This window comes from Camellia sinensis, chromosome 3 (genome assembly GCF_055761805.1).
Source record: "Camellia sinensis isolate YWXY chromosome 3, ASM5576180v1, whole genome shotgun sequence".
In the NCBI taxonomy this organism is placed as follows: Eukaryota; Viridiplantae; Streptophyta; class Magnoliopsida; order Ericales; family Theaceae; genus Camellia; species Camellia sinensis.
This window is the reverse complement of record NC_138963.1, coordinates 1,424,881-1,493,256: the sequence shown is the minus strand read 5'-3', so window position 1 is coordinate 1,493,256 and position 68,376 is coordinate 1,424,881. Positions and strand designations below refer to the sequence as shown.

Here is a 68,376-nt window from a genome sequence, read left to right as displayed (position 1 = left end):
CCTCTCGTACCCAAGTTCCCGAGCCGAGGCAACTTTGGTGATGACGAATACGTGATCTTAGGCACGAATCAAGGTTTCCTAAATTTCCTAAAACAAAAACATTTAGGTGGCAACTTTGTATCTGACAAAGCAGTCCATGTTTAGCATTTCTTTATAAAAATCAGTTTTTCAAAATGATTTGCCGGATTTGGACTCTTTGGTGATTTATCGGTCTCACATTGCACTTTGTGAGATTAGATTCAGAACCGCGACATTTGAGTCCGAACTATAGTAGCTAATGAACAAAACAGATTTCACGCCATTCGCCGCGCGGAGCTGGGACGTTCGGGCACGTCTACAATGCCATACAATATGTGATTAATGCATTGATTAAATATGTATCACTTTTTATATCTTGTACTAATATTTTGATGATATATCAAATGATATTTAAATTTAATTACTATAGTATATTTATTGAGAGCTTCTTAAAACACTTATCAAATATTTCTTTACACATTTTTTTCTAAGGTATGGGGGCTTTTTTGTAAGGTACAAAAGATTTATAATGCATGTAATATGTGTAAAAAGAAATTGGATAGTTATAATTTTTTTATAAAAGTTTTAACCTTATACAAAATAAACTCTGAATTTAAAATTTTATCAATTTAAACTATCATATTTTGATTTGTTTTCAATCCAAATCATTAGCCTATTTTTATTAAATAAAACTGATGAAAAATGAGTATTTTAGTCATTAAATTCAGTGTAAATACACATAAAATATTTAAAATATCATTTTTATTGAGTTTAATAACTAAAATATATATTTTTTCATCGATTTTATTTCACAAAAATATACAATTAGTTTAATTCAAAAATAAATCAAAAGTTTAGTACTTAAATTAACAAAATTAAAAATTTATTTTGTTACAAACTTAAAATCTGATTTTTTGTTTTTTGTTTTTTTGTTTATTATTGTGCGAAAGAAATTTAATGAAGATATTTACAGACTTTTTCATTATTATTTTGATGGGATTGGAGGGAAATGACAATTCTACCCATGTTATATTTCAAATGTGAAAAGAATCTTCATCGCATCAATCATATGATAAGGACTAGTGGAAATTGGAATTAAGGGGGTTAGAAAGATGTGTGGGATCATTATTTTCCAAGAAAATGATGGCTTTCCAAAATAGTCCTAATAATCCATACCCATAGTTTACCTTATCCACTAAAGAGGTTGTTTGAACTGTGAGGTAAAGTGATTATACAAAGAATTGACTAGTTGGTTTAAGAGATAGGCTATATTCTTCTAATTGAGGCTTTTAATTTCATCTCAATAACGTGATTAAGACTCATGTGAAATAGTTTTATATTCCTTTTTTTTTTCTCTCTCTCTCCCTCTCTCTTATTCAATTTAGTCTCTCTAATTTCACATCATTATGATGGAATTGGGAGGAGCAAAATTAGGGAAATAAATCATTTTTTTCTGATTTAAATGTTAATGTTTTTGTACGAAATATTTTAGAGAAAAAAAATCTCAAAAAAATTTAATAGAACAAGGATTACTAGCAAGTAAAAAGATTTAAATTTTGGGAGAGTTAAAAATATAACTAAAAGTTTAATTAATCTTATGGAGATGCTCTTGCTATAGTAAACGAGAAATTATTTAGTATTCTGAAAACACAACGTGATTACATGTCACTCAATAACACAGTGTGATTCAAAATTTATGTGATTCAAAATTTCTTTTTGTTTCAACTTCAATAAACATTTTTGTATAGGACATCTATACATGTCTATGAATTCAAAAATGATCATATGAACAAAGCAATCCAACCTCAAAAAGAATGAAAAAAAAAAAGAGTAATGACAACAAAGAATTAAGACAAGAAGTATAGTTATTTTTATGTTTTCAATTCATATACAACTGTAAAATGAGAAAAGTTCTAGAACTATTTTGTATGTCTTAAAAACAACACAAATTGCCTAAATTTGATCTGGTCTTCAACGTTTCTTCTGTACTTTGGTAGTTGGTACAAGGTTCAAGCACTTAGACAACAATTTGCATGAGTTTATTTTTTAACAAAAGAAATATTTTGTTGTCTCATAGACTGACTTAATCATATACAAAAGTTACCATATTATAAATTTAATAAGGGCTTTTTAAAATTAAATTAATGGTAGTGCTTGGATGGCTCCACTCATTTGATGCATTTTATGCATTTTAAAAAATTTATATTATTATAAGGATGCTTAATCCAATGGGGAAGGCTATTACCCATCAAATTGACTATCTTATTGAAGATAATTGATGATTATTCCCAAGTTTCCATGTGAAGAGAAAAAGACTATCTAGATGAGTAGTCTTAAATGAAAGAAACTTTCCAAAAGGTATTTTTTGAGTGAAGTATTTTTACCAAAAGAAATGAAACTAGGTTTTCAAACTGTAACAGTGCATTTAGAGGGTGGCGATGGGTTGTGGGGCAAGGGGGAGGGGAGGATGATTGTAGAGGTAGCGTGGGTTTTGATGGCATTAGGCTGTAGCAGGAAACAGGTACGTTTCAACGACAAAAGAGATAGGGAAGGAGAGAGAGTTTATCCACTGTGTCAGGTGCATGGTAATATTTAAATGGATGGTTAGGATAGTTTGTGATCTAGTATGGTCAAGTTTAAAAGTGGTTTTACAAGAAGTTAAAAGAGTAAATAATATATTGCCACATGTATTTAAAAAAAAAAAAATTGTTAAACAAAGTAACTGAGATTGACATGAGTGTAGGTTGTGACACATAATGAAGTTAAAAAATATGTAAAACTCTAGAGTTTTTTTTTTTGTAATTTGTCCAATATTTTAAACATGTTTATGTTCTTTTGTTGGCAAAAATGAAAATAAAAATATATTTAGTATACACTGTAATGTAAAAATTTCATGCCACTAATAAATGTATTTTTAAGAACCAAATAATTTCATGCTAAATGGTATACCCTTTTTAAAATAAAATTTTGGTCTTGACAGGATAGTAATTCACTACCAAATGTCTAATTTCATTTTTAAATAGTAGAGACAATTGGTGAAAAGTTTATTTCAAAGAGGTATAAAGTATTAGATCCAAGGTAAAATCTTGTTTGGTAATAAGGACAAGGTGAAAATTGTTGACGATGTTGAAAAAGTTGCCGGAAAAAATTATGTTTGTTTTTATCACACACTATAGATTCGTCATTGTATTTGTATCATAGAGTAGCATAATACACTTTTAATAATTCTAATTTTTTATCTCTTGTAAAATTTATCCAAAATTAATAAAAGATCTTCAGAACAAAAACTTAGCTGAATTATGACATAATGTGATTAGTTATAACATATTGTGAGGTCAATTATGACATTATTTTGATTATGATGTAAGAGTTGTTTAGTTATTAAGTGTGTGAAAATATAATTTCCCCGTCCCCACCCTATTTTCTCATTAAAGTGATATTGGGGAAAATTACCATCTCTATTCAAAACTTAATTTAGTTATTATATTTGAATAGTGTGGTGTGTTCCTATGGGTTTGATTGAGATTTTTCTTTTATGTGGACATATAATGAGCTCTTACCATAAAAGTTCTTGAAGTGGACAAAAAGAGAGTTTTTTTTTGGGGGGGGGGTAGTATACCAGTTTTGTAACAAATGTAAAATATACCTAATTCATGTAACTCAGAAATAGGTGCAAATGTTATGAATTTATAATTTCATATTTAAATTTGTAGATAGTTTCTGATGAATCCCTAAGCAAATATTAAATGTGATAGTGATTGTATGCAGGGAGCGTTCTTTTTTTTCTTTTTTTGCTTTTATTTTGAAATGTGACATCCTTCATTTATATAATACAATACATTGCATGTCTATTTGTGTCAAAATGACAATATGAAATTTAAATTTTAGTACAAGTCTTAATTGTTTATTTTTATATTTATTTTTTTATGACAAAACACAAGATTTAATATATTATACATCTAACAATAACTCATGTAATAAAATAAATCTGAGTACAAAATATAGAATAAATCCTAAATGGAGAAAAAGAATCTTCACACAGAAAAGATACGAGTCTCCACATAGGGAGTAAAAAAAACTCTACGTTTAGTTCCTAAATGAAACCTCAGCCGTTGTTTTATATGAATAAAAATAAGTGAACAAAAATGAAAAAATAAACAATAATAAACAAATAGAGAGAAGAAAAAAAATGGGGGAAAATATAAATTGAAGTAATGTTTAGTTGTGTTGAAGTAATGTTTCACCTCTACAGTTCCTTCTTCCCTGGAAAATATAAATTGACAAAAATGAGAGGGCTGATTTTTATAGGAAAATGTCACTTATGATATAAATGTCACTTATAAGAAAATATAAATTGTCTTCTGACTCCCACAACTTCCTTTCACCAACCGTCCGCCTAAACAAATTCAAATAACCAACACAAAAATAAAAATAGGTTAATTTAATAAAATCGAATCAACACTTAAATATTACCAAAACAAAGAAGAAGAAACATGGGGAAAAAAATTTACATTTACCGTGCACAAGTGCATGATGTTAATCATAATAAATAATGAAAAAAACAGAACACAGGAGTTCCATAGATAGTTATGTGAAAACAAACCAACATTCTTTATGTGTTGTAAGCTTTTTAGTTAAAAAGCTAAAAAACCCAAAACATAATAATTATTTTAACTCATATTTTAATTAAAAAATCAATAATGATAAGTAATTGTAATTGAATGAGTTAAAATTCATGTAATTCTTTTAGAAGTAAAATCCAATATAAGTATATTGTTGATATTTTAATGTTTTTGTTTCATTGAAACAAGTATATGGAGACTGTTCCAATTATCTTCTACTGGGGGGAAAACATAATTCGGGATCCCGATAAAGGTGTGTCATATGATGCTGAGCCGAAAGGGATATATGGGGTGCAACTTGGCACCACGCTTAGCAATTTAGAGGAGATTTTCATGTCCAAGGTGGCAAGTTATGGGGAAAGTGTTCGATTGAACTTCAAATGTAGATATCCTTATCGCCAGTGGCAAGCAATCAGCAAATACAAGATATTACCGTTCAATGACGATGAGACGTTGAACACCGTATTAAGTATCGGTGCAAGTTTCCAACCACCAAATTGTTTGGAAGTGTACATTGATAAAGAGGTTGTACACAATGTCCCAACTATGACACAGATGGATTCTCGTCCGTTCACTACATTTCTGACACATGGGATTGACACGACAGCATTTTGGTCTCCTATGTATGAATCAGATCAATGTTATGCAGTGGGCTACACACAACAAACATTTGAGGGCCATGGTGTGGAATCAAGTTCACGTGGTAGATATGATTATAAATTTCACAATAACACGGAAGATGTGCCCACCTGCAGCCATCATACCACTCCAGTTGAAGTTGCTGGTAATATGGTTGAAACAGTGAACTATGTACAGTTTGTTGACAATGACATGTACGGTCCTAATATTGCCCTAGACAATGATGAGAATGAAATGTGTGATGAAGAAAATTTATTGGGTGGATCAAATGATGATGATGAAGAAGATGATGTCGATGCTCCCGTTGACCTTGAAAATGCCTCCATTCCACCTAGACCTGAAATCCTTTTCTATGAGAACATTCACATGGGTGGTGATTTTGACATGAGTAGCCGTGATGTCGTTCCCCGTAACCGGATCTGGAACACTGAAAATCCAGAGTTGGACAAAGGGATGGTTTTTGTTGATAAGAAGTAACTTGTACATGTTGTGAAATTGTACCAAGCAGCAAATAATCAAGAGTATAAGGTCGTAATCTCCAAACGAGACCTTTGGGTGTTTGCTTGCAAACACAATTGCAGATGGTGGTTGCGTGCATCTCTTAGTAGGAAACATGGTTTTTTTGAAATAAAGCAGTACAGGGGTCCTCACCATTGTTTATACCCACGAATGAACAGGGACCACACTAATATTAGCTCCAGTTACATTGTTTCTCATCTTTTGGGACAAGTTGCGGTGAGTATAAAAAATAAATGTTTACATATATATACATATTTGTTTGTTTATAGTGTCCACACCTAAATAATCCAACTCATATTTGATTGTCGTATGCAGAATGAACCTGATATGCCAATTAAGAATATCATCGAAGATATCAAAAAGACCATGAACTACAGTATATCATACAAGAAAGCATGGCATGCAAGGACAAAGGCAATTAAAATGGTATTCGGGGATTGGGATGAATCATATAGGCAGTTGCCTAAATTCATGCATGCATTACAGACATCTAATCCTGGCGCCATTGTTCAATGGAAGCATAGATATACCGGAGGTACAACCATTATACTAGTCTTCCACTTTGTTTTCTGGTCTTTCAAACTCGTCATCGATGGATTCAACTATTGTAGGCCTATTATTACCATAGATGGTACATTCTTATACGGCAAATACACTGGTGTGTTACTTGTAGCAACCATCGTCACTGCCAATGGCAAAGTATTACCGCTTGCATTTGCTGTCGTCGACAAGGAGAGTTTAGAGTCTTGGTCGTTCTTCATTTCAAATATCAAGGAACCTATTGTCATGGATCGACAGGAAGTGACTTTGATATCTGATCGAGCTGAGAGTATTTTAGCTGCTGTGAAGCAGCATTGGCTGAATCCGTCGCTCCAATTTGTTGGATATCATCGGCACAGCCTTCGACATGTTTGTAGTAACTTTAATACAAAAGTTTAAAAATAAGGACCTAAAACAACTTCTATGGAAAGCAGGGAGTGCTCATCAACGACGAAAGTGTAATGCTTACTTAGAACAAATACAGGCTATTGACCAAGATGTCATCGATTGGGTCCGCAAGATGAATCCTGTGGAGTGGGCCCTTGCGTATAATAGTGGATATCGGTGGGGGGTATTGACCAGCAATGGCGCAGAGTGCTTCAACAGTGTCTTGAAAGGTGCAAGGAACTTACCTATCGCAGCTATGGTTGAGTTTATATTTCGACGGCTGGTAAAATATTTCGACGAGATGGGAGCCCAAGCAGAAATAGATGTACGAAATGAGTTCCAATACCCTAGGGAGATGCAAAAAATTATCGAGGAGGGCATCGCAAGGGGAATACTTTCCAGTTAATATCGTACAACAGGTTAGTTTGTAATGTAAACTAAATTGGTATTATTATGTTGTGAAGCTAATTACACCTAAAAACATGAACTTGATTAGTTTGTATCAATATTGTCTGATAGGCCCCGCGTGTATTTGAGGTGCGAACATCTTTTCGCTATGGACGAGGTCATAATACACAGATTGTGCGCATGAATCAACCCATGTGCAGTTGTGGCAAATATGAGATAAGACACTAGCCATGTTCTTATATGCTCACTGTTACGTCTGAATGCGGTGACAATCCATTCGAGTACGTTGATCCAGTATATAGGTTTCCTATATACATGAGGGTTTGGGAAACTAAATTCAATCCAATACCGCAGAAGATTATTGGGATGATCCGCAGTGGACCTTAACGCCTAATGTACTTCGTCTACGAGAAGTAAAACGGGGTCATAAATCTATGTCACGTATTCCGAATGAGATGGATATACTAGATAGGCGTTTGACCGCTCGTTGCAGTGAGTGCCAGCAGACAGGTCATGATAAGTGAACATGTCCGGCACGGCTTAGTCGATGAAGACTATGTAATGCTTACATGAGTTTCGTGAATTGTGAAATTGTAAAATGGTTGCGATTTTTAATTTTAAGATTGTAATTGGACAACCTATGTGAATTTTGAGCTTGTAATGCAAATGACCCCATGTTAAACTATATTATAATTGTTAATTCTTTAAATAGATCATTTTTTATTTGAAATAGATCATTTTTTATTTTTAATTCTTTATATATTGTAATTGAATTGTTTTATATTACAAAAAAATTTACAACTAACATACTAAGCAAATAAATTAAACTAAAAATGTATGCAAAAACATTTAATTGTAGCAAATAGTCGTAAGTTTTTTATTGTGTACTTGATTGAAAATGTGTATTACAAAATTATATACTTAATCAAATAGTTCTTCTACCATTTAAAAATTTAATATTTATGAATAAATTTAATATTTTTGAATGCCGCAACCATTGTTCACATTTACAAATTATGAATAAATTTATATAATTTAAAAATTTGATAATTTATTCAAACTTTTAGCATTAAAAAATCAATAATTAAGTTTTGTCAAATATGTCATAAATGTAATCATCAACCTATTATTGGAAAAAAAAATTCCCATTCAGTTTTTTGGCAAATATTTATGTAGGAAAACTATCCACATGTTACTGCACTATGTTCATGGTCATTATTAAGCTTATGTAACTGAGGCCCTAAAATTATTTTGGAAAAGATTTCTATAATAGTTATAGCATACATAACGGTAGGTTCTATTGAATTTTTATCATATTTAATAACACATAATTTTAAATCTTAAAATACAAATATATATATACACATATATATTTAAAAATCATAAATTATGGAATAATTAGAGCTTTTTTTTTATGATTACAATTAGATTTTAGTGAATTGCTTCCATGTTAGTGGCACACAAATTTATAATTTTAAAATAACCGAGCACATTTTTTTTTCAAGTCATCATGTATGGAATTAATTAGAGTTTAATTGTTATAGTTAAATTACAGTTAACCAATGGAGGTTTTTGAAATAAAAATTAATTACATTTTACTGAATTGCTTCCATATATAGTATCACAAAAATTTAAATTTTGAAATAGCTAAGCATACTTTTCTTTTACAAATCGTAATTTATGGAATAATTATAGTTTTTTTGTTATGGTTAAATGAGATTTTTATTGTTATGATCTAGTATTTCACTTGTATAGGCTTCAAGGCACATCTACCTGATGAGGTCCCACTTTTCAGTCATGCACATCGGGCTGATAGTATATGGGAGCATCCGGTATGCAATAATGTTTGTTGGACTTTATGCTTACAATTAAAATACCCTGGATTTTGTTTTATATTACGTGATAATGCTATTATTTAAACTAGTCATTCTGTTATGCAGGACGAGGCACGCACCGTATTGACATGCCGTCGGGCAAATTCTGGCTTGTGGGACCATCCGTTGGACCATAGAGTCTTACTGTATATACTACGTGCGGGATTCTATGGTGTCTACCGTATCGAGCATATTAGACTCGACCACCCACTCATCACTACTCTGGTCGAGAGGTGGCGCACAGAGACTCATACATTCCATTTCCTGATCGAGGAGGCCACCGTCACATTACAAGACGTATCTATCCTATATGGTCTACGGATTGATGGGCGAGCAGTTACTAGAGTTGACCCATCATTGACGAGGGAGCAGTGGATAGCCCTATGTGTTGAGCTATTGAGAGTAGCACCTACACCTGCAGACTTACAGGCAGGTAGACTGAGGGTCAGGTGGCTGGCCGAGCAGTTTGGTTCTCTTCCAGATCAGGCTCCAGATGAGTTGGTACAGCAGCATGCCCGAGCATATATTTTGTGGCTTATTGAGGAGGTACTTCTCCCTGATAAGTCACAGAACCTACTCAAGCTAATGTACTTGTCATTGTTGAGAGACATTGATGAGATCGGCCAGTACAGTTGGGGTTGCGCGGCTTTGGCATGCTTGTATAGGATGCTATGTCGAGCAGCTCAGATGGGGACGAAGGAGATTGAAGAACTACTTGTCTTGTTACAGGTTAGTAAGAATTTTATTACAAGTCAATTCATATTGTATGACATATATCAGTATTGTAATTGCATTCAAACTATTGCAAATTTGGGCGTGGGAGAGATTGATTCGCATTGCCCCGTCTAGGTGGCAAGTGGTTGCTCCTGGTGAGCTTCCCATGGGCCAAGGAGACATGCAATTGCCACCCGGACCTCAAGGTAGCCGGTGGAGGGGTGACTTTGGCCACGAGGTCGTATCGACCCACGTTGTCATCGTTTATAGAGACCAGCTCGACCGGATGACCGAGGGTGAGGTATGAAATTTTGCTCTCAATTTTGTTGTCTTGTCAATTGTATATGTTTTGAGTTCACGAGCGAATTTTAATATACTTGTCGTTATTGTAGTTTATCTGGCAGCCTTATGCTAGGGTCTTCAGTACGCTCCCCGACTACTGTCAACTAGGTCAAGAGATATGGATGGCGAGAGTGCCACTTATTTGTTTTGACATGGCTGAGTGGCATCTCCCCCATTGTGTCCTCCGACAGTTTGGTCGGGTCCAGTCCGTGCCGGATCGGTTCGACACCGAGTGGCGGTTGCATGTGAATAATAGGCATGGCCGATCTGGCACTAACTGGAGTCTGTTTTATATGCGATATATAAAGTTGTGGGATGCCTTTCGGGACAATATTGTACAAGCTGACTAGAGCAATGAGGTGCTCCCCTCTTCCAACCCTTACATGTTATGGTATCGACGACATACACGCCTACTAGTCGGTAATCTGAGCCACCTGTCTGAGTCCAGATATCAGGGAGTTGGGCCTTATCTTGAGGCATTGGTGAGTATCATAGTATGTGTCAGATAATTATTAAGATCATAATTGATTTACTTTCAGTCAATTGTAGCCTAATACATCTGTATTTTTGTTCAGGTGGTTGGAGCTGGGAGGTCATATCACTTGGCTGAGGACGCCCTTTTCAGACGTGATGGACAGCATGCCTTGCAGGCCGTGGCAGAGATCTGAGACTTATTGTACGCGGCGATCCAGCATGCCCATTGGGGAGATTGTCTATATTTTGGCCACTACGGTGTACACAGTGCAGCAACTGCTCTAGACACATCAGTGCCTTCCACTTCAGTGTCGGCTACATCAGGTCCTTGGACATCATTCACCCCACCACATGCTACCCTATACATATCTCCAGATTCCATCCACGTCATCCTACCCAGCATACTGGCATACCTTATGTAGTTGACCCTGATTGGACACCTCCCTGATACATGCATGACATTGTTGCCCTACCCACCCAGTTGCCACCACCAGACATTTCAGGTGTTTGTAGTGTTGGGGTTGATACATGTACATCACATAGTCCCACACTAGATACACCTACTTTTGTGGGGACTAGTTCGACTGCGACCATGAGTACACATGATGCAGTTCTCACTGACATCTCCCACGTTGAGGATGGGGCCCATATTGACCCCCCCAAAGCCCGAGGGAGAGGCCGAGGTTATGGTCGTGGCGGACGTCGCGGCCGAGGTCGGGGTGCGGGCAGAGGCAGAGGTCGAGGTCCAGCTGCAGATCATGATACAGTTGCACCAAATGAGGGAGTTTCACAACTCACAGCAGTATCCGATCTTCGGCCAGAGACAGGATCAGGGGCAGCACAGGCAGAAAAGGGAGGGTCACACTCACAGGCTCCACTGGCAGTCAGTGGAGGGCCATATACAAGGGAGGGAGTGCCACAGGATACGCATTTATGATTGGGGGAGCCACATATTCAAAGAGTCTACGGCAGGAGACCGAAGAAAGAGGTCCACGGTCGGGGTTATGGGATTAGGGGTAGGTTAGGGCATTAGCGGGTGTGATATGGACTGTATAGTTTTTTTTATTTATAATTTTTGTTATAGTTTTAGTAAATCAAATTTGTATAGAGGATGTAAATGTGCCATATTTATATATTCGAAAATAGAATTTTACAATTTTTTTTTCTTACTTATTTTGATGATTTCCTAAATACTTCAAATAGTCAAATCATGATGTCACAATGGGTTTAAACAGGGTGATTATACACATAAGAGATTGAAGTTGTGCTGCATTTGGTACCATGTGGATTTTCATTTTACAAAAATAAACTATACACTTTTTTTTTGAAACACACACACACACAAATTTCAGATTACATAAGACTACCCAAAAAAAAAGGTACACAACCTGATAATATAAAAAAAATTTAAGAACATTGGTTTTTTTAAACAACGTGTGCACACATAATTACAACATGCGTACAAAACCTGTAAGTTATTTACTGAGTTGGTAATTTATGATTTTACCCATAATTATAATTTCATATAAGTTTTAAAATAATAGATTATTTAACAAGTTATGGTTATTTTAGGAAAAATAGAAAAAAATTTGTAAGCTGGGCTTCAGATTCATGACACCAAAATTGGTGTTACCCTTTAATAATAGAATAGATTAACCCTCCAATTGGATCCAAATTCTGTAATAATAAATAGTTCCTCCAGCCCCCAAATTCTTTAATTTGCCAACTCCACATTCCTTCATTCCTATCATCACTGTGGCCCTCTTCACTCAAAGAACCCCAACTCCCTCTACTGGATCCTCAACCATTTGCCTTTGACGTTGTGTCGTTCCCCAAAATCTGATTTTTTTCAACAGCCGACTTGTTGCCACCATTAGACTGGCTATTTTTATTATAACTCCAGATATTAGTGGGTGACTCATTCTCATGCCTGGTTTGAGATTGTATTTCAACTTTACTCCTCTCAGTATTCGAAAAACCCCAAGCAGCAAAAGTTTTTGACTGAGGTACATGCTCAACATCTTCTTACTTGACTGTGGGTGACTCATTCTCATGCCCGATTTGAGATTATATTTCAACTTTACTCCCCTCAGTATTCGAGAAACCCCAAGCAACATAAGTTTTTGACTGAGGTACATGTTCTACATGTACGAACTTCATTGTGGGTGTGTTTCACAGTGCTGTCTGCGACTGAGAAAATAATTTCATAATTAATCATTCAATATCATCATTATATTCCACATCAATAATGCATGAAATCATGAAAGCCTAGTTCAATTAGCGTTCTTCAAAATAACAATAACGGAGAGAAAGCAAAGGTATTTGTTATTTGTAGAATTACAAGAACTATTCAAAAACTATTGAAATTTCTCCCTTCATTGATAAGTCGTGGATAAGCATTACAAATCTATTACAACATAAATGGTTTGGTCATTCATCCAAACAATCTCATTCATTATCATCATCATCTGACATCTCAATATCAGATTCATACATAACATCCATGCTCCAGGCGAAGTACCAGTGTGCATCATCCATTAACCCATCTTCGACACGCTCATTTGCGGTCTTCATTAGTTCGGACCTTTGCAAACGTTGGGTCATGCGATTAACTTCGTCACGGATACGATGCAATGCCCTTTGCAACAACTGTGGAGTGTCAGTTGGCATACGCATGGCTAACCAGTGAGGAAATTTAATATTAATTTCATGGCATAGCTCAACAAGAATGTTTGCTCGAGTTATGCGAAATTCCCACTCAGCTCTCATGGTATTGACGGCGGCATGTGAGTAACGCAAATTTGGATTTAATGGGTATTGAAATTCATCTCCATCTGCAACCCAATAGCGACCCATTACTGAATATAGATCAACCACCGTATATCTCATGATGATATCGCTCGAAATAGCTATAAAACTTTTGTTATGGTATGATGCGATATTTATACCACATATACACATGGTAGTTGTATGTTTGAAATTATTGTAAACAACTATACATCAGAGTTGTCACGTCAACTTTTATGACTGTCACGACCCAAACCCGCCCCTGTAGGTCTAGCATCGTAACCGGCCAGTAATCCGTGGATTACCAAAGGCCTCTGAACAGATAAGCATATAATAAGGGACTGCGGAAGTAAATATATAAAATAGACAAGGTCCAATGAGCTGTGGTAACGTACATGAGACAGTAGATTTCAAAACTTATATATATATATATACATGAGCATGCCAGTCAAAGGACACCAATATTTACAAGGTATTTACAGAAGTGTACATCTCAAGACTTGACTTTACAAATAGTCACAGAGACTAGCGTGAATACAAAAACAGCCATGGCATTAGACTTCGATCGGAACCTCCTCGGAAGGCGCAACAGTTGGCTGACAAAAACATAACAGAAGGCCGTTAACTCTAGCCTTGGTCACACGCCAGCTCGCCTACATACATAATATAAACAGTGAGCGAAAGCCCAGTGAATAATAACAGAGTAAAGGGGTTTTCAATGAATGAGTCCGTACAGATTCAGAAATCATAATTCAGTTTCGTATCAAATCCATAATTTGTCCAGACCATATACAGAAATAATAAGTCATGCTTGAGTTTACATGATACATCCATTAGCAATAACAAAGCAGATACAGAACAGAGGCAGACACGTGAGGGTTACAAATAACCAATTCCTTAAAGAAACCTCCGGATTCGAGTAACAGAACAGAAGCTGAGCCCCCATGACGGGGCCCCTAGTACGGGTAATAGAGTGCAGACGGATATAAGTTCCATAAAGGAACCTCCGATACCGGGTAACAGCCAATAGATATCACATAATGCTAAGGATGTCACAAATACATATCAGAAATTGAACAATCATTCATTGTACAGAACATATCATTTCGGAAAACAGATCTTATTTTATCACACAGAAAATAGATACAGTTGAACATAACTTTACTAAGTTATTACTCACAGTTGGCCTTAAGACAAACAGACAGAGTAGATTAGTCAAACAGAACGCGGCACGTGACCTACATAACACAAAACAGATACACACTTGAAACACACGTTCTAAATGTACAAAACTTACGTCGTTGGCTCTTAGTATGTTTCTAACCTTTAATCCTCATTAAAGGGCCTTAAACATGGCCTAGGAATGCCTAGGATGGAATAAGGATGCAAAAATGCCTTGAAAACCATTTCGTAAATTTTGCTGAAGATAAGGTCCACGATCGAGCGTGGATTACCCCGCTCGAGCGGACATGTAGATATGAAGCTCCGCTCGAGCGTGAAATTCCTCGCTCGAGCGAACTGTAAAATCGACAAAAGTACTAGATGCATGATTTTCACGCTCGACGGGCGCTCGACCCCCGCTCGAGCGTGAGACTCAGAGTCTCGCTCGAGCGTGGTTTCCCACGCTCGAGCGGACTGCAAAACACACAAACTTCTGGGTATATGCATTTCACGCTCGAGCGTAACTATCGACGCTCGAGCGGAAGTGCATGTACTCAGGATTCACGCTCGAGCGCGAAAGTACCCGCTCGAGCGTGGGTCAAATTTCTGAAAAATCCAGATTGACCTCCAAGCATGAAACTCAACCTTTAAGCCTTCAAAACTCATTTTTCTGGGCCAAGATTTGAGGAAACATATAATAACTCATAAAACAACATGTATTAAAAATCATTTCAAGAAATCATGGCTCAAGAGCAACCCAATTTGTGCAAAATCAACATGAACTCTATGAACATGCCATTAATACAATATGCAAGAACCTCATTGAATCCAAACCCTCCAAAACATGATCAAACTTGATAATTTGATGGACAACAAGATGAATGACCATAATGTGAGAGAAATTAACACATGCTTGGAAGAAATCTTAGAATTCAAACTCAAAGCATGGAAATTTATGCATGCATGCATGGATGGACTCTCAGAACCACACTGTGAGCTAAATCTTGACTTAAAATATCAATTTCACCATGAACCTAGCAAGAACAACTCACATTCATAATTAAAATGATGAATTCTCTACCTTTAGGTCTTCAATTCTAAGTGTGGAAGCTTAAACATGCAATCCTCCTTCAAATTCTCTAACTCTTCAAGCTAATCTCTAGATGAATTCAATGTTGCTCTCCTACTCTCTCTCTCTCCTACAGTTTTGGTCAAGAAAATGGCTGAGGAGATATGCTTCTAAGTGTAGTAAGATGTAATAAGGTTGGTCTCAAATCGAGCCACTAAGTGGCATTGGTGTAATTAGGCAATCTAATGTAATTCAACATTATTTAATTTAATTTACACGTTCCAAATCGAATTTTAATTAAGCCTACCATAAAATCACATAAAATCTAACTAGTATAACACACTACTCAATTTCTAAATCAGTCACCGATAAGGCTTTCAATTCGCAGTTCAAAGTCAACACATAAACAGATCACTTTATAGCAAACAGATAGAAACACAGAATTAATGCAATACATATGCAAATTAATCCCAGATTCCTTCTAAATTACTGTTAGGCATAATTAAGTGCGAATTAACATAATCAGAGGTAGGGGTTATTACAATGACCTGAACAACTATACATCAACTTTATAGAAGTTGTCACTTCGACTTTTATTTACTACTCAATGCATATCTGAAGGTTTTAAGCAAAGTTCAAATCTGCTTAGAAATTTAATTTCATTTTTCCGCTTACAAATATAATTCAATTTATTTTGCCTTGACAATATATTTAATTTCACTTTTCACCTTACATATTTCATTTAATTTAATTGGAGAAATTTGACCAATTTAATTTCAAGTTAACTATGTGTTAATTTCAAGTTCTATATATCGATAAACCCATTCATTCTAACTCTACTACAAATTAATCTTCAACACATTCTAACTCTATAATATTTTATCTTCAAGGTATATGAATCTATTTGGAGTTGCGTAGGGTGGCTTTTTAAACACAAAGGGTCTAATTGTTTTGTTATTTTGTTCTGACACCCCCTCATCCCATTATGAATTACAAAAAATTCACATAGGCACAGTAGCTATGGTACGATAATAAATTGTAGCTCGACGCAGTGATATGTCCAACAATTCTCAGTGATGCAGTGACTTTTACTGTAAGAACCCGACCCTCGCGCATGATTTCTGATATATTCTCAGTCCTTGATTGGTACTTTTAAATGCTTACTGTAAACTTCCATGAAAAATTACGGTTAAGTAAGTGAAATCCATGTTTATGAATGCCTATCTGTTGCATAAGAAAACTATCTGTTACCATTAACACGTTTGAATTAGAAATTGGAAGCCTTAACGGCTGAATTATCTGAAATTGATTATATATCTGTGATTAGCATAATTTTTACGTAATATTAAGCATGTTTACAAAATTTCAATTTCGGAATGATTAAACGATGGAATTTTGTCTTATATACCTTTATATATATATATATATCAAAGTCCAAGTTCTCTTAAGCTTGATCAAAAACAATTTGACATATCTCCTGGAGAGGAAAAAAAAATGAAAAAATAGGGAAAAAAGGGGAACAAGGGCAAGGTTCAACAAGGAAGGGAATTGAGATTAAATTAGGAGATCCTTGCCATTTTTAAAGCTCAAGGTATGTTAAATTTAGTGTATATGGGAATTCTCCTTTTAATTGTGAAGAAGGATTTGTTTATGATTTATGTTTGATGATTTAGGGTTGTAATGGAGAATTGTTCATAATTTATGTTTGATTGAAGAGGATACTCATCAATTGGTTGCTTTGACATGAAATTTATACCTCAATCTTTGTTTCTCATGATAAACCCATGAAACTATATTTAAGTAATGTATGATGTTTTGATGAACATGAGGAACTTGAATTAAAGATAGAATTTGGAAGGTTTGTAACTTGAATAAGCTTCTATTCATGTGTATTTTATGATGCTCAAGTTCTAGTACATGCTATGGTGAAATTTATACGTCAATCCTTGGTTTTTATGCCATATTATAATGTGTTATGTTTTATGAACAAAAGGAAGTTAACTTAAAGGATGAGATTTGGAAGAATAGTGACTTGATCAAGCTTTTAATCATGTTACCTTGTGATATTTCAATGATAAATTATGTTATAGTGAAGTTAGGTTCAAGTATTGCCTTAATTTCATCTTGGGTTGCATGAGAAATGAAGCGATGATGCTTAAAATTGAGTTGAAACCGAGCTGCCCTAAAACAGGGCCATGGCCGCTCGAGCGGAGGCCTTGGGCGCTCGAGCGGAGAAAGAAGAAAAACCTGGAAATGCCTACTGTCTACAGCCGCTCGAGCGGAGAGGGATGACCGCATGTGCGGTGCTTGGCCGCCGGGCTGAAAAAGTGGTTCGCTTAGTTTTGCATGCTTGACTCACTGGTATTTTTAGAATATTTTCTGATGATTTTAAGAGGGTTGTAAATTCATGCAAAGTGTAATGATTCAGGAAATGATTTAAGAAAGAAAAGAGAACTAATGTGCAAGTTTTGCGTGTGTGCAGGACATACTCCGAGAGGAAGTAACACGTCATCTCACCACTGTGAGCAGTAGTACGCTTTACTACAGATAATGATTGCCCTTAGCATTTTGTTGATGATAATTATGCACCTGTACTTAATGTAAATGTATGATGATAAGAAGGTGAACATTTTGCCTACTCTCATGATTCCAAGGGCTGTAATGCCAACATGTTTCAAGGGCCTCGTGCCATAAGTTTCAAGTATGTTTCAAGGGCCTCGTGCCATATGTTCCAAGGGCCTTGTGCCATATGTTTCAAGGGCCTCGTGCCATAAGTTTCAAGTATGTTTCAAAGGCCTCGTGCCACATGTTTCAAGGGCCTCGTGCCACATGTTTCAAGGGCCTCGTGCCATCACGTTTCAAGGGCTTATAGCCATATGTTTATGTTGCAGGATTGGGCCTAAGGCCGTTATGTACTTAGCACAGAATCAGACTAACCATGTGAACTCTGCATCTTTATATGTATTGACGTGTTTTATGTTTCAAGTTAAATATCGTTTATTATGTATTACTATTCACTGAGCCCGGCTTACTCTCTATTATGTCTGTTTCTGTAGGTCATCAATCAGGAGGTCAGTCATAGCCTTGACGCCACTTTCTTTGTCAACCTTTACATGTCCAGGCACTATACAAGGCCATCCATTTTGTGAAGTGGTTAAGATGTTGGCTTGCTATTTAAGTGTCCATCTAAGGTTGATGTACATAACTTTTATGTTTTTTGTATACGCCCTATCATGGGGCTAGGACTGTAAGGGTAGGTGTACGTAACCGTTATCCAGGGGTATAGTTTTAAACTTTATCTGACTTTGATGATGTATGTGATGTTGAGATCCTGGCATATTAGAAATAGCTCAATGGAGTATGCTTGTATCTACGTTATGTTAGTATTTTAAGCTTCCGATAAGGCCCCGTAGATTATGTATACCAAGTTACATGTCCGTTTCTGGATAGGTTATGCCCAAACTTTTAGGGGCAGGTTTGGGGCGTGACATTTACAGACGTAATAAATTGTATGCTTTGTTTTTTCCCCAGATGCTATGTGACTTTGTGCAGTAACGCAGTGATGCATGTGACTTTGTGCAGTGATGCAGTGATCCATGTGACTTTCTAACTTTGTAAATTATATACTTTGTGAATAATTCAGGCCCAGCGAATGCGGAGCCCTGTAGCCGACAACACGGCACCAAATGCGGAAGAGAGCACCAATCGGGGAACGACACGTGGCACGGGGGGAGCGTCCCAGTAATATTATAGGGACACTCCTGGGAACATCTATAAGTCACTCACTTACTCTCTTATACCAGTAAAGTTTTTAGAGAGTGACTTGCGTCACCAGAGAGAGTAAGTGATGTCATTGCGAGTGACTTATGACCTCCATGCAACGTCGTTTTAAATTAATTATTCTCCTAACTCTATCAACTAGGATATATAAGAGTATGCATTAGACATTCATAACCCATAAGAGAATTGTGTATCTGACAATTCTAACAGACCGCTGCGCTATCATAATGGCAGAAGAAATACAACAAGCCGATATTACAGATAACCTTCACGAGAATGAGGCCGGCGAATTGGAAATCGAAATCATGAACGCGACGTCAAACTTACCGATATCCAATATATCAATAACAAATCCAAAGATAGGCGATGCAATGTGGCAGAAGATCACATTCAAGTCAATGATAATTGACAAATGCAAGCTAAGCTACAAGCCATAGTGTCCATTTAATTCTAATGGTCACGTCGAAGTCGAAGTCAAAATACGGGACACACAGTTACGAGCAGATGATCAATTACAAGCTTGTTTTACTTTTCCAGTTACATGCCTAGTAGACATCACATATTTTGAAAACGCATATGCTGCCAAAGATAAGAAAGGATGCCCATGGACAGCGTCGTACAAATTGCTACAAACAAACATCAACGACGGTGTGAAATATTGCAAAATGAAAGCCACATTGGCTTTCCAAACATCATCTTTCCCATATGAAATTGCTTATCGGCCGCCGTTAATAACTGTTTTGTCCAAAGTATTCAACAATAACCACGTGGATATTTGGCACGTGGAGCGCAAAGTGGCAAAGGCAAGACTAACACGCTGTAATTCTGAATCACGTTTTCGATCCACAATGACATTGTCAACACCAATGGGCCAATACGGTTCTTCAGCCCAAAGGATAATAGCGGCACGATTGTCAACAAGTTCAATTCGGGATGGGCTTGAATTATTCAGTTGGCGCGACATGATTATGCCGACCCGCGGCCCATCAATAATCAACACTAGGCTAAATAATTAGCCTAGCAGCCCAGTTGACATAGGCCCATCAGTAAGTGAGACCAGATCCAACAACTCCGAATCATCAAGACTCACTACGGATGAGGTGTCTAAATTAGTAGCAGAAGCTGTAAAGGCCGCAGCGGAAGGATCCACATCAACCCAGAAACAAAATGTACAACGGAGGCCAATGTAAAATAAATTGTAATCAATAATTGTATTAATATGAATTTTGCAATCTGCAATTATTTTACTAGTAACAATATTTCAATCTGCAATTCAAATGTGCCCTCACAAACGATTTTGTGCGACATTCCCACATCCAGTAAAAGAACCACATCAACGGATTTGTTACCGACTAAAAGAACCACATCAACGGATTAAATAATTCCCCCAATAATTTTTATCTTGAGCCTCTTAATTTGGGAGACTGTAATTGGGCCCATTTATATTATTGTTGATGATCCAAAACAATAATCACATTAATTAAATATATCTCAACATGGTTATTATTTAATCATGAAAATGTCCATAAATATTTTCTCACCGCCAATCTTTTACATAATATGAAAGCTCGTCAAGTATAATGGTCAGTGTGAAACAATAATTAACTATACTAATAATCCCAAAGCTGGATGATTTGTTCGTCATCCTGTGTGCAATAAGCTGGGTAAATACAGTTTCCGTCAGGCTTTTGAGACCATTGGATGTCAGTCATGTATACATTGTCGCGATGAACGTTCGGACTCCTAACGCTCACCGGAGGTTGTAGTTGAACAGGCATTCGATCTTTTATACTCCTTGATTCCCAGGTCGGAACATGTTTACCGCTTTGAACCACATCAGGTTCTTTAAAGTGTCGTAGAAGACCCCTGACAGCGTCCTCTCTCTCCAGTGGATGTGGTTCGATACATCCGTTGATGTGGAATAACGAACACCCGCATTGGAAGTGAAATATCTTCCTGCGTTGGACCTTCTTCTTCTCATTGCGATGCCTCTTCTTGATTGGCTCTGGCGAAGAGGGACTAGAACTCTGCATTTCGGATCGTCCACACTTGGAGGCCAGCATGTTCATGTTTATCTAAAAAATCTCCGTAACTGGAATCGGCTCTAGGATTGCATAATATAATAGTTGGAATCCCGCCCTTTATTTTCTTTGGGTGGGCATATTTACAATTTGAAATCTAATCCCGTTGGGCTCCAATAAATTCCCGCCAGAGTTTCAAAAATTGTGGGGCCACATCATCGATTATATTATATAACACGTCATTGTTATGGTCCCGCATGTCAATGTGTCCAGAATAATAATTATGTGACCCCAGAGACCGTGCCCAACATGTTTTCCCAATCCTAGATGGGCCTTCAATTATAATGCTCTTGGGTATGTGTGATCTTTGGGCTTCATCTCGGATATTTTCTGCAACCCATTGCTGTATATATGTTGGAACGATCCATATTGTCTCTGTAAAATGATGAACATACGACAATGGGGGTTTAAACGATATTCTGTCGTAATTAGATGACAACTTGTCGTAATTTAGCCAATAACATTTTGGATCGCCATTTCTTACCATTGCCAATGCTTCGTCCTTGCTGCCGGCGGCAAGTGCGTCGAGATATATATTTTTTTTGTTGTTCTGGTTAGCGCAGCGGCCCCTCTCACGGAATTCACCCCATTCCGTTTAGTCCCTGTATTTAGAGATGTATTCCAGCATAGCCTGATGATTGTTGGCTCCTTGTATATTTAGATGGAAATGGCAATTAGTGTGATCATGAGTAACATCAAAGAACCGTTCATCCTGCGTCTGAGAGCGGTATGGAAATTGGACGAGGGCATGCAGATGCGGTTCACTGTTCTGGTGTAATTCATGTGCAACCCTCACATAATTTGGTGGCCTGGTTGTGAACAGGTCCTTGATCGTCTCTAACAACCTCTCTTTATGTAAAGAACGTCTGGGATATGTGAGGAATATGTTCTTGTTTTGTAATCTAAAACGACGTCGCATTGAGGCCATAACTCACTCTCAATGACGTCACTCACTCTCTCGGATGACGCAAGTCACTCTCTAAAAACTTTACTGGTAGAAGAGAGTGAGGGAGTGACTTATATATGATCCCAAGAGCGTCCCTATAATATTACTGGGACGCTCTCCCCGCGCCACGTGGCGTCTTCGGATTGGTCCTTTCCTCCGCATTTGGTGTCGTGTTGTCAGCTACAACGCAAAACAGCGCGCGAGATCTGCGGCCAAGATTAAATATCCACGTGGTTGTTGTTGAATACTTTGGACAAAACAGTTATTAACTGTGGCCGATAAGCAATTTCATCTGGGAAAGATGATGTTTGGAAAGCCAATGTGGCTTTCATTTTGCAAAATTTCACACCGTCGTTGATGTTTGTTTGTAGCAATTTGTACGACGCTGTCCATGGGCATCATTTCTATCTACGGCAGCATACGCGTTTCCAAAATATGTGATGTCTACTAGGCATGTAATTGGAAAAGTAAAACGAGCCTATAATTAATCATCCGCTCGTAACCGTGTGTCCCGTATTTCGATTTCGACACAACCAGTAGAATTAAATGGACACTGTGGCCTGTAGCTTAGCTTGCATTTGTCAATTATCATTGACTTGAATGTGATCTTCTGCCACATTGCATCGCCTATCTTTGGATTTGTTATTGATATATTGGATACCAGTAAGTTTCATGTCGCGTCTATCATTTCGGTTTCCAATTCGCCGGCATCATTCTCATGAAGGTTATCTGTAAGATCGGCTTGTTGTATTTCTTCTGCCATTATGATAGCGCAGCGGTGTGTTAGAATTGTCAGATACACAATTCTCTTATGGGGTATGAATGTCTAATGCATACTCTTATATATCCTAGTTGATAGAGTTGGGAGAATAATTAATTTAAAATGACGTCGCATGGAGGCCATAAGTCACTCACTCGCAATGACGTCACTTACTCTCTCTAGTGACGCAAGTCACTCTCTAAAAACTTTACTGGTATAAGAGAGTAAGTGAGTGACTTATATATGTTCCCAGGAGCGTCCCTATAATATTACTGGGATGCTTCTCCCCGCGCCACGTGTCGTCCCCCGATTGGTGCTCCCTTCCGCATTTGCTACCGTGTTGTCGGCTACAGGGCTCCGCTCCACTCCCAGATTCGTGGCCAGGATTAAAAGATTTAAAAAGGCAAGCGCAAGCGGGAAACTTGAAGTCAAACAGTGGGCTCATATTTGTGGCCCACGACTTGTTAGGTTGATGTATGTTGTGCCATCTGTTAGTATGGATCGTAAATAGTTTGTCTGTCGTACTTAGTATATGTAATTACTTGTAGCCGTTTATTTTAATTGTTCTTTCAAATGATGTACTGTTAACGTTGACCCATGTCACGGTCAACATTTTATGCTCCAATTAAATCGATGTGATCCATTCCACGTTAGAGACCCAAGCGACGTCTCCGTCCATGGAGACAATGGAACGATGTGCAGACACATCTGTGAGTGTAGAGTTTGATAAACAAGTATGTGTGCACTCACAAGATGTGTCAAAATCCGGATGTGGACTTAGGAATAGTGACACAGTTTCCTAATTATCATAATTGTATAATTGTTACTATTCCTTAATAAAATAATTTGTTCAAATTTGTTATAACTCTGTCCTGTTGTGTATTATATTGGAATACTTGGCCGGCCCGAATATGATCCATTCTAGTGTCCACTTCTTTCATAGTTTTGATGGGCCTATGTCTAAAGGGCCTATGAAAAAGGATTGGCTAACTATGGGCCTTGTCACGTTATATGGGCCTCGTTATTTGGGAGACTGTAATTGAGCCCATTTATATTATTGTTGATGATCCAAAACAATAATCACATTAATTAAATATATCTCAACATTGTTATTATTTAATCATGAAAATTTACATAAATATTTTCCCACCACCAATCTTTTACATAATATGAAAACTCGTCGAGTACAATGGTCAGTGCAAAACATAATTAACTGTACTAATAATCCCAAAGCTGGATAATTTGTTCGTCATCCTGTGTGCAATAAGCTGGGTAAATACAGTTTCCGTCAAGCTTTTGAGACCATTGGATGTCAGCCATGTATACATTGTAGCAGTGAACGTTCGGACTCCTAACGCTCGCCGGAGGTTGTAGTTGAACAGGCATTCGATCTTGTATACTCCTTGATTCCCAGTTCGGGACATGTTTACCGCTTTGTACCACATCGGGTTCTTCAAAGTGTCATAGAAGACCCTTGACAGCGTCCTCTCTCTCCAGTAGATGTGATTCGATACATCCGTTGATGTAGAACCGGCGAGGAAATTTAATATTAACTTCACGGCATAGCTCAACGAGAACGTTTGCTCGAGTTATGCGAAATTCCCACTCAGCTCTCATGGTATTGACGGCGGCATGTGAGTAATGCAAATTTGGATTTAATGGGTATTGAAATTCATCTCTATCTGCAACCCAATAGCGACCCATTGCTGAATATAGATCAACCACCGTATATCTCATGATGATATCGCTCAAAATAGCTATAAAACTTTTGTTGTGGTATGATGCAATATTTATACCACATATACACATGGTAGCTGTATGTTTAAAATTATTGTAAACAACTATGCATCAGAGTTGTCACGTCAACTTTTATGACCTGAACAACTATGCATCAACTTTATAGGAATTGTCACTTCGACTTTTATTTATTACTCAGTACATATCTGAAGGTTTTAAGCAAAGTTCAAATCTGCTTAGAAATTTAATTTCAGTTTTCCGCTTACAAACATAATTCAATTTATTTTTCCTTGACAATATATTTAATTTCACTTTTCACCTTGCATATTTCATTTAATTTAATTGGAGAAATTTGACCAATTTAATTTCAAGTTCTATACATCGAAAAACCCATTCATTCTAACTCTACTACAAATTAATCTTTAATACATTCTAACTCTATAATATTTTATCTTCAAGGTATATGAATCTATTGGGAGCTGCGTAGGGTGGCTTTTTAAACACAAAAGGTCTAATTGTTTTGTTGTTTTGTTCTGACACCCCCTCATCCCATTATGAATTGCAAAAATTCACATGGGCACAGTAGCTATGGTACGATAATAAATTGTAACTCAACGCAGTGATACGTCCAACATTTCTCAGTGATGCAGTGACTTTTACAAACGTAATAAATTGTATGCTTTGTTTTTTCCTTAGATGCTATGTGACTTTGTACAATGATGCATGTGATGCATGTGACTTTGTGCAGTGATGCAGTCATGCATGTGACTTTGTGCAGTGATGCAATGATGCATGTGACTTTCTAACTTTGTAAATTATATACTTTGTGACTTTTTTCCTCACATGCAGTGATGTGTGTGACTTTGTGCAGCGCGCCTTAAATGCTTTGTTTTTTCCTTACATTTCAGAATTCATCTAAGTCACATTAATACGACCACATGACAATAATGTTGACAAACAACTATATAAAGGACTGAAGGAGTGATGGTAAACACACAACCTTTCCACTCAGTTCGCCCTAGGAAACTATCGTTCATCTATTGAGAAAAAATCAAATGAAGTATAGATTCATGGCAGGGGGTAGGAATCGCAGCGGTGAGAGTTCACGACGAGGAAGAGGAACGGGAAGGGGACTCGTAAGGGGCAGGAACTTCGAAAGAGGTGAGAGTTCATGCCGAGGAACAGTAACGGGAAGGGGAAGTGGCGATGCTGAAGATGAAACACCATTTACTTTGTTAGATGCCTCTTTTGCTAATCATAATAGGTTTGGGAAGTGACATTTTGTCATGCCCAAGTACTATCGAGATCCATGTGGTTTCGTAAAGGATCCATCTGATAATCAAACAGGATATGGTTTAGTAGACGCTAAACTTCTGAAGTGACCCGCACTATTTATAATGCGAGTGCAAATGGAAAGATTATGTTGAGAAAATCGACTGAAAGTGCCGAAAGCACGTTCAGTTCGGATCCAAAATGAAGATTCAGATAATGTTGATCGACTATATGAAAGACTTCGACGTGAGATTTCTCGAATACACCGTAGGTCAACTCGCGATATGAAACTATCTATACTTAAGTCGGATGCCAAGAAGAACGGAACAGCACCAAATGTTGCGGCTATCAAGGACAATCCTGCACTTCTCTTTGACCCTAAGCTCTCTGATTGTTCGGACTCTGAGATTGTCGATTTGAGCAAGGATTAGGCGTCTATCTGTCTACTAAACTATATTAGGTTATCCATAATTATATGTTGTGTGTGTTAAAATAACTCTTTCGACAATAAGTTTGTTAAAGGTTTGTTAATATTTGTCTATGTAACTGTTAAGTATTGTACTCATCGCTTTATTTTATGTTATGTGTTATGTTGAATGTTTTCACAAATTATTTTTGGGGGATACTTATGTTTGAACTAGCTACGGCGTTCTAAAGTGTTATAAGTGTTCTAAGTGTTATAGTCATACTTTATTTTGTTTTCCTGTTCGTAGTAGTAATTAGCAAATTAGATACTTTATATATACTGTGTGAAGTTTTATATAAATATTTTGTGGCAACAAAAATTTAAGGGAACAACAAATATTTAGTTTCGAAAATTCTACAAAAGTAGGCTTAGTTTGGGAAATAAATTAGTATGGGGGCTTAGTTTGGGAAAAATCTCGACAAAATCTCTCTGAAACTGCGCAAAATGTTCTCTAGGAGGGTGCATGTCTCGAGGCCATTATTTTCTTCTTCTTTTTTAATTTTAAATTTTTATTTATATATTGTTTTTATTTTTGTCCATCATCGATCTTTTTTTAATTATGTTTGAGTTATACAACAAAACAAAATAAAAATTTATTTATAATTTTATATTTAAATAACAATTTAAAAAATATCAGGTAAATTAAGCAAATATTTAATTTACATTTTTTACGCAATTCACTACTCTTTAGACAGTGCACGCTGTTTATTTTTTAAAAAATTTATGTATAAATTATTTATGTAAATATCAAATTGATCTGATAATCGTATATATAATTTTATCATTTTTTAAAAAAATAATGGATGCGAAACATAATTTCAAAATTACATAATTTATTTTTAAATATTAAAATAATAAAATTTGGTAGTTAAGATTGTTTATCAATACGATATTTTATATAAATAATTTATATATAGAGATCTACAAGATGATTGAGCGAATTATAGAATGTGGATTGAATAATAATAATAATAATAATTAACAGTGAGTGCTCCTAAAAGCGTGGTTACGAACCATGCTTTCCTTTAAAACTGGATTTCGGTATCCACACTTTCCTTGGTGAACAGTAAAAGCGTGGTTGTGGACCACGTTTTTTGAAAACACAAAAATCTATTTAAACGCACAGTAAAAGTGTGGTTAGGAATCACGTTTTATGAAGAAAAGAAAATTATTTAAAAGCGTGGTTTCTGAAGAAAAAAAAATTATTTAAAAGCGTACAAACCACGCTTTTACGATTTTATAAATTTTTCGCAGGAGGGCCACAAAAACGGTGAAAGCGTGGTTTGTAACCACGCTTTAACTTAGTTTGGGAATTCCATCCAAAATAGGCCTAGTTTGGGAAATAGGTTGCTATTTTGCCTTAATTTGGGAAAAGCCCCCGGGTGGTTGGTTTAGTGGGTGATGACTGAGACCTGAAAATTTACTCCCTCCCAGGTTTCAGGTTCGAATCTCCTAACAAACAAATGCATAACTTAGGGTTACGAACCGCAGGGCATAAGTCCTGTTTCTGAAAGCTTACTCGAGCTATAAGGACTTAATCTGGTACACGTAAGCTGGCTCACGATACGCTACATAACAACAACAACAACAACAAAAAAGAAAAAACTAATGTGTGTTTGGTTTCAGTTTTCTGAAAATTGAATTTTTTATTTTTCGTATTTTTGTTTTTGTTTTTAGTGAATATTTTTAAAATTTTAAGCAATTTTTTTTTTTTACTTTTTTAGATGCATCTTAATTAGATGTATTTAAATAGTAAAATATTTGTGAAAAAATATTTTAAAAAATTAATAAATACACAAAAATACAAAAAAAAAAATGTACTTGATTTTTTTTTTCTTTTTCTTTTTTTTTTGTATTTTTTGGTATTTAGTGTATTTTTTAAATATTTTTCACAAATATTATACTTTTTAAGTGTATTTATATTAGGTGTGTCTAAAAAAAATTTTAAAAAAATGCTTAAAATAGTAAAAAATTCATTGAAAATATAAAATACAGAAATAAAAAAGTAAATTTTTTTAAAAAATTGTTTTGTAAAAGTCAAAACCAAACAAACTGAATGTGTTCCAATGCAAGTGAATTATCACTTACCCATTTGCAATTACTAGATTTTCGGATAAATTAGATTGTTGATCCTAAACTTTTAAAAAATATAATAAACCCTAAAAGTTTACATGTTTACATTTGATTTATCTTTTAACATCGCTAAAGTGACCGAAATAGACACAAAAATAATCGAAAATAAAAAATATATTTTAGTATATAATAGATGTTAGCATTATTTTTGAAAAAATACTAGAGACCTCAAATAATTTATTAAACAACGGTGCTACGGACCCCCAGTGGGGGCACCCCAGCACCCCTAATTTTTTTTCATTGGTCAATTTTTTTTTTTTTTTTTTCCTTCCAATCACCCACAGCCACATGCAGCTAGGTCACTGGGGGTGGGGGTCTACCGCATTTTTCTTTATTAAATGTTTTACTAAACCTTTCACATAGGTGTGAGACTTACACAAACCCACATGTGTGTGAGTCTGACACTCATGTGAGAGATTTGATAAATTATTTAGAACCTCTAGCATTACTCTTATTTTTGAATCTATACTGTTAACAATGATCGATGAAAACGGAACAAAGCGACAAAAATGTAACAAAATATGAAAAATATCAAATAAGTCTTACTTTTCTAATGTAATTTTCATTAAATCCTATAAACGCATGAATCAACTCTCTCAATTTGGTGTTAATAGAACTCAATGCAAATTTCATTGGAATAATAAGACTTATTTAATATTTTTCCAAGAAAATATTGTGAAAATTAAAATATTAAAAAACATAGAGTTAGTGACGGAGTCAGGAAATTAACTTAGAGGGGGATACTTATTAATTATAATTTTTTATTTAAAAAAAATTATGAGCATAATAATAATTTTATGAGATAAATTTAAACATAAAAAATTACATATTCATTATTAATAAGAACAAATCAAAATTCTATAATAGTGTGAAATAGCTTGGTGTGAAATGATGATGTAAGTTTGCAATTTTAGCACAAAATTATGGATCAAAATTCCTAATTTTAAAAAATAAAAACACATTATTTATAGCACAAATTATTATAAAATCTATTTAATTTTTATTTGACAGAAAAAATATTAAAGAAATGACATTGCTTATAAATGATGTGTTTTGAATGAAAATTATTAAAAAGTCTTAGAGTACCATATGACGTTGCCTACGTGATGCTCAAAGCATAGAAAATTATAAATCACATATGTCAACTACTTGAAAATAATGAGTTCATTATATTCAATCTATAATATTTTATGCTACACTATTGATTTAAACTACTACATAAATAATACCACATAGTATTCCCAAAGTATTAAATAACTACTTGTTGTGAACAACACAATAAACCCTTAGCAAAAGAACATGTTAAGAAAAAAAAAAATACATTTTAAACATGACAATAACCAAAAAAAAAAAAAAAAAATCAGAACTAAAGAGGGCACGTGACCCTCCTGGCCCTGGTGTGCCTCTGCCCCTGCATAAAGTAATTATGGTAAAATTTATAAAGTTCAGGTCTCGTTTGACAAGTGACTTTTTTAGTCAAAAAAATTAAAAAGTCACTAAAAAAATCAAAAAATCAAACAACTTATACTAAAAAGTCAAAAATTTTCTTTTCTCTTTACTTTTTACATATATTTTCATAAAAAATTAAAAAGTCATCCCAAATATATTAATTTTTTTACATTATATTTTAGCCAAAAAGTCAAAAAATTATTAAAAAAACTTGTTCTCAAACGAGGCCGGTGTAGTTATTTATTTATTTTAAATTGTAAAAGAAATTAGTGTAAATTATCATAAAATTATTATTTATTTTTCTAATAAATTTAGAAAAATTTACCCATAAATCTAATCTTAATGAATAGTGATCCGTTTAGTTCCAAGATTTTTTTTATAAACCAATTAATCTATTGATTTTGAAAAAATAGATTTAATATACTATTATTTGGAAATTAGATTTACGATCATACTCGTATTTCTATTATGTTTATTTTTTTATTTTTTTATTTTTTCCTTTTATTTTGTGTTAGAAAGGTATGATGCACAATCTATGAGAATCAAATTTATGATAAATTTTTGTATGAAAATCTTTTTTTATTTGTAAAAGATTTCAAAATAAGTATAAGAATGACTTAAAATGTGAGATTCTTTAAACATTTTAAAATGATATGGGATTCTTCAAACTGAGTACAAAAACTCCTTGCTAAGCTTTGGACAAATGTATAATTTTAAACTGTAACACTTCAATGTAACACTCAAAAAAATTATTTAACATATTTTTTTCTAAATGTAACACTCTAATATAGCATCTCAAAAAAACTCCTTAGTGTAATACTCTAATGTATCACACAAAAAAACTTCTTAATGTACTTTTTCCAAACATAACACTCTAATGTAATACTCCGAAAAGAAGATGTGCGATTCTTCAAACCATTCCAAAAGGAATACAAAAATTATGTATAATTTTAAACTATGATTGTTATGTTTGAAAAAAATACACTAATAAGTTTTTTTAGTTTTTTGCGTGTTACATTAGATTATATTACATTTGAGTGTTATGTTTAAGATTACATTAATTGGAGTGTTACATTTGAAAAAAAATATGCTAAGAAATTTTTTTGTATGTTACATTGAAGTATTACGTTTGGAAAAAGTACATTAAGATAATTTTTTTGAAGTGTTATACTGTTACGTTTGAGAAAAATACATTAAGGAGTTTTTAGTGTATTATATTAGAGTGTTACGTTATTTAAATATTACATTGGAGTGTCCCATATTTGTTCATAATGTGGGATTTGTTACCGAAGGAGGAAAAATTCAAAGTGAAATGCCCAAGTGTATAATTTCACATTTAGAAAAACTCACATTTATTCTTCAAAAATTAAATCAAAATGTGTAAATGACTCTCTCTTTGTATAGTTTATACTTTAATGAGAACTTTAGTTTCATAATAAAAAATTAAAATTAAACAATTTACAATATCACATTTTAGAATTTATAGGTACTTCACCATAAATTTATGAGAAAATGAGTGAAACATCCCTCTCTAATGTTATGTAGTAGGAGAGGTGAAAGATATATTTTTTAATTTTTTTAATTAACTAAGGTCTTTCAACATTTTCACAAAAAAATTTCGTTCGACTCAAAGAAATTTCGGTCCTGATTCATATAAATTTATCTGATTTCACAGAGAAATTTTGAAATTTTTTTTGTATGATCACCGAGAAATTTAAAATTTCTTTGAATCAGATAAAATTTATCTAAATCGAATTTTTTCAATAAAAATATTATAAAATTTTAATAGTAAGTAACTTAATTTTTTTTTTTAAATTTATTGATAGATTATAAAGGAATAAAAAATTAAAGAGTTGAATTAGTAAAAAAAAAATTTCCTCCCTGCAAAAAATTCAGACCTTTCAGGCTTCGACCTTTTTTTTTTTTTTCTGTAATACAAAAAAAAATTCATCTTCTCATGTTATCTCCATCTCTCTCCCTCTCTCCTGCAACTAAACCATCTTTTAACATTCCATTGATTATTAGTGGTCTCTTCGATAATCAATGTCAGGTCTCTATAATCCTAACTTCTCACCTGCAAGACCTGTTTCTCCTCAGATTAGAAGTACCCCAGATGTCGACAGGTCCGCTCTTCAATTTTATTCTGGATTTTCTTTTTCGCTCCCATCAATCCTTCCCTGTTTTTGATCGATGTGGTGGTGGGTTTCATTCAAATTTTGTTTCAATTCATGTGCAGTAATCACTACTTGTCGGAGCTGTTGGGAGAGCATCAGAAGATTGCACCCTTCATGCAGGTCCTTCCGGTATGTAGCAGACTCTTGAACCAAGGTTAGTTTCCATACTGGGCTCAACATTTCTGCGTTTTGGATCTAGGTTTTTTTTTTAAAAAAAAATTATTTTTATGGGTTTTAACTGTATTACTTAGGCACACACAAGACTCTTTTTTAGATCCCACTCAAAAGGGTTTACTTTCATGAACCATGCTTGCTTTCTTGATTCTCTTATCCTGTTCTTGGGCCTTGGTCATGCTTCATGCATTCTTCTATTCATTTCTTTCTCCCCCCCCCCCCCCCCCCAATTCTTCCTTCAAGGACAGGGTCAAGAAGAGACTTGACACATTTGATTTTGATTTTTCCAAGGGGCAATTGGACTGCCCATGGCAGAGAAATCACTCAATTGTGTTTAGCACAGCATCTTAGACACTCAAGTAGTTATGGTACAATGTGGGTCACCTATATAATCTCCGAAGGCCTAGTAGTAGAGAGGTCCTTTGTTCAAATTGGTCTGAAGAAGAGTTCGTGGGTCTAAAAGAATGCTGTAAAAATGGAAATTAATTTCTCGCTGCTACGTGAAGCACAACTGATTTTTTCAATTTTCATGGGACTGCTATATGTTTGAATATTCTTATACGGATATACAGACTGATCTGATAACACTTAAATTGTCTTATCAAAGTGTAATTGTTTTTTTTATGTGAGCTTTGGCAACCTTTACTTCAGTTTGTGAATGGATATGTATAAAACACAGCAAGGCAAGGATTTTTGAACCACTTACGCTGTGTTTGGTTGGAAGATTTAGAAAGGAATTTGGAAAAGAAAAAAGAAAAGGTAGGTGAAATATGAATAAAATATACTTACATTTAGTTTCACACACTTTTTTCCCTTCTGTTTCCGAATTCCTTCCCAAATCTCCCAACCAAACACAGCGTTAATGACCTACAAATCCTCTTTAAGTTCAGACCTGAGCTTCATGGCAATGTGGAATTTTATTTTTTTAGAATGTGAATGAAAAAGCATAATAATATCGTACATTGTGTGATTATAAATCAAAATTAGTTTTTGTTTGCAAATTGTTTATTTCATGTGTGAAATGGTGCTTAAAGTTGCTTGATTTGTATCACTATAGACTTTAAAACACTTTTGGGCTTCAGTGTCTTTTAAAATATGAAGCATTTGTGAACTCAAAAGCTGGTGTGGAAACTGGTAGAGCTTTATGAATAAAGATTCGGTTTGTGTAGCTGGACATAGTATTTATTGATTTGGTTGTTTTGGGTTTTAATTAATATTCTATGACCTGTATGCTAAAGGATATCTGACTAGTGCTGTGGTGAGCTTGAACCATAGAAGGATGCCCAAATCACCACCTTCAATTGGCTTACAAATCTTTTCCAATCTTTTCCAATCTTTTAGCTGTATGCTTCCTGCTTTAATCACGTGTTGGTGTTTTGATTTTTATACTGACAGTGGAGATTAGCATCTTACATATCTATTGCTCTTTTATATTTTCAGAGATTTTACGGGTGTCAGGGATGATGCCTAATCAAGTTTTTGGTGAACTTGATAGATTGAGGCATAGAAGCCCCAGTCCCATGGCTTCTTCGAACCTTATGTCAAATGTTTCAGGGACAGGATTAGGTGGCTGGAATGGCCTTCCTCAGGAGGTAATTGGTCTCCTCAGTTTTACTTTAGCATCATTTTCTGTCTGTCATTTCATCTTTTATTTTAATTTTAATTTTATTTTGTTTGTGTAACTTTTTATTTTTGTTTGCCATATACAATTTTATAGCTCTACATACCACTTACGGATGTGCAATATCTGATCATACCTACCTAGATGACGTTAGTGTGATAAGGTGAATAACTTGTATTGTCAATGTTAATTGGTTTGTCTTTGTAATCGTACCCATAGCTGGCCTGGCTTCTGAACTTAAATTGACTCATGGGATAAGGATGCTGGTTTTTTTTTTTTTTTTGTTTTGGTGTGTGTGTTTTGTGTTTTGTTTTGTTTTGTTTTGTTTTGTTTTGTGTTTTTTTCCTTTTGTTGTTTTTGTTTGCTGTTTTGGATTTATGGTTTTAACCCCAACTCCCCCTATTTTGTTTTGTGTTTTCCCTTATCTAAGTGGTAGGCAACTTGTGGAATAATCGCTGACTCATTGTTGCAAGCTGTCAGGCGAAATCACATTATTGATTATAAAAAATGCAAACCACAATTGACTTTAGATAAATTAATGTGAACTTTTATTACATTTTCTAATAGATGATGTAAGTATGCATGTTAAACTAATATTTTTAACCCAAATTCGAGCGTAATCTAAAGTTGATAATTCCTAATCATGATGTGTTGCAATATTGCTTTTTGGTTTCTGTCGTCTACTGAAGAAAGTTGTTTTTCGATGGTTTTATTTGTTAAAGCCATCAGGGTAAGATTAGGACTCAATTACTGAAGATGTCTGAAATAGTGTTAATGTTCATGAAATCATGAATATGCTAATTTGTTGAGATATATTTGTTACATTTAATTTAGTGTGGAAGGGGAATTGCAAAATTACTAATTGATGCATGTTACTCAATATTGGCAAGTTTGGTAGAGATTTTGTTTTATGGTATCACGCAAAAGGAGGATGATGAATGAAATGTTAAAGGACAACCCTTTGATAAGAGCCAATCTCTCTAGATCATGGTGTCACAGACAGGCAAAATCTGAAGCTATCCCTCACTAAGGAAGACCTGGGAGGCTCTGGAGATTTCTGGAAGATTCTAGAACTCCCTAGAGTCTTGTAGAGCATTGTATATAACTCTAGAACCTTGTACATAATACTTGTGTATTCTAGAATAGTCTACTAGATGTAGTAGGAGGAAGTGTCTAGAACACTCTCCATTCTTTTTGTTCTAGAATGTTCATTGTAGCCTATAAAAGGGGGAGGGCCTCATTTGCCCAAACCACCAAGAGTTGTAAGCTTTCTCTCAAGTGTGAATACAAAAGCATTCTCTCAAACTCTCTTGTGTTCTTCTAAACTTCTCTTTCCTACAAGTGTGTGAGTTAGGCTGACTTAGCATCCTCAAGTGAGACTTGAGATTGTCTAAGTGCCGCACGGTTAGCTTGGAAACAACCAAGTCCGTGACAGTTGGTATCAGAGCAAGTTCAAGACAAGGAAGAGAAGTCAACAATGTCATCCGGTGTAGAGGAGACTGTGCCGGAGCAAGCCCGTGGAAGGGAACCCGCGAAAGGAAGGAAGGACAAGTCACGAGATGCTATGACTACCATGGATGCACGGCTTGCCAAGGTGGAGCTAGCCGTGGGGGACTCGGGGGAGCGTCTTGATGTGTTGGAGCAAAGCCTTGAACAAGAGGTGGAGGGTCTCAAGGGGGAGATCAAGGAACTCCACGATGGCATGCTTTCCACCATCAACTCCGTGGTACGTGATGCACAAGTGGCCAATGACTCCTTTCAAGCCAAGGTATTGGAGATGCTCGCACAGTTTGAAGCCCGCTTAGAAGAGGTGCACCAAGACGTGGCGATGTGCAAGAAGGCCATAGCTGGGGGAGCTGTGACTTTGCCGGGGACATCCAAGGTGGAGGTGCCGAAGCCAAAACCCTTTGATGGAAAGAGGGATGCCAAAGAGGTGGACAACTACTTGTGGCACATGGAAAGGTACTTCGAAGCAATGGCGGTAACCGAAGAAGATGCCAAAGTACGGACCGCAGTCCTTTATCTCACCGACACAGCAACTATGGTGGCGTAGGAGGCATGCTGACATTGAAAGAGGTACGTGCACTATAGCTACTTGGGATGATTTTAAGAAAGAACTTAAGAAACAATTCTATCCTGAGGATGTGGCCTATCAAGCCAGAAAGAGCTTGAAGAAGCTTAAGCACACATCGTTTATTCGGGACTATGAAAAAGAATTCTCTACTCTCATGCTTGAAGTCCCGAGTATGACTGATGAAGAACTACTCTTCAACTTCTTGGACAACCTACAACCATGGATGGAGCAAGAACTGCGTCGCCGCGGAGTGCAGGGTCTTGCCTCGGCTATGGCAGTAGCAGAGTCCCTCATTGAGTATAAAAGGATAGATAACAAGGCCAAGACATCCAAGGATAGCTATCATAAAGGTGGGGGAGATAAGGACAAGGGGTTCCAACGAAAGGAGGGGCACAACAAACCCCTTACTGGCAAAGAGGGGAAAGACAAAGCCAAGTATCAATTCAAGGACAAAGGCAAGTTCAAGCCCAAGACCAACTGTTTCTTATGCGATGGGCCACATTGGGCAAGAGACTGTCCCAAGAGACAAGCCCTCAATGCCATGATCGAAGAGCGAGAGAAAGAGGAAACTCCCTACATGGGATCTCTACAACTTCTCAATGCCATCAAGTAGAAGCCAGCTACACCGACCCAAGGGGATAAGGGTCTAATATATGTAGAAGTGTGCCTCAATGGGAAGACCACTCATGCTATGGTGGACATTGGAGCTACGCACAACTTTGTCTCTGTGGATGAGGCAAAAAGGCTAGAACTCAAAGCCACCAAGGAGTCAGGTTGGCTCAAAGCAGTCAATTCGGAGGCTAGGCCCCTACATGGAGTGGCATGTGGAGTGGACATCGGCATTGGCACATGGAGTGGCAAGATTGACCTTACAGTAGCACCCATGGATGACTTCAAAGTTGTCATTGGCATGGATTTCTTGGGGAAGGTCAAGGCAGTCCCACTACCATTTCTACGCTCTGTGGCCATTTTGGAAGAAAAAGCACCATGTGTAGTGCAGACTATAGCTAGAAAAGGGTTCAAGACCCCAATGCTCTCAGCCATGCAAATAAAGAAAGGGTTCAAGAAGGAAGAAGCAACCTACCTTGCAACCATGGCAGAGGAAAAGGAGGATGTGCCAAAGGGGTCCATACCCAAGGAGATAGAAATGGTACTCCATGAGTACAAAGAAGTGATGCCGCCCGAGCTACCAAAGAAACTACCACCTAGGAGGGAGGTGGATCATAAGATCGAGCTGGAGCCAGGCACAACACCACCCACCAAAGCGCCTTACAGGATGGCACCACCAGAGTTGGAGGAACTCAAGAGGCAACTAAAAGACTTGTTGGATGCTGGCTACATACAACCATCCAAAGCTCCCTATGGTGCTCCGGTGCTATTCCAAAAGAAGAAGGACGGTTCTCTTCGCTTATGCATTGACTATCGGGCGCTTAACAAGGTAACCATCAAAAACAAGTATCCTATTCCTTTAATTGCTGACTTATTTGATCAACTTGGAAGAGCTCAATACTTCACTAAACTAGACTTAAGATCTGGCTACTACCAAGTAAGGATAGCTGCTGGGGATGAGCCAAAAACTACTTGCACTACTCGATATGGCTCATTTGAGTTCTTAGTGATGCCATTTGGCCTCACCAATGCCCCAGCCACATTTTGCACTCTCATGAACAAGGTCTTTCATCCTTACTTGGACCGTTTCGTAGTGGTCTACTTGGATGACATCGTGGTCTATAGCAATACCTTAGAGGATCATGTAGATCACCTACGAACGGTGTTCAAAGTATTGAAAGAAAATAAGCTCTATGTAAAGAAGGAGAAGTGCTCCTTTGCAACAAATGAGGTATCATTCTTGGGGCACAAGATTAAGGATGGGATGCTCATGATGGAAGAAGACAAGGTGCGGGCTATACAAGAATGGGAGGCACACCAAAGTGACAGAGAGCTAAGGTCATTCCTTGGCCTTGTCAATTATTATCGGCGGTTCATGAAGGGATATTCAGCAAGGGCAGCACCGCTCACAGATCTTCTAAAGAAGAACAAGGCATGGGAATGGTCAAAGGAATGCCAAGATGCCTTTGAAGACTTAAAGAAGGCAGTGACAGAAGAGCCAGTATTGGGGCTACCAAACCACACCAAGCCTTATGAAGTGCACACTAATGCTTCTGACTTTGCCATTGGAGGCGTGCTCATGCAGGATGGACATCCTATTGCCTACGAAAGTCGCAAGCTTAATGACACTGAACGGAGGTACACGGTGCAAGAGAAGGAGATGACGGCTATCATCCATTGCTTGCGCACATGGAGGCACTACCTATTGGGCTCCAAGTTCACAGTCAAGACTGAAAATGTTGCCACTAGCTACTTCCAATCCCAGAAGAAGTTGAGCCCAAAGCAAGCTAGATGGCAAGACTTCTTGGCAGAATTTGACTATGTCCTAGAGTACAAGCCCGAAAAGGCCAACCTTGTAACAGATGCGTTGAGCAGGAAGGCTGAGCTAACTGCTATTGTGAAGCTGAAAGGGGAGTTGCTAACTCTAATCAAGGAAGGCATGGAGCATGACCCCTTGGCCAAGAGCTTGATAGCAATGGCCAAAGAAAGCAAGACGAAGCGGTTTTGGGAAGAAGATGGCATCCTTTATACAAAGGGGCGACAGGTTTATGTTCCAAAGTGGGGAAACCTACGGAGGAACCTTATCAAGGAATGCCATGACACCCAATGGGCTAGCCACCCAGGACAGAAACGTACTCGAGCGTTGTTGGAATCAAGCTATTATTGCGGTAGAACAATATGTGAAGACTTGTCTTGTGTGCCAACAAGACAAGGTGGAGAATCAAAGCCCAGCAGGATTATTGGAGCCGCTCCCCATACCTAGCAAACCATGGGAAAGCATTAGCATGGACTTCATAGTGGCATTACCCAAATCTGACAGGTGCAAGAGTATTCTAGTGGTGGTAGACCGCTTCTCCAAGTATGCAACATTCATAGCTGCACCCAATGAATGTTCTGCTGAGGAGACAGCCAAGCTATTCTTCAAACATGTGGTGAAGTATTGGGGCTTGCCACAGTCCATCATCAGTGACCGAGACCCAAGGTTCACAGGCAAGTTTTGGACAGAGTTATTCAAACTAATGGGATCGGCACTCCATTTCTCTACTAGCTTCCACCCTCAAACGGATGGACAAACTGAGAGGGTGAATGCATTATTGGAGCTATACTTAAGGCATTTTGTGAATGCCAACCAACATGATTGGGCTAAGTTGCTTGACATAGCTCAATTCTCCTACAATCTACAAAGTAGTGAGGCAACTAACCGGAGTCCGTTCGAGCTAGCAACAGGGCAACAACCCCTCACTCCACACTCTTTGGAGACCAACTCAGCAAGGAGTCCATCGGCCTACAAGGTTGCTAAGTTATGGAATGAACAAGTAGATGTGGCACGGTCCTACCTCGACAAGGCAACCAAGAAGATGAATAAGTGGGCGGATGAGAAGAGGCGGCATCAAGAGTTCAACATTGGTGACTTAGTGATGGTGAAGATCTTGTCTAGCCAAAACAAGTTCACCCGAGGCCTACACAAGGGGCTTGTTCACCGCTATGACGGACCGTATCCTATAATCAAGAAGGTGGGTAAGGTTGCTTACAAACTTGACTTACCCCCAAATCTCAAGCTTCACCCAGTCTTCCATGTGAGCTGCTTAAAGCCCTACTACAAAGACGAGGAAGACCCGAATAGAGGCAAGTCAAAGAGGGCACCATTGGGCATTAAAGCAACTTATGACAAGGAGGTAGAGTCCGTCTTGGCAGACCGGATAGTCCGAAGACAAAACTATGCCCCACGTCATGAGTACTTGGTAAAATGGAAGGACTTGCCTGATTGTGAAGCAAGTTGGGAACCGGCGGAGGCATTGTGGCAATTCAAAGACAAGATACAACGGTTCCATGAAGAAGACGCGACGAGGACGTCGCTGCATTAGGTGGGGGAGAATGTCACAGACAGGCAAAATCTGAAGCTATCCCTCACTAAGGAAGACCTGGGAGGCTCTGGAGATTTCTGGAAGATTCTAGAACTCCCTAGAGTCTTGTAGAGCATTGTATATAACTCTAGAACCTTGTACATAATACTTGTGTATTCTAGAATAGTCTACTAGATGTAGTAAGAGGAAGTGTCTAGAACACTCTCCATCCTTTTTGTTCTAGAATGTTCATTGTAGCCTATAAAAGGGGGAGGGCCTCATTTGCCCAAACCACCAAGCGTTGTAAGCTTTCTCTCAAGTGTGAATACAAAAGCATTCTCTCAAACTCTCTTGTGTTCTTCTAAACTTCTCTTTCCTACAAGTGTGTGAGTTAGGCTGACTTAGCATCCTCAAGTGAGACTTCAGATTGTCTAAGTGCCGCACGGTTAGCTTGGAAACAACCAAGTCCGTGACAATGGGATGTGACATCATAACTTCTCAGTAGTTGCTGGTATGCAGGACAGAACGGATTGAAGTCATGCATTTGATGTTTTGTGGATGGAAATTAGGTAGCTAGTTTGATCTTCGAGCTGATTTATGTTAAAAACTTAAAATTAATGTAACCAGGATATCCTTTGCAACTGGTACTGTGTTGGAAACTGTTTTCAATTGCTAGTTCATGCCTAACATGTGACCCTTCCAACGTAGACTTCAATATTAGTTGCTCAGGATCCAAGCAACCAAAGAAAAAAGGACAAAAGGACACTACCTGTTGGAGGGGAAAGACTGGATACAAGCTGGTGTGAACTGAAAAAAAAAAAATGGTAAACTTTCCACAGGTTGGCAGTGCAATGTGGGTTCATATTGTCCACAGGTTAATGTAATTGGATAAAAGTTGCTAGTGAAGATGGTCCCTGCAGTTACATGTGAGATGTTCACAAAAGTGGTATACTTTGAGGGCTTCCCATGTGAGGGGGTGTGGAAACCTTGGTAAAGAGAGTGCAGTCAACTTGGTAAACAGAGTGCAGGCCATACCGGCTTGATTATGGTGGACTTCTTTGCAAGGCACCCCTGGCTAGGGGGTGTAGTTAACTCAATCAAAGAGGGTCTGGGCAATACTGGGTTGAATATGGTGGATTGACGAGCAATGAAGATCAACGCTGGTTCTCTTTGGTGAACTTGCAGAAGACCGAGTAGCAGACTTAACATTCCATCCATCCCACTTGTGCGGAAGGGGGTGATTGTTGGGATGGTTCGCTCATATGGACAAGATACAAGAGTACCTAGTCCCACATTGCCTAATGAAGTAAGTGTCAAAGTGACTTAGGGTGAGATATGTGGACCTTTATTGTGAAACACGTTTTTTAAGTCATGTGAGCCTAGCCCAAAGTTAGACAATATTGTATAATGTGGGGTTGGAACATGGCTGATGATATCGAAAGCTTTTGCTGCGAGCATAACATAATAATGCAAACAAAAATTTCTGGCTTCAATGCCTTAGCTTCATTTTTTCTTTTCTTTTTTTTTTTTTTTTTTTTTTGCGCGCGCGCATGTGTGTGCAGTAGTTGTGATTGTATGTCACTATTTACCTATTTACCTACTTTCTTTTATACTCTAGTTGTCTACTACTTCTGTGAGAAGTAACTCTTGGAATCAGATATATATTCCATAATTGTATTTTTTTAGTAACGATTTTTTGCATATTTTTTTTCCAATTCCTTGTAGAATAAATCTGCAGAAGTTCATAGTTTTTCGTCCATTGAAAAAAATATTTAAAAGCAAAGTTAAAATTGATTGTTCATTAGGAATGAAGAAAAGGGAAAACTTTAGGCAAGCAAATCGGTCTTGGCAGGTAATTCTTTGACTATAACGAAGTTGCATCAATCTTTTTTCTGTTTGGCAGTGTTCATCACAGTTGTACTGCCCTTTTCTTTCTTTTTTTAAATTGAAATGACATGGTGCTGTAGATGCATTTGATAGCTTCAGGGAAAGTCTAAGCATTAGATGAGATATGTTAAAATGAGCTTTTATCTATCAAACTAGTTAACAATTTTGTGTTGGGGTTTTCATGTCTTTATACTTGACTCAACACCTTTTAAAGTCCCCCTGATAAACCGAAAGGAGACAGTTTGCAAAATGTATGCATGATTGATCTTTATTTCCAAAGACTTCTTAAGCAAGGCAAGTGAGCAAGCTCACTCATAGTACGGCAAGTAACAAACAGTAGCAGTAAATCGCCAATTCTTTCAGTATTCCTGATAAGCAACGTAAGGTGGTTTTGGACCTGGACCCAGAAATTATCGCAAACTGGATTTGGCTGTACAAAGAGCATGCGCCAAATGATGCAAATGGAGTCTCGTCCATTCATTTGTTAATGTTGCATCCAATTTTGTTTCTTTATGTTATTCTACTTGCTACCCAAGTTTTGATCACCATCTGTTCCTCCTGCATCTAAGGTCTTCCCCCGCTATTTTAGTTTCGTTACCTTACTGAAAGACAAAAGAATACTAAATATTTGGCGACTTTTGATTATATTACAGAGATTAAGTGGACCCCCTGGGATGACGATGGACTGGCAAGGGGCGCCTGCAAGTCCTAGTTCATACACAGTGAAGAGGATTTTGCGCTTAGAAATTCCAGTGGATACTTATCCAAATGTAAGCTTCTAGTTTATAACATAAGCATAGAATCATGTTTTATTGTATGAAAACAGAAGGCTTGCGTTGTTGAATGAATGGTTACTGAGCTATTGACTTATCCATGGTTGTAGTTCAATTTTGTTGGGCGACTTCTAGGCCCTAGGGGCAATTCACTAAAACGGGTGGAAGCTACTACAGGATGCCGTGTATACATTAGGGGAAAGGGATCAATAAAGGACCCAGACAAGGTAATACATATATTTTATTTCTTTTTCTTTTGGTTTTATTGTGGAGAAGAAAGATTCATGTAGCCGACCCCATTTGATGGGACTTAAGGCTTGGTTTGGTTTGATTTTATTATTGTACTATTTCCTGATGATGGCTCAGCTAGAATCTACTGGAGAAGGGAACATGATATCAAAGTGAATCCGTTGTAAATTCTTTCTAGTTTATTTTTAATTGATATTGGTTGCAACATGTGAGCTTAATTGTGTTTTTATGCTTTGCAATCTCAAGGAAGAGAAGCTACGAGGAAGACCAGGATATGAACACCTTAATGAGCCACTCCATATCTTGATTGAGGGTGATTTACCAGCCAATATTGTTGATATAAGGCTAAGACAGGCACAGGAGATCATCGAAGAACTGCTCAAACCAGTGGTATTTATCTCAAACCTAGTTCTTCCTCTTGCATTCTCTATGGACATCCCATGTAATATTTCATTTTCTAATTTCTAAGATAATGACACACACACACCTGCTGTCCTCTGACATAAATTTACTTGCCATCCATTTGGTAGACAATCTGGTTTGTATACATGTGAGATGGTAACAATGCAGTATTCACGGTTAAGTTCCTGCAAAGTTGACCCTTCTACTCGTCAAGTATTTACCATAAGGAAATTGGAAGTAAATTTTAAGGAGATTGGATAATGTATTACCTTGATGTGGGCCTTAATATCATATTCAGGATTCGTTGTTTTAAATATTTTGTTGTTTGAGGTAGTAATTCTGAAAGGAAGTAGATGCCCATTCCTTAGTTGGAGAAGTTAATAAGTGCAACTTTGGATGTTTAAAGACCAGAATTCAGTTCTAAATGCTATATTTTGAACTGAGCCATATTATCTCAGCTCTTTTCCCTTGGAAGATATTTTTTTAATATGACGAAAAAATCATTTAGTTACTGTCAGTACCTGATTTCAATGAATTCAATTAACACAGTTGCCCCCCCACATATGCATCTTAAGGAAGAGTCAGTGTGTTCCGTAGCTATATCTACTGGTTTGCGTGTTGTAGTTTTTTTCTTCTCATTTTTTCATACATGATACATGGTCTTTGTGCAGGATGAGTCACAGGATTTTATTAAGCGACAGCAGTTGCGTGAGCTAGCTATGCTAAATTCCAATTTCAGAGAAGAGAGTCCTGGGCCGAGTGGTAGTGTCTCGCCTTTCAACACTAGTGGAATGAAACGTCCAAAAACTGGGCGATAAGGCCTCATATCTCTTGCTGTTCAAAATGGTCTTTATTCTTTGCTTCATGGAGTCATGCTTGAGTATACATATCCTATTATTATATGTCAATTCTGCATGGTTACCAAAAAAGGGAAAAAGGCTAACAGTCTTTGGTGGTGAGTTTTCGGGTTGGGTTTTCTTTTTATTTTGCTTTCATTTTTGAACAGAAATCAACAAAGGAAAACACAAAACGAAACAAAGGAAAAGGTTTTCTTATATATGGTTGGGTGTTGGATTTAGGTTTGGTGATATCAGTTCTTGTAAACATTATCCATTGAATTTATTCTTGTGTTAGTAGGCTTGTCTAGCGTGGAATATGTTGTTAGTAATGTAGCATAGGGCCTAAAGCAAAGGGATTGAATTTTGTAGGTGTATGGTGTTACATGATTTGTGACCTGGATTTGGATCGATTGATTTGAATATACCAAGGCATTTGGGTATATTTTTTTGGTCGATTGACCTTTTTGTTATTATCATTTTTATATATATTTCTTTTTGTGCTGCTGGTCATGTCTGAAGAAGAATAGGCAAGAGTTTATGTTTTCTTGCTCAATATATGTTGACTGGGATTGAACAGAAGATGATATTGAACTGAGTTTGTAGCAGGAAATGAAAGGAGGAATCCTTATTTGTGAAATAAATTGGATACTATTGGGTACCTTTAGTTTCTTTCTTTCTGAAAAAATCAGAGGCTGACAAATGTTTTTTTGTCTAGAGGGGGTGAATCTAAGCCAAAGCCTAGGTATTTGTTTTACTAGTCAATTAAAATTTTGTATGTACCAATTCATTATGCCAATTCGAAAGATATGTTATTTGACTCCAGCTATTGTGAACAAAGCTCTGTTGCATTGTGGGACGAGTCTCTAGAAGCAAGAGCGTTGAACTCTCAGCAGAGTGCAGTTTCAAGGACCATATTCCCAATTCTTGAATCTTGAATGGCTCTTCTGCCTCTCTGTTGTTGAGAGAAGGCCATGGGGAGGTTCTTGGAGCTTGAGCAATGCGGCGGTGGGGTGTTTATGGAGGCTACAATACAAGTAGACTTCTTTTGAGGCACTTTTGCCATTCTGGAGGCATTGTTGTCCAGCTCCAGCCAGAGCAGAGCCATGGGAATTTACAAAGATTATAGTTATTGAAAGTGACTTTTGTGCAAAACCGGCCAGATGTTCGAGTTAATCAAATTTTTCCGTCTGAAAAGGAATTTTCAAAAGTAGGCGTTGAATTATAATTTGAAAGTTCAAAACAAACATTATACTCAAATAAGTGGATGGAAATTTTTTATCAAACCTTTCACATGGAGGTGGGACCTATACAAGTCACATGTGTGTGAGTTTCACATTGATTTGGTAATTTATTTGGAATCTCTAACATCACTCCTCTCAAAACACACTCTCTCTCTCTCTCTCTCTCTCTCTCAAAATAGAATATCCAATATTTTGAAATTGAATTGAATTTACTATTAGAAATAGTTTGAAAAATATTTGAAATACTTGGAATTGGTTTAAGGATAATTCCAATTCAATTACTTTTAACCAAATTGGAATTGTTTTTTTATTTTTTTTTGTACATTTTAATATTTTACCAACCCCAAATAGATGAATTTCTTTTCTAATTAGTTCCAAATAAATAATGGGTAAACTACCAAGGTCGTAATAATTAGATTTAATTTCTATCAAATTCTACTAAACATAAGCCTTAATAAAATTGTCGCTACAAAATAATTTTTTGTAACGATTTCTGCATATATTCCTAAAAATTAACAATTAATAACTCTTTTTTGGTCCCGATTTTTATAAATCGCTAAAACTTACAATTAGCAGTGTTTTTCTGTGATGAATTTTTCACATTGTCGCTGAAAATTAAAAACTAATAACATTTTTTTGTGATGATTTTTTTAAACCGTCGCTAAAAGTTATAATTAGTGACATTTTTTATGACAATTTTCAAATTGTCATTGAAAATTAACAATTAGTGACCTTTTTTTATAATATTTGATGAAAAATGTCATTAATTCTCATAAGACTTACTAAATAATAAGTTCACATATTAAAATTTACACGTAAGTCTCTTATAACGAATTTCCTTCTAATCGTTTTTTCTTTTTTGTTTTTGTGTGATCAATTCCCATATAAATATGAGTGACATAGGAGTATTTGTGAAAATAAAAATTGCATGATGTTTATTTTATTTAAATTTGACTTATTTTAAGTTAATCATTTAAATTTAAGAAAATATTTGAGTTTTATAGATCTATTTCAAATTTAAATTTAGGCTTAGATTTTGACTATCTATGCAGCTTTGATGATCCAAGAGTGTTTGTTTACGAAAAACAAAACAAAAACGACTCCGATTCGTAGCTCGAATTCAGAGGTTCGAATTTGGCTTGAATTCGAAGAAGAAGAAGAAGAAGAAGAAGAAGAGAAGAAGAAGAAGGAGGAGAACTGGAGGGGAGGGGGCCATCAAAATCGGGCTAGAGGAAGCGGGGCCGGAGGCGGGACTGCGCAGAGCTACGACGATCGGAGCTGCTGCAACTATCGGAGCTGCTGCAACTATCGGAGATGCTACGACGATCGGTGGCGGTGGAGGCACAGGAGGGGCCTTTCTCTCCTCTCCTCTCTCTTTCTCCGTCTCTCCTCCTCTTCCCCTCTGTTCTTCTCCTGTGTTCAACGAAGAAGAAGAAAAAAAGAAAAAAAGAAAAAGAAGGGAAAAAAAAAAATCACAAAACGATTTCGTTTTACGATTCAAGCCAAAATGGAGCTACTTTTTTTTGAGCTACCACTCATCTCCCAAACAAAAATGGTTTTTTTGAAAAAAAAATAAAAATGTTTATAAAAGAGATGCCAAGTGTCGTGCAAAAGGGATGTCTCGACGCACGCGCACCTATGTATATGTGCATATAGTAATATATATATATATATATATATATCTATAAAATAAAGATTCCCCACCGCATGGACCATAAAGCCGCGCGAAGAACAATTGAAGTGCTGTTGCTGCTTGGCTTGGCTTGGCTTGGCTCCGTAATCCGCCTCCCTCCTTCGATTAGGGTTTTCTGAATCTTCTTTTCACGATCCCCATCCATAGGATATTCACGGATCTTTTCTAGTTCTTCCCTTGTTTATATATATATATATATATATATATGTATATATAGAAAGGAAGAGAGATCACGGTGGTTAGATCTGATCTGATCTGATCTACAACTGGAACTGGAACTGGAAGAAGCCCCCTCCCTTTCCCATCATTTCACTTGTAAACTAAACAAATAAGGTACTTTCTTTTCCTCTTCTTTGTTTTTGTTTCTCCTTCGTTCTCTTCCCCATGCACCATTTTGCCTATTCTTCTGTTCAATCGCCCCTCTCTCTCTCTCTCTCTCTCTCTCTCTCTCTACGCGCTCACTCCTACACAATCACACTTGCCATCCTAAATCAGCAGCCGGAGGATTTGTTTTGGGTAACATACATCCTTTTTTTTTTTTTTAGATTTTAATTGAAGATTGCAGCAGGAGAAAAAGATGGCGACTGCAGCTCAGCTACGCAACTTTCCTCCTATCTCCTCAAAGCACTACAACAATCACTTCATCCAAAATCATCGCCATCTTTCTGATCAATCACCACCCTCATCCTCACTTGTATCCTTCCCTCATTCTTCGTCTCCCTCTACGCCTCCTCTCCGCACCCAAACCCCCTTCCTCCCCAAAAAATTCCATTTTTCATGTGCCGCTGGCGGCAATAGCAGCGACGGCGTTGGACGGGGAACTGGCGGCGGTGGCGGCGGCAGCGGTGGCTGGGACTCAACTGAAAATTCCGATGATTCATCGCCATCGTGGGTTGGACCCATTGGGGCATTTCTGAATGGATGGAGATCTAGAGTTGCCGCAGATCCCCAATTCCCTTTCAAGGTTCTCATGGAGGAATTGGTGGGTGTAACCGCTTGTGTTATTGGGGACATGGCCTCCCGCCCTAATTTCGGTCTCAATGAGCTTGACTTCGTCTTCTCCACTCTGGTTGTTGGTTGCATTCTCAATTTTGTTCTTATGTATCTCTTGGCTCCCACCATGTCTGTTTCCACCCCAACCCTCCCTTCCATTTTCGCCAGTTGCCCCGCCAGCCACATGTTTGAACCTGGACCCTATGGTCTTATCAGTCGACTTGGAACTTTTGTCTATAAAGGTGTACTCTTTTCTGCTGTGGGTTTCGCTGCGGGACTTGTTGGAACTGCCATCTCCAATGGACTGATTAAGATGAGGAAGAAGATGGATCCCAATTTTGAGACACCTAACAAGGCTCCGCCTACCATTTTGAATGCAGCCACCTGGGCAATCCACATGGGTGTGAGCAGTAACTTGCGATACCAAACTTTGAATGGGGTGGAGTTTTTGCTAGCCAATTTGTTTCCACCTGTATTGTTTAAGTCGTCGGTGGTGGTTCTTAGATGCTTGAACAATGTTCTTGGAGGAATGTCCTTTGTGATATTGGCAAGATTGACGGGAGCTCAAAGCGTGGGTGAAAAGAAGCAGCTGGTTACAGATGAAGCTGGATTAGCTGCAGAGAAGGAGAAGTTGATTAATGGGAGCGAGGAGGATTCTTCAAGTAATCAATCTGCTTGAAAGTAATTTCATTCATCTCAATGGCTGTGCTTCACAAATGTCTACTTCTTTTTTTTTTTCTTTTTTTTTTTTCTTTTTTTTCCGGGTACAACTCTCTCATGTTTATCTATGAATAAACCCACATTTGGTGGTTCCCCTGGTACTGCAGAAGAAACAAACTTCCGGCATGAACAAGACCGTTGTGAGATTTGATGATCTAATGGCTAATGGTTGGGTTAGGCTTGTTAGGCTTGTTTTCTTGTGTTTTTATTTTATGGTTATGTGATTATGAACATTGTGGCTGGTAGTTTTGGTTGTTGGTTCAAAGCTGCAAGTATCTGGTCCAATTCAAATCTTTCAAAGATTTTGGAATTGTTTCTTGGTATATTTAGACATAGCAATTTTGAATATATCATCATGTTATTAATATATAAAGTTAAAGTCTTCTTTATTTTCTTATAACCTATCATATGAAGTCCAGTGTCTTAACTCCCCACCACTCTTAGCTCTGGTCGCCTCCATCTCTGGCAGCCACCACAGTTCCCTTTCCACCCTTTTGTAGCCCCACTCACCACTCCCTAGCCCCTTCCCACCTCTGGTTGACACCCTCTAGCTCCTCCCACCCTTCTCAGCCTCTTTACAGCTCCTTCTTTATTTTCTTATAACCTATCATATGAAGTCCAGTGTCTTAACTCCCCACCACTCTTAGCTCTGGTCGCCTCCATCTCTGGCAGCCACCACAGTTCCCTTTCCACCCTTTTGTAGCCCCACTCACCACTCCCTAGCCCCTTCCCACCTCTGGTTGACACCCTCTAGCTCCTCCCACCCTTCTCAGCCTCTTTACAGCTCCTTCATTTGCCCCCCACCTCTCCTCTTCTGCTACCCCCTCCCATTCCCTTCCCTCCTCGCAATCCCCACCCCTGCAGACCTCACATGTTGAGTGTCCAACCACAAGCACGTGTGGCACATGACTATACCCATTTTCATGTTGTTTCCAACAGGGTCTTTTACATGCTTTGAGGCATCCATGTAATGTTGTTAATGCATATCTTTTCTGTCTAGTTATTTGCCTAATTCATAAATGCATAAAATAGTGGTTGTTAACATCTTGCAGACTGTTTGCTAAGAGCAAAACCTGTTAAACCCAAATTTGGCTTTCCAAGATTCAAAAGGTTGAGACAGCGCGTACTCAATTAAAGCCCTTTTTTATGCCTCTGCAATGGAATATATGAAAGCACAAAAGATCATTCAATGTGGGCTTTAATGATGCTTATGAGCGTAATCTCCCATTGGTATTGGGTTGTCTTGAGCTGTTCTTTTGTTCTTGAGTCCACATCGACTTAAATCATAATCTTATGTTTGCAGTTTTAAATCTTTTTGATGACCCAAATTGTCATAGCAGTCATTATATATCCCATACTATTGCCTGTATATGCTACCTCTAAATTCTTCTAATTTTAGATGATTTTAAGTCTAGCCTTTCTCTTCTTTGAACATTTAAGGAATCAGATTCTCTGCTGCATAGCAACTCAATTTGGTTGTGAAATTGTCTTTTCTCATTGTCTTATTGGTTTACCGGGTTTTTTAGGTGTTATCATCTTTTTCCAATGTTTGAAGATTTGTTGTTGACACTTTTGTAAGTAGTTCAAGCATATATAAAGATATGTTTAGTGTTTAACATCTTATCTTCTGTTTCTTAACAAGCCTACTCGGTGCTGCTTACAATTCAGAGCATATTTATGGCGTATTGCAGAGCTGTTCAAGGGAATTATTGGTCACCATTTCCATTTGTACAAAAATATAGTGCTCTTCTAGAATTAAGGCAGCGCAATGGTTGATATCATTCAGTTTGCAACTTTTATCTTAAAAGGAGAAAATTTATCTGCCTTTACCCAGGGAGGTTTTGGAGATGTCCATCTCACCCTTTCATTGATATTCTGAATTAATGTTAGCTTGGTTACACGTGTGGTAAACAGTAACTAATAGCCATAGACTCATGGCCACTGTGTGGTCTTACTTCCCAAGAGAGAGGACCTTAGACCATACATGTTATTTGATCACTTGGGCCTTTTTATTTATTTATTTATTTTTAATCATACCCGCACATCTGGGTTTGCTACAAACATGGTAAGGATCTTATGACTCTGCTTAGAAGCTTGTCTCATTTGAAGCACGGGGTATTTGGAATGATAATCCTATTCCTTTCTCACATAGCACGGGGTATTTGGAATAATAACCTATTCCTTTCTCACATATATGTATGTGTGTGCGTGCTTGCTTATGGAACTGAAGGGCTGACTCGGTGGTTAGAGGCATCACACCCTATTCATGTTGTCCGGGTTCGAACCCCAGTTGCCTCCACCGCTCCCCTCCAATATATTATGCACAATCCTACTTGTATCCAAAATGTGTGCATGCTTATTCAAGTTTATCATTTTGTTAATTTATTGAGTTGTTCTGCAATGGTGTAGGAAGTTTTGCCAGTGGACTATTGAAGAATAAACTGCTCATCTAATCTGATGTTCTGGGCTTGCCAAATGTATGCATAGAGGGTGCCTTCAATCTTAGGGTTGGTTTGGAGTGTCCTAAAAAAGTGTACTTTTTGTCTTTTTACGAAAAGATGTGCAGAAAAGTAGAGAGGTGATGTGATGGAAAAAAGATAAAAAGATGGATTATATAGTGTACCCCAAACCAGCCTTTAATTTTTCTTTCTTTAGTTGTGTGAATTTGCATAAGCTTTGCAACAAGTCTACTTCTTGATGTTAAACATTCTGAATTTGGTTTAGAAAAAACTTGTTAGCTTTTGGTTCCATGCTGTCTGTTCTTGCTTGCTGTGTGGGGACGGGGAGTCCTGAAAATTTTATTTATTTCATTCCACGATATTTCAGTTTGACTTGAATGCTGCCAACTTTTAACTTAATAGTTATCAAAACACCTAGGCGACAAAACCATCGGCCAGGTGTCTGGTTGATCAATCATTTTATAGTTCAGTTATTTTATTTAAATTTTCATTTTTAGTAATATATATTAAATAACATTAAACAATTTGAAGACATGTAATGGATGCTTGGTGAAGTTTTTATTATTATTTTGAGATTTTAGCTCAAAATAGAGCATGCGCACACACACATATATAGCGTTGTAAATAGTGACTCAAATATCATAAAACACTTTTATAAAAATATAATGTACTAAAACAAATTGTGCATGAAATTGAAGAACAAGTCACTCAAATTCTATCATTACAAATGTAAATAATTTTTGGATAATACTCTAATTAAAATATAAAAATACAAACATTTCAATATTGGTTCCACTTGATCTAATCATATACAAGATCCATAATTTTTTAATCTTTTTGACATAAGAGGTGACCATCTCCTCCTAGTGACAAACCCCCAACCCAACCCAAGCTTAACTTGTGAGATTGTATTGTAGTGTTATTATTCTTATGTTCCCATTTATGATGCTGACTTTGTACTTTGTCTTGTTGGTTCCTATAGCGTGATAACCAGCCTTGAATGTGTGTGAACTTGAAAACTTAATAATAATAATAATAATAATAGTAATAGTCAAAATATGAAGGTGGATTCTATTTTGATAAAGCATCACCACTGCTTGGATTGGTGTCCATATCTCTAGCTTCTTCATTCTCAAAATTCATGGGGGTATTAATAATAGTATTGAACTTAATGAGAAAATACTTTAAATGGTCAACAGCACAACCGGGTAGGCACTGATAGCACTGGACCACCACCACCACCACCGACAATGACGAGGTCGCCACCAGCACCAGCAGCAGCTATATCAGACCTAAACCCCCTCCCCCCCTTTCGTCACACCTCGGCAGCAGGCATATATTTCTTTATTTCCTGCCAGTCTTCCTTCTTAAATGAGCATTTATGTTGCTTCTAACTGTGTACAGTAAGTTGGTGGTATGTTTGTTCCTCTATACACTGCTTTCTCTGATATTCATCAGTTGTCATCTTCCTCATCACTGCGACATTCGTCTGACTTTTCCCACTACAACGTGTCATCATCTACATCAGCATACAGATCAACACCTATGATCTTTTCAGACTTACCTCTCTCTTTATCTATGGAGCTGTAATTCGTAGTCCTAACATCCCATTTGTTACTTTCCATAACACAAAACCCGAACCATAATCAGATTAGTCTTAACCTAAACATCCAAAGACTAGGAAAAAAAAAACTAGCATCTAGATTTTACTTCATATCCATTGATGTATTCTGAGTAAAATGTTTCAATCCAATCAATGGTTAAATAGAGATCAACATTTGAGGAAGATGAAGAATCAAAACAAACAACTATGAGACTTAGAAAATTCTCTCACATGGATTGTTGAAGAGATCTAACGAAGAGATGAGCTTGACCACTGTAGATCTGCAAAGGGTCAAGCTCATCTCTTCGTTAGATCTCTTCAACAATCCATGTGAGATAATTTTCTAGGTCTCACAACAACAAATTTTTCTGTGTCCATAGGGTCTTGTTTGAAGCCTCTTTTAATCTCTTTTGTTTGTTTTGCCTTGCTTGTAAAAACAAAATACGTCATGTGATGCAAGCACAAGACCGAATTGAACAGTCCAGTCTTTGTCTCTGTCTAATAACTCTTCGCTCTCATATCCTAATTTATTCTTAATTTAGTAGAATATCTGCATTATTTAATGGATAAATAGGCTAGTAGGTTCCTTTCAGTGATTAGTCTATATTATTGTTTTGCTCTTACTATGTATTCTTTCATTTTTTTTACCCCTGGAAATATATTCATTTGTTTATTAGCATATTGGAGCCACGTATTTACAATATTTTCTTCTCTGTGGGGGCACATGACAAGCTTGTATAGCACTTCTACTATAAAGAAAAGGAAAAAGAAAAAGAAACAATAATTTTTTGACAGTTGTTGAGTCGTTATCAAATGTCTTCACAAGGGAAAGGATTCCTTTGCCATTAGCGGCTTAAAGTCATGTTTAATCATATATATATAATCAAGAGAATTCATGTGTATATATAAATATATACGAGTACAGATACATCTCTGTCAAGGGCAGCAGGTATGTGTGTGAGTATTATATGCACAGGAGCTGAACATAATGGCAGATACCCAGATGTGTGTTGGGAGAAAATGTTTTGAGGAATCCCTTTAAAATTACCGACTGCTTTCTTTGTTGCTCATGTCCATTTTGTATGGTTTTTCCAAAACTTCCATCACTAAAATTGATGGAAAGTCTCTGTGCCCACCAACACCCATCATCAAACAAGCAATCCAGAAAATTATTGTATCACAAGTGCTCCAATCCCTCCCACCCAACTTATTTTATAAACAATAATAATAATAATAAATAAAAGAGATGAGGGTAGTGCAATCAGCTGTGTGTGAACTATTACATCATACCACAGCTAGATATGAACAACTTGAAGCCTATCCATCGCAGCCCATCGCTACCCTTAGGCTGTTCACACCAGCAAATAAGACTGAAACTATGTTCATTATGAATCAACAACCATAACCACAATGACAAGACTTTGCTCAAATGAGCTTTCATCCTAAAGTATAATACCAACATTGAAAACAATCCAGAAACTTTTTATTCTTTGTCAATGGGACACAGCAAATTCATGACATACAGAAATCACTCTGGGCTACAGCCTACATCCACACCACAATGAATCATGAAACTACCCTTCAAAAGTGTTTTGTGAGTGGTCACCGAATTTTTTACACAATAGCTCTATATTACCCACTCTAAAACCAAGAGCCTATCAAAGAAATGAGCAAAGGAAGGAAGAAGACACCAACAAAAACAGGTGTAATCAGAAGAATATCTAATGCATGAATAAACATGAATATGAATGAGCAAAGGCGGCTTGTACACAACACGACCCAAACTAGGGCACATATTCACTCTCAAAGGTTGGTTGTGCCACAACATGACACAAGCTAGGGCACATATTCACTCTCAAGGGTTGGTTGTGTTCGCGTCACCGTCGCAGCTGGGGCTTTCGTGTTCCCAACCATGGTCATGTGTAGTGCTTCCCCTACTTCTGCAGCCTTTTCCATCTGTTGCATTTTCTTCCGACGCTTGTACCCCTGCACCCACAGTGCCAGGAATCCCAACAAAACCAACAATGCTAAACCACCAAGCACCGACCCGACAATTATCCAGACTTTAGTGTTGTTCTTCTTTCCTCCACCACTTGGTGTTGCAGTGGACTCAACAACAATAGAGAAATGCCCCTGTTGGAAAGTTGTACATATATTGCCTGGTGAAACATCGCTATAATTCACGAAACCATGTAAGTCAAACCAAACACACTTCGCAACTGACCCATTGGGCACCAATGTTACATTTGAAAACTTGATTGATATGGGTAGACCAGATGCCCTAATATCCAATTCAGATAAATTTTTGGCCGATAAGTTTGATGCATCGTAAGCAAGAAGACCCAATACCGGAGCTAAATATGTGTAATTGGGTAAACCGTAATAAATCGAAGACCGATTGCCCAAGTTTTGGTAGACCAGAACTAACCTCTCCACATATGGCTGCACAACAACACCCATAGGAATCTTAAACTCTTTGTATGCTGCAACACCTCTACTCCTTAAGCTACCGCTCCTGAGCCTCATTGCTGAGATGTTAATCCCAGGATTAGATGGCACAACCCCATCAAAGGGAATGCCAGTCCTGGGGTGAACAAAAGCCCTATAAGCATAGTCTTGTAGAAGTGCATCTAGGGCCGCCCTTGTGGACCCAGCCGACTGAGCCCTGAGTTGTGGCAACCAAAAGAACCATATCAAAACCAGAAGCATCACGAGACTTGGTCGAAGAAGCCCCATGGATGCTTTGAAAGTATTAAGAATCAGCAGAATGCAAATCAATCTAGCTCCGTAGATCCAAACAGACAACCACAAAAGTCAACCCCCAAAATGTAGTAATGAGATAGTCAGATCCAGGGCGGGGGGGTAAGAAAGTAACAGAAACTGGAACTGGGCTTATAGCTGAAGCCTCCCAAGGAAGCTTCAGAATCACTAAACGCAGACTTGGAAATCCATAAACCAACGGGAACTTGGAAAAGGAAAGGTGTGTATGAATCCAAAAACTAAAGCTGTAACCGAAGCTTTAAGCCGTTGTTGTCGCTCAGATCACTTTTCTCCTTTGGATTGGAGGAATCCCTACAAAAGGGAGTAGGAGAAGGAGAAGGAGTATTCGCTCTGAGAATCTTTCCAGCATTTCATCGCATCGCTTCGCTCGCCTAAGTTACTAAATTCTCTAATCAACCAAAAAAAAAACAAAAACAAAAACAAAAAAAAAAAAAATTACAAGATTGGAATTTGCAAATGAATTTGCCCAGATTGTGCCCTAAAGTGAAGGAATGTCGAAACCAGAGGATAAATAAATAAATAAATAACAAGAGTAGTACAGAGAGAGAGGTTTCAGTAAAGAAGTGAAGAGAAGAGAAGAGAAGAGAAGTATTACCTGATTTGTTATGATAAGCAAATGTGGAAATGGCGAAATAAGCTCTGAGAAGCCGAGCACACAATGTAAAGCAGCAAATCTTTGCCAAACAAACAGAGTCGAACACGGTTCGGAGAAGTGAAACCAAATCAAGCAACAAAAATGAAGAGAAAAACTTGAAGAGGAACCCTACCACAATCTTCAACCATTACTGTTGAGTTGGATTGGATCACATTAGCGATTTGCATTGCAGAGAACCAAAACCCTAACAGACTGGAATCGGCGGGCCCTGCATTTCGCAGATAATGAATCAAGATTAGCGAAATCGACGGACAGAATCATAGCTGAGAATCGTATGTTCCGTGGCCATCTCCTGAGATTCAATTTTCTTCTTTTTCCTCTCAACCGAGAAAATCGCAGTAACAAGGAGAGAGAGTGAGATAGATAATAGGTATACACATATATATATATAGACAGAGAGAGAGAGAGAGAGAGAGAAAGAGAAAGAGAAAGTGATGTGTGTATTCCCTCCGTATCTCTCTCGCTCTCTGTCTCGACCCCAAAAAAAAAAAAAGAAATCGGGAGAAAATCTAGCTGGAAGAAGAACAGATAAGCTTCATATCATATGAAGTGGTGGAGAGAGAAAGACTGAGAAGCGAGAGAGCGAAAGATAGAACACCTCAATAGTGTCTAAATAAATACTAGTTAGTACTAATCAGATATTATATACGAGCGGGTGGCGCGTAATGTGTGTTATTTCGATAAATAAATATAAAAATAAATAATAAAAAAATTAATATTATTATATATACATTGTTCTAAATAATAAGAGTATTCTTAATAAAATTTAAGATTTTGGATTCAAATTTTACACACGTCTTTGAATAATATTCAGTGTGTTTGATTTGAGTTTTCTGAATTAAGTTTTTTAAAAGTTATGTTTTTTAGTTTTCGTATTCTTTTGTTTTTAGTGAATATTTTTTAAATTTTAAACATTTTTTTTACTTTTTTAGATACACCTTAGTTAGATATATCTAAAAAGTAAAAAATTTGTGAAAAAATATATTAAAAAATTAATAAATACATAAAAATATAAAAAATGTACTGAATTCTTGTATTTTTTTTATATTTTTGGTATTTAGTGAATTTTTAAAAGATTTTTTTTATAATTTTTTTACTTTTTATGTGTATTTATGTTAGGTGTGTCTCAAAAGTAAAAAAAAATTGCTTAAAATATTAAAAAAATTCAATAAAAACAAAAAAACACGGAAAATAAGAATGTAGAATTTTCTGAAAAATGTTTTCTGAAAAATAAAAACAAACAAACTGATTTTTTTTTTTTTTTATGATGGAAAAATTTGTCGAGTGACAAAAAGATTTTTCTTTATTTTATGATAGAAAAATTTGTCACGTAACAAAAAGAGAAGCCACCACACAATTAGACATTAAGTCATATAGTATATATATTATTAGAAGTAGTGTTTTTTTCATATTTAAATAACATATTATAAAATTTTATTTTTTTACACATCAATATATATTTTTTAATTAATCCAAACCTAATTTAAATTATATTAACTTTATTTATTTTATATGAATTTTACTTGACAAATATTTCTTTTCTATATATTTTTCAAGATAAATTGGGAGTTTGTTTGGCTTTAACTTTTTGGCTTAAAAAAACACAAAATACAAAATAGGTTAATAAGATTAAGGCTAGGTTTGGCATAACCTATATAATCCATCTTTTTTATCTTTTTATCTTTTTTTCATCACATCACCTCTCTACTTTTCTGCACATCTTTTCATAAAAAGACAAAAAATGCACTTTTTTATGATACCCCAAACCAACCCTTCGCATCCAAATTATAATCATTTTATATTCTCTTTCACAAAAGTCAAAAAAATTAAAAAAAATCAAACCACACAAACTTTTAGTCCTAAGATAAAATAGTCAAAAAGCCAAAAAAATCAACTAAAAAAAGTTTATTGTCAAGCGACGACTAAGATAATCCACAAACACAGGCCTCGTTTGGCAACATTACATTTTAGGTTAAAAGTCAAAAAGTCATTAAAAAAATTCAAAAATCCAACAAACTATACAAAAAAATCAATGATTTCATTTTCTCTTTACTTTTTACACATTTTTTAGTAAAAAATCAAAAAGTTATTCCAAACATACTAATTTTTTTTACCTCATATTTTAGCCAAAAAATCAAAAAGTTACTAAAATAATATGTCCTCAAATAAGGCCTCAATACCAATTTTGCGTTTTACATTTTTCTTCTTAATTTTTTCAAGGATATTAGAATTTTTTTAAATACTGAATTGTCTTTTTTTTTTCCCTTCTTATTTTTCCGTGCATTATTTTATATCCAATAAAATTCTATATTATGAATTTATCATTTAAATTTTATACATTCTATATATAAAATTATACTTCATTTCCTACATTATTTATATAATTACAACTCACAAAAGAAAAAACTAGCACAACAATGATAATCTTGAGGAATTTCTAAAGTGTGGATTTACTACTTGAATTACTTTTCAATTGTTGAACAATATTTTTTTTTTATGTTTTGACATTATATTATAAATAATTAATCACTTTTTACACTGAGATGTATCTATCGTTTAAATATTTTTTTTTATTATTTTTTTTTATTTTAGATGTTGTTATGTGATTCTTTCTTACTTAGTCATTGTTAAATTTCTTTTGTATAGTTGATATTTTAATTTAATTAAGAGTGTTTATTTTATAATATTATAATTTAATATATATATATATATATCATATAAAATCATTATATGATAATCCAAGTACAACACATTTATATTGAATTTTTTTAATAAATTTTGTATAATTTCTATTTCTACATATTTTTATTTTTCAAATGAATATAAAAGAAAATTAAATAGTTAGAATTACTTTTAATTTTATGTTACTAATTCTACTTCTAATTTAACTATTTTTTAAATATCAAAATTGATGATGTAGTTTGTCCCAGTGAATGGATCGGACTGGTCCAAACTCCTCAAGCCCAGGTCCATATGATCAAGCCCACCGAATAACCTGCAAACAAGTTCAACAGGAAACGGGGTAGTCCCCCAGTGAACCCTCCGACGAACAAGTTTGGAAGAGAAGTAGAGTGTAGAGTGAGAGATTAGATATAGAAAAGCTTAACCTTCTTCTTGTCTTCAACGTTTGCTTATATCCTTTAGTAATCATTTCGCTATCCTTTCCGACCTGACCTCCTCGCCGAAAGTCTATGCTGTAGCTTACCTTGTTCAGGGTAAGGGGGTCCTGTTCCGACGGAGAGGTGTTGTCGTAATAAATGTTGTGATGTGCTGCATTAATGGTGATGTGCAGTGGCAATAACTTTGCAGATCTTTATCTGCTGATGTGGCTCGTCCTTCACCTGCCATGTGTCTGAATGTCATTGGCTCTTTATGCCATGTTAGATTCCAGCTGTCCTGGACCTCACCAGCTAGATTATGTATTGGGCTCCAAGTGATGGGCTTGGGTTGTTCATAGTGATTCATGGCCTTTATGGGCTTATACGCGTCAGTAGTCCCCCATTCCCGAGTGCAGCTTTAGTCCAACGAAGGGAATACAAATGAAGAAGATGAAGGTGTTAGGGATTGGCAGGATAGAGGTCGACCGGCAAGGATAATCGAGAGGGTGAACCAACCGGGAGGTGGTCCGACCGTGCAGGGTGACCAAGTGGAAGGGCCGACCACGAGGAGGGCCGACCGCAAAGGTTGGCCGAGTGGGAGGGTCGACCACGAGGAGGCCCGACCGCGAAGGGGGGCCGACCACGGAGGTTGGCCGAGTGGGAGGGTCGACCACGAGGAGGGCCGACCGCGAAGGGTGACCGAGTGGGAGGGTCGACCACGAGGAAGGTCGACCGCGAAGGGTGAGGTGGAGGGGCGTAGGGCTCGAGAGGCGGCATGTCACGTGGTGATTTGAAGTGGAAAAGATAGGGTAAGGGGAGGAGACAGTGGATCGTGGTCGTACACGTGGCAACATCCCGCGGGGGGGGATTAGGCGTTAGATCAGAAGTGAAACAATAGGTCATTATGGGTGTTAAAAAGACAGTTTTGGCGGATGATTTGCAAAGTTTTCAAGTTAGTGAAAATTAATTAGGATCCTTGGAATACGGGCAAACCATGGGCTTTTGACATTATTCGATTCACCTACTTGTTTACGAAAAATCAAAATATTCCAAGTGTGAATTACTTTGTTGCTCGCGATACACCTCTGCAACACTTTTTCAACTTCCTTGCACCTGCATCTGAAACGATTCGCAGGCATACCATAGAAATGGCCCAAGAAGAAACTGCGAATGTCAGGGTGGATCCACTTGGTGATGATGATGCAGTAGAGTTAGCACAGCAATATAGGATGGAGAGGGTGGGGGAGTTGGTGGTACGATCCCATGGTTCCACTATGATAACAGCTCAAAAGCCAATCAGCCAGGCAGAACCAGATCACTGGCATACAAAGGCAGATAGATCAACGGTTACTGCAGCGGATTTGGAGGCCATTCGCGAAAAATACCAAGCGCTTGCTGAAATAGAGTTGTTGTTGCCGATGTCGACGGAGAGGCCATCCGACGCCAGGTCAGGGGAGTTTGCCCTTTATGAGGAAGCATTGAAGGGAGGACTGAGGCTGCCCTTGCCGCAAGTGGTGGTAGATGTCCTGAATCGTTTGGAGGTAGCGCTGGGCCAACTAATGCCCAATGCGTGGAAGATCTTACTGGCCTGTGCAAGTGCGTGGCCGAAGGCGAACAAAGGGATGGCCATGACAGTAGACGAATTCTTCGCATATTACAAGGCCTCAGGGCAACAAGAGACTTGGATCACTCTGCAGGCAGCGGTAGGGAAAGGGCTGGTAGCGAGGCTACCGTCGTCGATCAAGGGGTGGAGACCATGGTGGTTCTATGTATCTGCCAGTGGAGGGGTTGGAGTGCGCACCATTTGGAAAGTGCCCACCAAGTCTGTGGAGCCAAAGCTGGGAGCACCAGCAGAGAAGAGGGTGAAGAGGGTAAAGGAATTGAGGGAAAATGAAGGGGCCAGATGGAACGAGCTCGTTCAGCCGTCGGCTTTGTTTGAGGCAGGGTTGGGTCCACAACCGAGGGGTGGGGACCTCGACCGAACGGAGTTGGAGGCAAAGAGGAAGGCTCAAGAGGCAGAGGATCAGACCATCCTTGCCAAAGCCCAAAAATTCAAAGAGTCTTAGGCAGACCGACCGCCAAAGCCGGCTGCAAGGGAGAGGATCCGATCGCGACCTAAACCCTTGGGGAAAAAAAAACTTAGGTGAATTTATGCCATGACCGCCCCTAATAGATCCTTTGAAGAAGAGGTCGTTGAAGGAGATGGAGGTGTTGGGGGTAGTGAAGAAGAAGAGGCGAGAGAGGAGGAGTGAAGAAGAGCCTGCCCAGAAGAGAAAGAGGGAAGTGAGGACAGAAGAGACCAGTCTGGCGAAGGAGGCAGAGGGGGGGGATGTGAAGGAGACCCCAGGAAGAGTAATTGCCCCAGAAGTGGTGGACATTGCCTCAGAAGGCATGGAAGTCGTTCCAGTAGTGGCGGCGATCGCCGCGGGGGTCGCGAGGGTCATCCCTAAAGTGCAAGTAGAAGGTGGGGCGACTGGCCTTGAGCCAAGGAGGGTAAAACAGCCCTAGGGGGGTCCTGCACCCCAAGGAGGGGGAGTCAGTCTAACTACTGCGATCTACCATGCTCATACGGTGGCTGGGCGGCTGGAGGGAGAAGAAGGCCCAGCCAGGGCAGGGGCAAACCGCCTTGTGAGGATTGTAGAAGAGGCACCCTTGTGCTTAGCAGCCAGATTCAATGAGGCTGAACTGCTGAGGGGGTTATGCTCCGCTCAAATGGAGGTAACCACCTTAGCAGGGGCTCTGCTGAGGAAGGCTGGGGCTGCAAAGCTCAAGGCAGATGAGGCCAAGGCTCAACTTGCAACGTTGAAGAAGGAGAGCGCAAACTGGGAGAATGCCCACGCTGAGCTGCAAATGGTCAAGGTGGAGCTGGAGAACACACACCGCCATGTTGTGTCGCTCGAGTTCCAACTGGCTGGCGAGCAGAAGAGGTTGGATGAGGCCCAAAAAGCCTGCACGGTCGCGATCAAACTACATGAAGAGGCAATGAGCAGTAATGAAGAGCTGGTCAGGCAGAAAGATGAGGCAGACGTGAAGATTGACAGTCTGCAAAAGGAGCTGGAGGGCGAGCATGCTAAGGTAGTGAAGGAGAAGGAGAGCCTTCGGAAGGAGTTGGAAACAGAGAGAGCCAAGGCGGCTGCTGAAAAGGAGAGCCTTCAGAAGGAGTTGGAGGCAGAGAAAGCCAAGGCAACTGCTGAAAAGGAGAGCCTTCAGAAGGAGTTGGAGGCAGAGAAAGCCAAGGCAACTGCTGAAAGGGCAACCCTGGATAAGGGGTTGGCAGAGGAGAGGGCTAAGGCAGCCTCTGAAAGGGCGGCTTACCCCGATCTTTATGTGGCAGCAGTGGACCAGTTCAAGGAGTCTGCTGAATTTCATATGGCAGTGGATGCCGCGGTCGCCAGTAGCTTGGCGAGGGAGGAGTCTGGGGAGGCGGGTCCGTCGAGGACGACTGCTGGAGGAAGGACTGAGACAGAAGTGATTGAGAGCTTCCAGCGGTCAGACTTTTATAAGCACGAAATGGCTGAGTTCTGGGACAGTGGTTGGAAAATGTTCAAGCATAAAGCTGAGGAGCTGTTCCCAGACTTGGACCTGAGTAGTGTGAAAATCGATGACAACGATGTGGCCCAGACCCCCCTTGATGAGGGTATTGAAGAAGAAGACCTTGTGTCCAGTGAAGAGGAGTAGTTTGAAGAAGCAGAAGAAGGCCTTGCACAGACCTTGTGTGTTTGTGTTTGTTTTGTTTGTTGTTTTGCTTTGTTTCTGTTTTGAATGGCTGTAATGAACTCATGTACAAATTTCTGAATAAATAAAATTACAATTATGTTTTCATTTGATTGTCTGTGCTTGCGCAACTGAAATGAATGAGGCGTGGGCGAGGCGTGTATAACTCATTATGAAGTGCAAAGTGGAGTTAAACTTGTAATAAGAAATAAATTTAAGAACTCCTCAGTGTAGAGTGAAATTGAAGTTGTAATAAAAACTCAATGCAGGGTAAAGTTAAGAACTCCTCAATGCAGAGTGAAATTTAAAATGTACTAGAATTATAAGTTTGTGTTTGCCACACTGCTGAAGTAGATTAGTGGTTTATTGGAGTGAGGCTTGGCTTGTAAGGAAACAGGCTGACTTGTAAGAGTTTGATTGAGAAGAAAATAACCTGACTTGTAAAGAAAACGTGTAAGAACGTCTTTGGAATTTGGCTAAGCAAAGAGTGGTGTAAAGACTTGGACCTAGAATTGTGACTAAGTGTGTCTACTAATTCCACAAGCATGAAGTTTGCATAGATGGCTTTGACCGAGCCCTGTACACGTGCTCAGTTGGGGCTAAGCTATGATTCACTGACGTTGTAAGGAACTCAGTCTGAACCTGAAATTGTGGCGCTCGGTCCGGCTGAGACTTGTTATGCTTAGGCTGGCTGAGGCTTGGTCTGGCCGAGTGCTTCATGCTCAATCTGGGTGAGGCTTTTAGTGCTCAATCTGGCTGAGACTTTTCATGCTCGGTCTGGCTGAGGCTTTTTGATGCTCAGTCTGGCTGAGGCTTTTTTATGCTCAATCTGGCTGGGGCTTTTTTATGCTCAGTCTGGCTGAGGCTTTTCGATGCTCTGTCTGGCTGAGGCTTTATGATGCTCAGTCTGGCTAAGGCTTTTTAGTGCTCAGTCTGGCTGAGGCTTTATGATGCTCTATCTGCTTGAGGCTTTTTGATGCTCGGTCTGGGCGAAGCTTTTTAATGCTCAATCTGGCTGAGGCTTTATGATGCTCTGTCTGGACGAAGCTTTTTAATTCTCAATCTGGCTGAGGCTTTATGATGCTCAGTCTGGCTAAGGCTTTTCATGAGTGCTGTAATCAAAATGTCATTGAGACACCATACAAATAACTGAGATATATAATTGTTGGCAGGGAAAGTATAACCCAGTTAATCAAAAAGTTACATTGCATAAGGGGATTTCAAGAATGTGTAAATTTGCCGAAAAGAAAATACAATAACTGAGCGATACAAAAGTAGGAGCTTATTGAAAGTAACGTTTCAGGTGTTCGGCGTTCCATGGGTGGGGGAGGTCCCGACCTTCCATGTCCTGAAGTCGATAGGTGTCCGGACATGGTCGGGCTTTCATAACGTAAGGTCCCTCTCATTTGGCGGCCAGTTTACCCTCAGTCGGATTCTTGGTGGCAAGAGTTGCTTCTCTCAAGACAAGGTCCCCTACAGTGAACTCCCTTGGTTAGACTTTGCGGTTGTAGTGTGTTCTCATTTTCTGTTGGTATGAGGCCAGTCTGACAACGGTGGTCTCTCTGAGTTCTTCAATTAGGTCCAGGTCAGCCCGACGGAACTCTTCGGTTAGTGCTAGATCCGGATGTAAAACCCTAGGAGTAGGCAGACCGACTTCTACTGGAATAACCGCCTCAGCGCTGTATGTTAAGCGGAAAGGGGTTTCGCCAGTGGGAGTCCGAGCTGTAGTTCGGTAAGCCCAGAGTACATTCGGTAGTTCCTCAGCCCAAAGTCCCTTAGCAGCTTCGAGCTTAGTTTTGATGATCTTCATGAGAGAACGGTTGGTGACCTCGACTTGGCCATTGGCCTGGGGATGGCCGAGGGAAGAGAAACATGGTTGAATCTGGAGGTCGGCACAGAACTTCCTGTACTTGGCATTGTCAAATTGTTTGCCGTTGTCGGAGACGATGGCCTGAGGGATGCCAAATCTGCAAACAATCGACTGCTAGATGAACTTGGTTGTGTTCCGCTCGGTAATGGTGGCAAGGGGTTCTGCCTCTACCCACTTGGTGAAGTAATCAATGGCAACGATCGCGAACTTGGTCTGACCTCGGTCGGTGGAAAGTGGACCGACCAAGTCGATCCCCCATTTGGCGAACGGATAAGGGCTGCAAAGTGTGATCAACTCTGTAGGAGGAGCATGGGGGATATTGGCAAAACGTTGACACTTATCACATTTGAGCACGAAATCAGTCGCATCTTGATTGAAAGTTAGCCAGAAATAACCAGTACGGAGTATTTCGTAAGCCAGAGACCTGCTGCCCGAATGATTACCACAAATTCCCTCATGGATTTCCCACATTACATAGGTTGCTTGAGCCGAATTGAGGCATCGCAGGTATGGGCATAAAAAACCACGTTTGTACAAGACGCCACTAACCAGGATGTAATTGGACGACCGGGCCCTGATTTTGGCGGCCTACTGTTGGTCATCTGGAAGTTCCCCCGTTGTCAAAAATAGGAAGATGTCGGACGCCCAAGGGATAGGTTCGTTTTGGAGGAACTGCACTTCTTGTAAGTCGGGTGAGATGGCCGAGTGGGCTAGGTATTCGAGGCGAACACCGTGGCTGAGGTCAGACTGGTCTGCAGAGGCCAACTGAGCCATCTCATCTGCCTTGGAGTTTTTCCGCCTGAGGTATGTGCTTGATGTGGAAGGTATTGAAGAGGCGAACAAAGGGAGGGCCGTATCTTTGTAAGCCTGCATTATGTCCTCCTTGGCATCGAATTTTCCCATAATCTAGCCGACGATGAGCTGGGAGTCGCTGAACACCCGGATGTGGCTGACTCCAATGTCCATGGCGAAGCGGAGTCCTGCTATCAATGCCTCATATTCGATCTCACTGTTACTAGCATTAAACAAGAAACAGAGAGCACATTTGAAATAGCCACCCTCAGAGAAGGTGAAAATGAGGCCAGCCCCACTACTTTCCCTACGGGATGATCCGTCGACGTTGAAGGTCCATAAATGCGGGTCTTCTAGCTCGGTAGGGGCTGGTGAGGGTGGGAGCGTAGCGGCTGGGGTAGGATTAGTGAATTTCAGGATGAAATTCGCGACAGCCTGTCCCTTAATTGCTGTTCAAGGCCGGTAGGAGATGTCGAATTGATTGAGTTCCATTGACCACTGCATGAGTCTTCCGGAAAGTTCTGGTTGTTGCATGACCTTCTTCAAGGGTTGGTCGGTGAGAACAACTATGGAATGGGCCTAGAAGTAAGGACGGAGCCGTTTGGAGGCGGTGACCAAGGCCAAGGACAATTTTTCTAACAGCGGGTAATTCTGCTCTGCTCCCCTGAGAGCCCGACTGATGTAGTAGACCGGCCGTTGGACAGAGTCGTCTTCCCTGATAAGAGCTGCACTGACTGTGGTGCTTGAGACGGCTAAATAGAGAAAGAGGGGCTAGCCCGTAATTGCTTATGAAAGGAGGGAGGATTTGCCATGAACGGCTTCAACTGCTGAAAGCTTCTTCAGATTCAGTTGTCCATTCAAAAGTTTGCCGAAGAACTTTGAAGAATGGTAGGCACTTATCCGTTACGCGGGAAATGAAGCGGTTGAGGGCCACAACTCAGCCAGTGAGCCTTTGAACCTCCTTAACCGTTCTGGGTGACTGCATCTCAATCAAGGCCTTGATCTTTTCAGGGTTAACTTCAATGCCCCGCTGACTGACCATAAAACCTAGAAGCTTCCCATATCCTACGCCGAAGGCGCACTTCTTTAAGTTGAACTTCATTTGGTACTTGCGTAGGGTGGCGAAGGTCTCTCGCAGGTCGGACAGATGATCAATAGAGAGTTTGCTCTTGACTAGCATGTCGTCGACATATACTTCCATATTCCGACCTATCTGATGATGAAAAACGGCATTGACCAATCGTTGGTAGGTGGCCCCAGCATTCTTCAGTCCGAATGGCATCACGCGGTAGTGGTAGGTACCTCGGTTAGTAATGAAGGATGTATGTTCCCGATTGGACGGGTGCATCAGGATTTGGTCGTACCCAGAGAAAGCATCCATGAAGCTGAGCATTTGATGACCGGCTGTGGCGTCGACCAGCAAATCTATGCAGGGAAGTGGATAGCTATCTTTGGGACAAGCTTGGTTTAGGTCAGAGTAATCGACACAGAGTCGCCAATAGTCATGGCCTCCTTCAGTTTGACTTCCTTGAGTGAGGCGACATAATATTCCCTGGCTACGGTCTGCTCTTCCCTTACTGTCCCGACGCCCAGGTCGGTAGGGAACTTTATGGCGAGGTGGTAGGATGAAGTGATAGCTTGGAAAGCGTTGAGGGCGGTGCGGCTAAGGATGATGTTGTAGGCAGAGGGACAGTCGACCACAAGGAAAGTGACCAACTTGGTAGTCTGCCGTGTGTATTCGCCGATGGTGAGGGGGAGATCGATGGAGCCGATGGAGGTCACCCGGTCGCCAGTGAAACCGACCAAAGGGGTTTGGAGGGGAGACAGACTTTCCTCCCCAATCTTGAGCTGGCGGAAGTAGTTGAAGAATATGATGTCTGAAGAACTGCCGTTGTCGATAAGAACCTGTCTGACCTTATAGTTGGAGAGGAGGGCAGAAATGACGAGAGGGTCATCATGAGGATAACGGATGTAACAACCCTCCTACTGTTTACTGATTAATGACTGACCGATTACTGTTAAACGAAACGGATAATGACTGATAACTGACTGATAATTGAACTGATTAAAAGTACTGAACTGACTGACTGAAATTGGAAACCGAATTGATCCAGTATATGTTAGTTAAATTGCATTCTATCTGTTTGACTGTATGATTATCTGTTCATGCTTATATGTTTAAACTGCTAATTGAAGGCCATATTGGCGGCCGAATTAGAAACCGATTGATGTTCCGTGACCCTCATAATTAATGTGATTTTATGGTATATTTATCTGAAAATTGATTAGGTATGATTAAATTAGATTAAAATGAGTTAATTGCAATAGTTGCCTTATTTACCTTATTGCCATTGTTAGTGGGCCCTTATTATAACATGTTAGAGCCTTGGTATGCTTGAATCAAACATTTTGCTCAGCTCATTCTTGCTTTTG

General features: G+C 38.1%; 3 protein-coding genes across 3 annotated transcripts; 2 read left to right on the top strand and 1 right to left on the bottom strand.

Moving 5' to 3' along the window:
* The first annotated feature begins 32,038 nt into the window (after positions 1 to 32,038).
* LOC114297593 (KH domain-containing protein At2g38610) lies at positions 32,039 to 44,764 on the top strand. Its single transcript, XM_028242053.2, has 7 exons — positions 32,039 to 32,301; positions 32,415 to 32,506; positions 33,967 to 34,118; positions 42,715 to 42,831; positions 42,945 to 43,061; positions 43,330 to 43,473; positions 44,157 to 44,764. Exons 1-7 carry the CDS (start codon positions 32,222 to 32,224, stop codon positions 44,301 to 44,303), a joined length of 849 nt encoding a protein of 282 aa, XP_028097854.2. The 5' UTR covers positions 32,039 to 32,221; the 3' UTR covers positions 44,304 to 44,764.
* A 2,424-nt stretch (positions 44,765 to 47,188) lies between these two features.
* On the top strand, positions 47,189 to 49,344 carry LOC114297595 (protein RETICULATA-RELATED 3, chloroplastic). The gene is made up of 2 exons (XM_028242055.2): positions 47,189 to 47,591; positions 47,804 to 49,344. The coding sequence occupies exon 2, from the start codon at positions 47,836 to 47,838 to the stop codon at positions 48,928 to 48,930; it is 1,095 nt and encodes a 364-aa protein (XP_028097856.2). The 5' UTR covers positions 47,189 to 47,591; positions 47,804 to 47,835; the 3' UTR covers positions 48,931 to 49,344.
* A 5,150-nt stretch (positions 49,345 to 54,494) lies between these two features.
* Positions 54,495 to 57,087, bottom strand: LOC114297596 (transmembrane protein, putative (DUF1191)). Its single transcript, XM_028242057.2, has 3 exons — positions 56,582 to 57,087; positions 56,410 to 56,488; positions 54,495 to 56,202 (listed from the first exon to the last, which is right to left on the bottom strand). Exon 3 carries the CDS (start codon positions 55,767 to 55,769, stop codon positions 54,870 to 54,872), a length of 900 nt encoding a protein of 299 aa, XP_028097858.2. The 5' UTR covers positions 55,770 to 56,202; positions 56,410 to 56,488; positions 56,582 to 57,087; the 3' UTR covers positions 54,495 to 54,869.
* Between the last annotated feature and the right edge of the window lie 11,289 nt (positions 57,088 to 68,376).

Coding starts and splice junctions, on each gene's coding strand:
- LOC114297596 (XM_028242057.2), bottom strand. CDS start 55,769: ATGGGGCTTCTTCGACCAAGTCTCGTGATGCTTCTGGTTTTGATATGG.
- LOC114297595 (XM_028242055.2), top strand. CDS start 47,836: ATGGCGACTGCAGCTCAGCTACGCAACTTTCCTCCTATCTCCTCAAAG.
- LOC114297593 (XM_028242053.2), top strand. CDS start 32,222: ATGTCAGGTCTCTATAATCCTAACTTCTCACCTGCAAGACCTGTTTCT. Junction 34,119..42,714: donor GGAATGGCCTTCCTCAGGAG/GTAATTGGTCTC, acceptor ATTATATTACAG/AGATTAAGTGGACCCCCTGG. Junction 43,062..43,329: donor CAATAAAGGACCCAGACAAG/GTAATACATATA, acceptor TGCAATCTCAAG/GAAGAGAAGCTACGAGGAAG.